The sequence below is a fragment of the Bidens hawaiensis genome, unplaced genomic scaffold (genome assembly GCF_021521415.1).
Source record: "Bidens hawaiensis isolate Kalapana, Puna unplaced genomic scaffold, B.hawaiensis_p1.1 tig00053158_1, whole genome shotgun sequence".
Taxonomy (NCBI): domain Eukaryota; kingdom Viridiplantae; phylum Streptophyta; class Magnoliopsida; order Asterales; family Asteraceae; genus Bidens; species Bidens hawaiensis.
In genome coordinates this window covers 57,767-119,735 of record NW_027499573.1, presented here as the reverse complement: position 1 = coordinate 119,735, position 61,969 = coordinate 57,767, and the positions used below count along the sequence as shown (strand labels likewise).

At 37.8% G+C, this 61,969-nt stretch overlaps 1 protein-coding gene and 2 pseudogenes across 3 annotated transcripts; 2 read left to right on the top strand and 1 right to left on the bottom strand.

Annotated features, from left to right (window-relative positions):
* The first annotated feature begins 1,403 nt into the window (after nucleotides 1-1,403).
* LOC143599975 (protein unc-13 homolog) lies at nucleotides 1,404-8,348 on the top strand (annotated as a pseudogene). Its single transcript, XR_013147392.1, has 4 exons — nucleotides 1,404-2,203; nucleotides 4,593-5,048; nucleotides 5,987-6,176; nucleotides 7,121-8,348. The product of XR_013147392.1 is annotated as a protein unc-13 homolog (transcript).
* Nucleotides 8,349-11,292: 2,944 nt separating this feature from the next.
* On the top strand, nucleotides 11,293-13,247 carry LOC143599974 (dolichyl-diphosphooligosaccharide--protein glycosyltransferase subunit STT3A-like; the record flags this gene model as incomplete). Its single annotated transcript, XM_077077791.1, has 8 exons — nucleotides 11,293-11,487; nucleotides 11,787-11,933; nucleotides 12,027-12,213; nucleotides 12,298-12,395; nucleotides 12,487-12,566; nucleotides 12,651-12,741; nucleotides 12,825-12,914; nucleotides 12,998-13,247. Coding segments are annotated over 8 exons (939 nt in total), but the record flags the coding sequence as incomplete, so codon positions are not given.
* Nucleotides 13,248-20,577: 7,330 nt separating this feature from the next.
* LOC143599976 (L-ascorbate peroxidase 1, cytosolic-like) lies at nucleotides 20,578-22,323 on the bottom strand (annotated as a pseudogene). The gene is made up of 9 exons (XR_013147393.1): nucleotides 22,245-22,323; nucleotides 22,048-22,174; nucleotides 21,691-21,923; nucleotides 21,533-21,581; nucleotides 21,366-21,451; nucleotides 21,203-21,285; nucleotides 21,037-21,139; nucleotides 20,901-20,959; nucleotides 20,578-20,813 (listed from the first exon to the last, which is right to left on the bottom strand). The product of XR_013147393.1 is annotated as an L-ascorbate peroxidase 1, cytosolic-like (transcript).
* Nucleotides 22,324-61,969: the final 39,646 nt, after the last annotated feature.

The window sequence follows — 61,969 nt, the reverse complement described above, 5'->3', positions numbered from 1 at the left end:
GTTTAACCTAAACCTTTTTAATTTAAAAAATGGGCATCAACACAGGCATTTTCCAGTTAACTATTTATATTTGTTTAAAGTTAAACAAACAAATATAAACATACAGTAATTGAATGGGTTTGGAATGGTGTTTAACATGTTTTATGGGTTTGAAACCAATTAATTGAATATAGTTGGAATCTAAAAGATGGAGGATTCAGTTTTCTCTCAAATTTTTGTTTAATTTAGTTTTGAAACCAAATATGGTATTTATTTTTGTTGCATATGATTGGTGTGCAAACATTTATGTTTCGGCTTTCATTTTGGTTGACTTAAAAACCAATACAATACAATAGAATAGAATTAGACCACCCGTACTGGGCGCGTTTTGAGTTGCTTTAACATGGAAAACGTGGGGTACACCGCCCTCCCAGCGTTATGTTGAAGCTTTTTTTTTGTGCGTTGTATACAAAACGCGGAGAATAACACACTAATCAAAAATGGACCGTTGCTTTTTGACCGTCAGAGAATAAAAAAAAAATTTATTTCCTACATATTAAAGGTGAAAGTACCATTTGGAGGTGTTGAAGGAGGTGAAGAAGAGTGATTGAGTGGCTGCTGCTCATTAAGTCTGGCGACCTTCTACCAATTCGATTTAGCTTTGCTGCTGCTCATGGCTGTGTATCTATGTATCTAACAAAGTGAGTGAGTGAGTGAGAGAAAAGGGTTTCTTTCTTTATTTTATGGATGGAAATATGAAATGCAGGAAGAAGAAATTAATAATAATAATAATAAACGAGCTATCCAAAGACGATCGAGAGTTCAATTTCTAAAAGCAATACAGCCCGAGAGTCTTATTATTATTATTGTATTTTTCTTTTTTTAATGTAGTTTTTTAATTTTATATTTAATTATTTAATGAATTATAAAAACAAAAAAAAATAGTGATTGGGCGTAACGTGACGCATAACGCATGGATGTGGAGAGTTATGACTACAGCCTGTTTTTGTACAAAACCATAATTGGGCGCCACGTGACGCATAACCCCTGATAGTGGAGCGGTAGGCCCGTGGTTGAAACCCACAACCAGACAGACGCGTGGACATCGAAATAGACGAATTAATCAAAAACAAAAAGAAAGGTAGGTTTGGTTTACTCTTTCCAACAGTCTTGTCATCATCTGAAACTGTAAAGCAATTCATTCAAGCTTTATTCATTCAACCCATACATCATCATATCATTCATTCTTCAAATTAAAGCAAGAATCATATTTCCAATTATTTTTTATTTTATTTTGTTATTCCCATTTATTTTGTTTATTTTGTTGCGGATTGCTGCGGGACAGGTCATATATTTTCAATTTTTATGACTAGGTTTTTCTGAATTTTTAAGCAAAATCATAATCTTTTCTTTTCAATTTACAGCTCGGCAGGCGAATTGAGTCGATTGTTTTACCGGTAGAGCTTCTACATCAATTGAAATCTTCTGATTTCCTGAGGCATGGCAGAAAAGAAACCTCGAGGCTGGTCTGTTACTCCACCCCAAACTACCCCTTGACCAGAAAGACCCGACGGCTCAACAACTGCGCCAGATCATCCGTGAACAACCCATTGAGACGGGAAGGCATAGTGAGACCGTTCAAACTTTAAGGAACATTACAATGCAGCTTGCTTGTCGCTCAACTGCCGATGGGGGGCCCCTGAATCTTCGGCTGTATCAAGTTCTTCTAGAAGCTCTCTTTGATGTTGAAGAGCCGACATCGATGATCGAAGAGGTTGATGAGGTGCTGGAGCTTGTAAAAAAGACTTGGGGCATTTTGGGAGTTGATAAGAAGTTGCATAATCTTTGTTTTTCGTGGGTTTTGTTTAACCATTATGTGTCAACGGGTCAAGTTGAGAATGATTTCCTTTTTGCTGCGGATAATTTACTGCAACAAGTCAAAAAGGATGCAAAGTCAACTTTGTATTCGGGGTATTCCAAAGTTTTGTGTTTAGCCATCAAGTCAATGTTAGAGTGGGCCGAAAGAGGGCTTTTGGCTTACCATGAGTCGTTTTACAGGGGTAGTATTGACTTAATGCAAAGCATTCTCTCTCTTGGTTTGTCTGCATCCATCATATTGGTTGAAGAAAATCCTCATCAGAATGGTAGAAAGAATAGCATTGATGTTGCGAATGCTAAAGTTGATATTTATATCAGGTCGTCAATGCGCAAGGCGTTTGGTCAGGCAAGTTCGTACTTTTCTATTAATTAGGTTTTTAACTTAGATAAACTATAATGTAAAATGTGGTTAACTTAACAAAGAGTATATTCATTAAGTTCTATTCATTTATGTCATTCTGGTTCGCATAACTTGTCAATGCTTGTGTTCCAAGATATACATATACATGCACACACACATAGGGTAGGGCTATGCTAAATAGGAAACTATACCTAAAAAGTAAGGGTGGCAAACTCAACCCAAATGGATTGATTTGGGTCAAGATGGATAAACTTTAAAAGTAAAATGGGTTAGGATGGATCATAAAAATTCTTCAAGTGGGTCAGGATGGGTTGGAAATATACAAGTGACTTTCATTTATAGGTTAAAATGGGGCAAAACAAAATATCCAAGTTATCCAAAATTTATCTAATTCAAAATACCCAAACTATCACGTGCGAAACAAAACTCATCCGAAACCCAAAATACGATCAAAACGAAACAAAAATCTCGAGCCGACTAAAACGAAACAAATAAACAAAAACAAAACTGAACCGAAATAGAAAAACGACCAAAACGAAACACAAAAAACCGGAATGAAACAGAAAAACTGACCAAACCGAAATGCAACCGAAAAGCTAACCAAAACTAAACAAAAACACCGAATCGGCTGAACCGAAACAAAACTGAATCGAAATAGAAAAATGAACAAAACGAAACAAATAAACCGATATGAAACCGAAAAGTTGACCAAAACGAAACAAAAAAAAGCGAAAATGAAAAGTTGACCAAAACAAAACAAAAACACCTAACCGACCAAAACGAAACAAAAAAAAACGAAACGGAACTGAACTGAAATAGAAAAACGACCAAAACGAAACAAAAAAATCGAAACGAAACTGAACCGAAATAGAAAAACGATCAAAACGAAACAAAAAAACCAAAACGAAACTGAACCGGAATAGAAAAATGACCAAAATGAAACAAAAAAAAAAGCGAAATGCAACTGAAAAGCTGACCAAAACAAAAACACTGAACCGACTAAAATGAAACAAAAAAACGAAACGAAACGAAACTGAACTGAAATAGAAAAACGACCGAAACGAAACTAAAATAAAAAACAACCGAAACGAAACAAAAAAACTGAATTGAAACTGAAAAACTGACCAAAAGAAAACATAAAAAAAACTAAATGCAATTTAGAAACCGGATCAAAACGAATCAAAAACACAGAGTCGACTAAAACGAAACAAAAAAACTGAATCGAAACGAAACCGAAATAGAAAAACGACCAAAACGATACAAAAAAACCGATATAACACCGAAAAACTGACCAAAACGAAACAAAGAAAAGCGAAATGCAATCAAAAAGCTTAGCAAAACGAAACAAAAAAACTGAAACGTAACCGACTAAAATAAAACAAAATGAATCGAAACGAAACGAAAAAAAAAACGAAACGAAACCGAAAAAACTGACTAAAACAAAACAACACTGAAAGCGAAAAAACTGAGAAATCGAAACCGAGCAAATACCGAAACCGACCGAAATGAAAAAAAAAACGAACCGAAAAAAACCCCGAAAAACTCGAACATGAATCGGTACAAAACGAGTTTTTTTTTATGAACGAGGATGACGGGGGGAAATTTTTAGTTATTTTACATTTTGCATTTTTTATTTATATTTTGAGTTATTATTTTTTTAATAGTTTTTTTGAATATTTTTTTAAGGGGTTTTTAAAACCCTTTGTATGTCAACCTTAACTTGGGTCAAGATGGGTTTGCTTTACCCATTTTGACCCATATCCATCCTAACCCTCTATTTTAAAAATCCATCCTGACCCATCACCCAAATCCAACCCAACCCACTCACATTGCCACCTCTACTAAAAATTGTAGGAAGCCACCGGGAGACGCCATGTGTCAAAGGAAATTATGTGAGCAAAAAAAGCACGCTGATGCGTCGTTAAAGAAACACGTGTTGATTCATTGCTGGACACACTGAATGTATTTTTATTATTAAATAATAATCTTAAATCTATGAATAAAATTGGGCAGGTTGATGACCCTGAATGAACGGAAATTAGACCTTAGAAGATGATGCAGTTTCGACTAGCAATCAAATGGCTCAAGCACACAATGATTTCATTCAAACGTTTCGAACCGAATGATTCGGTTAGCAAAGCTTAAAGCTTACAAAATCTCTATTAAAATCAATCAACTAACTAAACAAAAGACCTAACAACCCTATTTATAAATTATAATAATTATTTGGGCCGGGCCAATCTAATGGACCGGATGCTCTGCATCAGAAGACCTCAAACCATTTGACCCGCTCCCTTTTAGCTAGTATGATCTGTTTGAGATAGAACACCACCAACTCATGATTACATTATTTAATTCAATTTCTTTAATACAGGAAAGCGGGAAAATCCGCATAAACCGGAAGTCAGCAAAAAGTCAACTAAACCATCTTCCAGCACTATGTACTCTTGCACAAGATATTACTGACCTGGCATTTAATGAAAAGGAGTTTTACAGTCCAATACTACAAAGATGGCACCCCCTTGCAGTTGGTGTAGCGGTTGCAACTCTACATTCTTGCTTTGGACAAGAAGTTCAAAAATTTGTTTCAGGGATCAAAGAGTTGACTCGTGATGTTATACTAGTGTTGATAGCAGCTGATAAGTTGGAAAAAGATTTGGTACAAATGGCGGTTGAAGACTCAGTCAACAGTGATGATGGTGGAAAGTCAATAATTCAAGAGATGACTCCTTATGAAGCCGAAGCAGTTATAGTAGATTTGGTCAAATCTTGGATAAAAACCCGAGTTAATAGACTTGAAGAATGGGTTGATAGAAATTTGCAGCAAGAGGTATGCTTTTCACCCTTTGTTTTAGTATGTTGTGTGCCGTTTCTTTATTCAAAACAACTAGGATAGAGCCCGTGTGATACACGGGTGGTTAAAAAATAAAACAAAACGTTAAATCTGATAATATACATAATAACGTATTTTATGGATTCATAAGATATAAAAAATTTCAAGAATACATAGATTAGTAAGAATAATTTGCATTTGATTTTAAAAGAAATCAAAATGGAAGGTTGTGAATCTATACCAATTTAGAAAAATAGAAAGCTAACATCAATTCATCCTAGTTGAGTTGGTAAGTCCAAAACATTTTAAAAGCAAGGTAGTTGGTTCGATTCCCATCAACAACATATTTTTCATTTTATCATTCATGAAAGGAAAATTGTGAAAATGGAAACTTGGACACTTGGCCGCCTATGTGGAGGGTCTAATTGAATTACATTTGCTTTAATAGTATAGGTAGATGGTGGTATATGGGCTATTTTTTTAAGACTGTTTTTAAATAAATTTCAAAAGCTATATATTACATTTTTAGAACAAAAAAAGAAGTAACATTTCCGCTTTTGCAAAGAGATCTTTCAAAATTTTTAATTTGATCACCAATGCTGTTACAGGAGATTATTGTGGTCCACTAGTTTTCTGATTTTCATTTTACAAAGGCGTATTTCAAGTATTTAAACCATTTATCAAAGACTTCCATTCTGTAGATGGAGTGCTAGTTGTTTGAAGTTAAAAAATCCTATGCTGAAGTTAAATATAATACTTAACCAATAATAAGATATTAAAAGCATGTTTATATCTAGTAGCCTGACTTGTGTAACTGTATTTAAAAGATAGGTTGTTAACTCATTTAATTTGGGATCTCAAGTGTATATTGTTACTTATTAATGATCACTACACGAGTATTTTCTAGGCGTTTAATCACTTATCTGCAATTATAGGTGTGGAACCCGAAAGTAAATAGAGAACGGTTTGCTCCTTCGGCTGTGGAGGTTTTAAGAACTATTGATGAAACTTTGGAAGCGTTCTTTTTATTACCAATACCAATGCATCCCGATTTGCTTCCTGAGTTAATGAGCAGTCTAGATGCATGCCTTCGAGATTACATATTAAAGGCACAATCCGGTACTGGTAAGTGTAATATAGACTTGTTAATTATTAATAATCTAGAGGTTAAAAAACAGGTAGGCTGTGTAATTGGTTAAAATGGGCCGGGCTGACTCATAAGGCGCCTTTTTCTTTTGGAACATTTGGATTTTTGTTTATAATTAGTGTCAAATATGATGACAATAATAATTATTATTATAATTTTAATGTTATGAATATAATTATTTAGGAAGTTTTGTGAATAAAAATTACACAGGGCGACTTTCAACCCGTTTGACCCGGTTCTTTAATGCTTGATCTCTAATGGGTCAAATAGGTAAAATCAGAAGCTCTAGCTAAAAATGAACTGGGTCAAATGGGCTGTTTGTCAGCTTCTATAATAATAGTAATAAATGGTACTCCCTCCGTCCCTTTGAAAGTGTTTATATTTCCTTTTTAGTTTGTCCCATTACAAATGTCCACTTTCAAAATTTATTAACTAATTTCCAAGTTTACCCTTACACAAATCAATCATTCGAACTTTCTTAAATTTTGTCTTTATATATATATATATTAAGGGCATTATAGTCATTTGTTAATCAAAAAGTACAATCATTCAAACTTTCTTAAAATTTGTGTTTTTCAAACTATGACACTTGTAGAGGGACGGAGGGAGTACTTTGAATAAAATGCTTTAGGAGGTTTTGCGAATTAAAATTGCACCTAGGGCCGGCAATTTCAACCCGTTTGACTTGGTTCTCTATTTAGCTTAAGCTGCTGATTTGACCTATTAGAAATCAAGCATAACACGAATCAGCCCGTTTGTAAGTAAACATGTCAAATGGGCTATACTTGATCCGGGTAAAATCAAAAACCTTAGCTAAAAATGAAGCGCGTTAAACGGGTTGTTTGTCACCTCTAATAATTATGATAATCCATTTCTCTTTATTTTTTTGAAAACTGACTTACTATTTTCTTCTTAAATACAGGATCTCGAAGCTCTTTTCTTCCAATATTGCCGCCTTTGACCCGATGCAAAGGCGGGTCAAAGCTAAACGGTGTATTCAAGAAAAAAGACCGATCACAAACACTTCAAAGAAGAAAATCTCAACTAAACACTATTGATGACAACGACCCCTATGATATACCACAGTTATGTGTTCGGGTAAATACGTTTCATCACATCAGAAAAGATTTAGAATCATTAGAAAAACGAACAATTGCTCACTTAAAATGCATTGGGATTCGTGATGGCAGTATCGTAAGCTCCTCGAGAAAAAACTTTGAACTATCTTTAGCTTCTTGTGTAGAAGCAATTCAACAAGTATGTGAAGCAACCGCATATAAAATCATATTTGAAGAATTAAAGCATGTATTTTGGGACAATTTATACGTCAACGACACGTCATCATCAAGAATTGAGCCCTTTTTGCAAGAGCTGGAACAAAATCTTGAAGTTGTAGCAGAAACGGTTCAAGATAACACAGTTAGAACGCGTTTGATCACAAACATAATGAGAGCTTCATTTGAAGGGTTCTTGTTGGTTTTGCTTGCAGGAGGGCCATCTCGTAATTTCACTATCGATGACTCATCAATCATACAAGAAGATTTTAAGTTTCTGATGGATTTGTTTTGGTCAAATGGTGATGGGTTGCCGCGTGAATTGATAGGAAAACATGCAGTCATTGTAAAAGGTGTGCTACCACTTTTCTCAATTGACACTTGTAGCCTTATTGAGAAGTTTAAATCTTTAATGTTGACTGACGTTCAAAGTTCATCTAACAAGTCAAGGCTTCCTTTGCCTTCAACAACCGACCAGTGGGGCCCGAATGAACCAAACACGATCTTGAGAGTGTTGTGTCATCGTAACGATAAGGCAGCCACCACTTTTCTGAAGAAAAATTATGATCTTCCGAAAAAGCTTTGAGATTGATTATTGTGTTTATGGTTGTAACTGTAAGTGTGTACAGAATATGATCATCAGCAGATCCGAGCACAGCTTCGAGTGGTTCTTGAATTAATTTAAAATTTTTTGTGGTTTTTTTTTTCTTTTTCTCCGGAGTGGTATTATGAAGTGATATGGGATCATATCTATATGTGACTTTTTGCTAATATGTATAGAAATGAAAAGGGATATGGTGATTTTGCTTTTCTAAAGAAACATATGAAGTTATTTTATGATTGTTTGTTGTTATGCTTATTGTTTGTGTTAACATAACATATATGTAGAAATTTGGGCTGATGTGACATTGGATCACTGGCGCATCCGATCCAAGTGTTTGTTACGAACATGGTTGTAATAGTTGGAGGTTAGCTGATGAGATGTGGTCGTTAGGTTGGTACTTTTATTGAACTTCAACAAATCTTTACTTGATCCCCTTCTTATAGCAAAGACAATTTTGTGTGCCGACAATTGAACATGATATCAACAAGTAACAATTTTCCGTATATGTAAGGATACAAACCCGGGTATCTTAAAATACTCAAAACCCACGTGTATAACACATATCGACAGGTGACATGACAAATACCCGACATGTTTGGGATGAGCTTACTAATATTAGTATATAAACTAAACTTATTAATATTTATATTAAGTATAGCGGTTATTGTAATTATTGTATTTAGTCGGGTTAATATGTAATTATTTAGTCTATAAATAGAGATGATGTCAGACAATTTAACTTACGTATTTTCAATATAAACAATCGCATGCTCAGAATTAATATTCAAGAATTTTCTTTGTTCATCATTCAATCGTTGGTCTTGTTATATTCAATTGAATTGCCAATTGTGTGATTTGTTCGCTGATTACCAACAGTGGCATCATAGCCCAGATTTTTTTATCGATTTGTTCGCTATTTCCTAGTAAGGAGTTGAATGGACCATTGAAGAACAAGCTTGCTCGTAAGATCATTGTCACACCCCACTTTAGGGCCTAGGCGTGTGACCACAAGTTGGTATCTGTTTTGTAAATAAATCAGAGTTACGGGTTTTATTCCAGAGGAAGTCTTTATTAAAATCATATTGAAAACTTATTATTAAAAACTCGGGTTTAAATACCCGTTTGATATTTTAAATATGTTTCTTTATAAAACATAACTCTTTTATAATATTTTCAAATAAAATATCTGAGTCATCAGATAGCATCTAATGACTATAACTCCAATCTTCTATTCCTTCTTGCTTGTCTGTTCTAACCTTTCTTGTTTCCCTGTAACATGGGGGGAAAATACGTCAGCACAAAGCTGGTGAATAACGCTGACTCTAAAATCTCTTTTCAATATCTTTGTGAAACCAACAATAATACCTTTGTGACTACTCATTAGGCACCCAACTAAATTGGGATCAAATTACCCTAAGTACCATGTACAATTAATTATATACACAATATCATTTCTCTGAACAGTCCCGTAGACTTTCAGAGGCATGTTGATGATATTCATGGCCTCGGGGAAATGCCGAGTCACCATGTATGTTTGGATCCAGACACATGTATACTCTTAATCAGAGTGTCAATTTCTTATTATTGTACACAAAGTTTTAAGGATTCATAAATCCTATGCAAACATTCAGACTCATTATAAAAGGTTTGGGGCGTATTCACCTTTTCTGTTTATAATCAGTTTCTGTTACTGATTCCTGTTTTCTGTTTCCTTCTTCTTGTTTTGCTACCTCGGACCTATAGTACGAGAATAACATTTGTATAAATAACTAGATCAACAATCTAGCTTCAGACCTTTAGTCTGTTTCGTATAGCTTTAACCTTGATAAAAAACATTTGTTTATAAAATACTTGTACCTTTAGTCCCTTTCTTTATTTATCAATCATATGCTACGTTTCTTCTTCAAGAAGAAACGTCTAGATTGAGTTCCTTTTTCAAGAAGAAACATTAATCAAACTTTATTCTTTGAATATCATATTTCTTAATAATAAAGAAATACTATTTTAACTATAACCCTCACTTAAGATATGTTATATGATTCTTAATCGAAATCAAGGTTCGGCTATACCTCCGACTATGGTCTAAGCCATTTATAATAATAAAATAATAACTTAGGCCGAACCCCTTACCTCGAACGGGTAATCGGAGTTCAGATATTCCTAAGTTTATATGGGCAGCACTTCTACTCTATATGCACGTTTATCGAGGCGTTCTTGATCAACCCTTCTTGGCACGCAAATCGAGACAACGTTCGGGTGTTGCCGGGTCGTGCACGTACTTCGAGACGAAATGTCGGGTTTCTTGAGTGGCACGCACTTCGAGGAAACACCGGGTTTTGGCACGGATTACGAGGTTATTTGTCGGGTCGGTGGCACGCAAAACGATGTTCGGCACGCAAAATTATGTTATGCATTTCATGTTAGTACTAATGTTGCATTTTTGTGATACAAAATTATTCATGGATTTATTTATTTTTTGTTGATGTTGATTTCTAAGGCAGGGGATATGGTATTGGCTAATACTGTTGCTATGCAAGATAATGTGACGGAGACCAGGGGCGGACCCACATAGTTCCCATCGGGGTCCCGGGACACCAATGTTTTTTAAAATTTACTTAGAGACGATATATTAAATTTTATAAGGACCCCATAGAAATTAATACTTGGAACCCATACTATTAAGGCTGAACTAGTCTAGTGGAAAGTCCCTTGTTTTTTCTTTGAGAGGTTGCAGGTTCAAGCCTCACCATACCCAGTTTTTGTTGTTTTTTTAATATTCTAGTCAATATTAGTTATTTAGTTAGGGTATTTGTGTTTTTTCTTTAGTTTATCCCATATAACCATTATCACCATGCAACATATATAATGACAACATGAGTTTTACATATACTTAAATTATTTCTTGTGTATGTATATTATAATTAATCATTTATTTGTGTAAGAGTTAGTTTTTCATGTCTTGGTTATTCATGTAAGACCATATATATATAGCTTACGCTTATGTTTTTCGGGTATAAATAAAAATGAATTAAAAGTGTATGTTCTATCTAGTTTCTAATCTATATTCTTTCTACTTACTCGTTTCCGATGACACCATGTTTTCGTGTTTTATTATGTTCCTCCTCTCGACCCGACCCGACCCGACCCGAATAACGACCGACCCAAAAATTTTGTAAACCGGAAAAATTGGGACCCCATTGACAAAAAATTCTGGGTCCGCCATTGACGGAGACTGATAAAAAAGAAGACTTGTTGAAGGATCGGGTTTCCAAGAAAACCAAGAGGAAAGAAAAGGAGAATGTTGAAAAGCCAGTTAAGAAAATCGAGACGGAAAAGAGAGCGCTAATTTTACCTGTTGAAGCATCTGTGTTTGCTCTGTTCTTAGCTGTTTTGCTAGCTGCCTTCTATGTGGTAATATGCATATGAATACAAAAATATAAGTATCTAAAATCCTTCATCTTTATATCTGTGGCTTGGACTCCGCTTGGCTCATTTACAAACGAGCCTTTTCAAATGACCCTAATAGCTGCCTTTTCGAGTGAGACACGGACTTTCTGAATGACGCTAATAGCTGCCTTTTCGAGTGAACCACGGGCTTTCTGAATGACGCTAATAGCTGCCTATTCAAGAAATGAAACAGTTTAAATAATAAGGGCAAACGACCTATTCCAAGTTCCAAAACGTAAACTGAATCAGAAATGTTCTTGTAGGTCCATAGTGTTTGGGCTGCGGCAGAGGCATATTCAGCTCCTTCAATCGTTCTTACTTCTCATTGGCGTGATGGCAGCCTTCATGTTTTTGATGATTTCAGAGAGGCATATGCGTGGTTAAGCCATAACACTGATGTAGATGATAAAGTAAGTTATTGTGTGTAATACTAATATTATTCAAATAATATCTATGGTAAGGTGGGAGGATTTTAACCAACTTATTAATTAATATATCTTCAGGTTGCATCTTGGTGGGACTATGGTTACCAAACAACTGCAATGGCTAACCGCACAGTTATAGTTGACAATAACACATGGAACAACACACATATTGCTACTGTTGGTACTGCCATGTCATCACCCGAGAAAGCTGCTTGGGAAATTTTCAACTCCCTCGATGTAAAATATGTCCTTGTTGTTTTCGGAGGTTGGTTTTCTTTTTAACACATCTAAAACCATAAAAAAGAAATATAATAACAATAAGAAATATAATAATCTTTTCACATCTCAGGTGTTGTGGGCTACTCTAGTGATGACATAAATAAGTTCCTATGGATGGTTCGTATAGGAGGGGGCGTCTTTCCACACATCAAGGAGCCTGACTATCTCGTAAGTATACAGATAGATGGATATATAGATACTTTTTATATGCATCAGCTTTTGAAGTGCTGACTCTATGCATTCATGTCGTTATATACAGAGAGATGGTCAATATCGAATTGATTCTCAGGCTACTCCAACCATGCTAAACAGTCTCATGTACAAACTATCATATTTCAGGTAATACAGTTACCTAACTGAAGCTGGTTTTTGGAGCCTTATATTTGTTTCTTCTTTTTACCTGATCTCTGCTCTTCAATCCAGGTTTGTGGAGACTGATGGCGGTAAAGGGTACGATCGCGTAAGGGGGACTGAAATTGGGAGAAAACATTTTAAGCTAACTCATTTTGAAGAGGTGAGTTAGAACAAAACTGTAATTACTTTTTGTGTATATCGATGCTCAGAGTTCTGTATGTTTGTATCATTGTATGTATGTAGGTGTTCACGACTCACCATTGGATGGTTCGCATATATAAACTAAAAACTCAGAAGAACAGGATTCGGGGGAAGACAAAGAAATCTAAATCGGTATATATATAATAAACATGTTTTTTTTTGGTGTCGTTTGTGTTTTTTTGACTGATATTGATATAAAATATATTATTTTGCAGAAAACAAGCACAAAAACAAGAACAGTAGTGAAGAAGAATCCTTGGCATTAGAAGCCTATACTGGATGTAATGTGTATCCATCCTCATTGAAACGACTACAAGAAGCTAAGGGGTGTAAGCGAAAGCAACTAACAAGATTTTGTAAGATCTTTTTTTTTTTTTATCATATGCAACTATCAAACTTGAAAATGTGTTAGAAGAGAGATTGTAATATCTTGTGGCAATGATAGATTTAAAAGACAAGTGATTTCTATCCTTTTTAACACCGACATGAAAGCCAAAATGTATACAATATAGTTCAATAGCTATATGAAAGTCGGAAACTTCAACGTTCACTAGTAACTAGAGAATGAAAAATTTAAGAAACATGGTTGGTTACCGGGATATAGATGGTAAAATACAACTGTTGTTTAAGAAAAAAGAACCCTACTTACTATCGTTACATGTAACGGGTTTAGGACATTGTAACATCCCGAATTTTATATTAATAAATAAAAGAAGTCCATGATTTAAAAGCGAGTGTTGATATTTAATTAATATTAAATATAGAAAGAAGTATGGACTTGGGTAATTAATATAGATTAAGATGGTGGGATGAGCCTTAGGTCCGTGGGCTTTAAGGGTATAAATACCCCCTTAAGCCATCCTAAAACCCTAACTTATCATTCCATCTTTCCATAATCTCTACACACCCAAATCACACACATAAACACCATTATTACGGCCGTGAGAAGGAGGAGATCCGAGACCGATTCTAGCCTAAATCTTTGATATACAATCAAGATACAAGATCGTAGTTCATAACCAATCTAAACCGTGACCTAAAAACGGGTAAAGGTACGTTATTTATCGTTAAAGGTAATGTTTTTATAAACGTTTAGTCTTCAAACTTAGAACGAGATTAGATCGGGTATAAATGAAACGTAAAGTTGCGAACTTGATGCTAAAACGAACTTAATGGACCTGCAAACAGGTGCAGCTCGTTTAGAATGAACCCTAGGTCTAGTTTTGAAGGTTTTAGCTTAAAGGTCCAAACTTTATGTTTTTCCGGGCCGAGTTTTACCCGATATCGATCATAGGAAATGTTCATGGGGTTGGTAATATCATACCAAGGGATTTCATGTGAAAACGGAGGTGATTATCGGTGTGAAGTGCGAACAGTGGCCGCTGCTAGGCAACTTCGCCTGCGGCTAAATTCGCCTGCAGCCAAGTTCGCCAGCAACTTCGCCTGAGGTTAACTTCGCCTGAGGTTAACTTCGCCTGAGGTTAACTTCGCCTGAGGTTAACTTCGCCTGAGGTTAACTTCGTCTGAGGTTAACTTCGCCTGAGGTTAACTTCACCTGAGTTTAACTTCACCTGAGGTTAACTTCACCTAAGCTTAACTTCACCTGAGTTTAACTTAGCACTAAGTTGAAATAATTTTGATACGATAGGACGAGTATTGATACGTGTAACCTATATACAGCTAGCAGAGCACAGTTAAAGAGAGGACCACGATAAACGGAGAAAGGAACCGCATTCAGGTGAGTTTCTAGCCCCATTCCTTGTTATGTTTTCGGGGTTGTGTGCATACTCGATGTGTTGTTAATACACTCATCCTAAGTGATAAGTGTATGCCATATGTGATATATGTTATAGATATGACTGATTGCTTTTCGGTACGCGAACGATCTTCGGATACTGCGCGTACTGTCAGGTTATAAATAAAGGTATGAATATTATATATGGAAGATGTATAAACATTACAAATGAACACTTTTCGGGGCATGAACGATCTCCGGATATTGCACGTATCGACAAGGGGTATGACTGTTAAGTGAAAAATTATGTGAAGAACGCCTAGAGTGTACAATGTAATTATAGTATATGTGAAGTATGTGTGTACAGGTACAGAAATGGTATTTGAGTTCTACGTCCGACGTATTAAGTTAGGATGGCGAATCCCTCTAACCTCTGTTGGACCTAGACTTGGCAGGGGATGGCGTAGTTAAGGACTGCGGGCCTTATACGTGATGTGGATGATAGATGTAAACGTAGATAGGGACGGTGGGCCTTATACGTGTTATAGGAGATAGACGCCAACGTAAATAAGGACTGCGGACCTTATACGTAATGTAGATAGGTGTCAGCACAGGAAAGGACTGTGGACCTTATACGTGCTATATTTGTGTTGTGGTAGCATAGGGGAAGACTGCAGACTTCGTACGTGCTATGGTTATAGGTGATAGACGCCAACGTAGATAAGGACTGTGGACCTTATACGTATTATAGATAGGCGTCAGCACGGGAAAAGACTGTGGACCTTATACGTGCTATACTTGTGTTCTGGTAGCATAGGGGAAGACTGCGTACTTCGCACGTGCTATGGGTTAGGATGCAACATAGGGAAGGACTGAGGACCTTGTACGTGTTGTCAATATAGGATGGTACAGGGAAGGACTGCGGACCTTGCACGTACCATAACTGGTGAACATAGGTAAGGACTGCGGACCTTTTACGTGTTCACGATCTTGAGTACAGGTATAGACGGCGGACTATGAACGTACTCTCGGTAGACTGAGGTTAGTGATTGTAGATATGTATGTATGTATGGTAGTAGGGTAACGGATTAAGTATGGATATGTATCTTCGGATATGTATGTATGTGTATGTATTGTATGGCGTCCGATTAACTAGAACTCACTCAGCGTAGCTGACTTTTAGTATGCACGCAGGTGAGTAGAATGAGACAGCTAGCTTGAGCGGGCACATGGTGGGCGAATAGGAGACTGGCATCTGAAGACTCAAGATGTTTTAATGTTAAATGACGTTTATTTTGAAAGACAAGAATGTTTAATTAAGGCAAGTTTTGGATTGCTGAAATGTTTTATGAAAGTTTTTATATTCCGCGAAAGTTTTAATTAACTCTGATTTTTAAGAACTGTGTTTATGAGTAAATCCGACGCTAAAGTAGGACTACCGGGTTCGGGGCCTTACAGACATACCTATTTCTATTAAGTGAATGTGTTGGTTTTTTATATCAAACATGCATAACTCATTTATCTAAATGTCTCAAACAAACCTATTTTATTGAGCACATTGTCAAATTATGTTTAGTTAAATGTGTTCATTGGTCCCACACAAACACAATGTGTTTAATTAAACAGGCCAACCTTGTTTAATTAGATAATACAATTCTTTTAGTTAAACATAGCAACATGAATCCGGCTCATTTATTCTTATATGTGGATTCGAAACTTCATTATTCTAGGAGTTAATTACAATTTGCCTCTCTTGTGGTTTGTGGCGGGACTATATTGCGGCCATCGAAAGGAAAATGAATTGGTTGAATCTTTGTGATTTTATGACGGGACCCAATGCGTCTCTCTGGTCAAAAAATGTTATTAACAATACTAATTTGAGGGGCAACACAGTCTTTTCACCCATATATCAAACATCGATGTCGGTTTGCATCCATCACTCACCACTCACTTTAGCATCCTCAACTTCTCCCTCGCCGCTGATCGTCATCCCCTCCCATAACCAACGCCTACCCACCCTTGTCGCCTTCCACTAGCGCCCTCACACTCATCATTGTGTCTCACCTGTCCCACTCTAGTCGCCTCCCACCAGCGCTGTCACACTCCACCCTTTCGTCGACGACGCCGCCTCCTATCAATCCCGATCTCTTCAACCATGAAATGTCGTTCACCGTCACCACTACCGTCTAGATGGAGTCTTCAACCATGAAATGCCGTTCACCGTCACCACTACCGTATAGATGGACTGATCGGCCCGACTTGGTTGTTGCTAAGTTGTAGGTCTAAGAGTTCGAGACTTGTAATAAGCGTTTTATCTTTTTACATAATTGTCATGAAGGGACGCAAGATCTCGTTTTGATTTAGGCCTAGATAAATCGTTGAGCCGAGCATGTTATTGGCAAAATCGATAATAAAAAAGCATATAAACGAGACTTGTGTGTTTCGGGGATGATGCATTTATATAAGAATTAAGATATAATAAAATGAATTAATAGATTGGAAATTGGATTATAACTACAATTAATTATGGACGGCCCAGTGCACTAGTTTACAGCCCAGCCCAACTAGTATAAAGGGTTTGGCATATACTCTACTCTTTTTGTCCTGAAGCAATATTTATAATTAGGCATAGAACATGAACATCAAAATGTTGTCAGCCATTAATCCTCCTCAAATAACCTTTTAAAAGAAAATGAACAAAACTAAAACCAACCTTCCTTCCGGGATGGAAGGGAACAAGAGGACCTCCGGAAACTTCAACAGCAACGACACCAGCCAACTGATAGAGATCAGCGTATGATATTATGGGAACGAGTTAGGATATGAAAAAAACTTACTAAACGAAAAACATCAAAGCTATATATGCAATTACATGAGCTAAAAAAGGTAAACGAAAGTAATTATAGTAATAAATCAAAAAACAAATATACAAAAACAAACCCACGTTCAAAGGAAAAGAAAAGAAAATTAGAATAAAAATTATAATAAAAACTAAAATGAAAATTATAAAGTTTAATTCAATTGTCTAAACCTATCATTAGATTTTTATGCACACATATTCTAATAGAAGCATAAAAGCCTTCTTTTTTCATTTTATATTATTATTTCTCTCTCTCTCTCTTAAACTCTTATCCTTCTTCCTTAATGTCGTAAACCTGCAACTTCGGCACAATATTCCGGCAACACTCGCCTCACCAACTCTGAATCTCAGTCACAAAATCTTCTAGTGTGGTTTTTTCAAAGATCTAAGAAGGTCGTGTCAAGGATCGATCGGGATCTTAAAGCATATATTGTACTAATTATTTTTTGTTGCACAGGCCGGCCCCTATCCACTACACTTAGGTCCGCCCCTGCTAGCACACTTTTCACAAGAAAACCTTAGTAACGTGTGAGTGTTCTAAATAGGACGACATAGACCCATAGTTTTATAGCAGGCGTATAACATTTTATGTAAGTATTTTTTGTTGAACGTTTTATGCAACAAAATGGCATCTATATAGATAGTCACCTTTAATAAAATCTTTTTAAGATTAATGCAATTGTCTTTTAATATCTTAGGTATTAATATATTCATATTTTCTATCTAATGTATAGGGAGTCTGCTTAAAAATTTCAAATCGTCCGGCATGCATCCACCCCTCGAGTATATGATTCAACAAGAATCACGCAAGGATGGATTATAAACCTCTAGTAAAATGACCGCCCGTAACCCAATTGTCTGTTTTAGGGATTGACGACTTACCCACTCAGTGACTTTAGCACTAGGCGTTCCCCATACAGGTATTGTCGGGTCGAGTGAATTCAATAATAGACGCATTTTGGCATTCCAGCCTCCCTTCGCCTTTCATGGCCACATATCTTTCCGGCTAAGGAATGAGAACAGAACCTATATTATTAGCATCTCATATTACACTACGTCCTAAATGAGATTTCCTTAACCACATTGAATCATTGATGGTATGAGCTTGAGTGAAAAAACGAAGGAAGTACCAGTAGAAAGAAGAAGTCATTGTTGCCCAACCAATCAGATCAGTCACCGGGAAAAAACATGGCAAGTCGTGATCTAAAGATATCACTGAGGCAGGTTTCTTACGCATGCATCAAGTAAGAAGCAAGAATTAGTCATTAATAAAGATACTCGTGGCTAAAATCACTACCCAAACTTAGAAAATATTTTTAATTATTATAATAAAATTTAAATTACTTTATTTGCCTCGTAGTCAAAGCATGGCTATAGCACAGGGCCGGCCCATGGTTTAGTGAAATCAAACAAGAACTTTAGGCTCACACTTAATTAATGTCTCAAGAAAAAACATTATATATAGATATTTATTATATTGGGTAAAGTAAACTCAAAATTATGTATTTGTCTATAAGACACCTGATCGGCCCGACTTGGTTGTTGCTAAGTTGTAGGTCTAAGAGTTCGAGACTTGTAATAAGCGTTTTATCTTTTTTCACAATTGTCATGAAGGGATGCAAGATCTCGTTTTGATTTAGGCCTAGATAAATCGTTGAGCCGAGCATGTTATTGGCAAAATCGATAATAAAAAAGCATATAAACGAGACTTGGGGATGATGCATTTATATAAGAATTAAGATATAATAAAATGAATTAATAGATTGGAAATTGGATTATAACTACAATTAATTATGGACGGCCCAGTGCACTAGTTTACAGCCCAGCCCAACTAGTATAAAGGGTTTGGCATATACTCTACTCTTGTTAGTTGTTACTACTGCGACGGCAATCGATAATCAAGATAACCATGAACCGTAATCTTGACGAGCATGAACTGTCCTACGGTATCATTCACCGAAACTCACGAAGATTGATCTTAGTGAATGCTAATAATGATATCGTGGATGTGATAATCGACAGGTTCAGGGCCAGGACCCGAAGAAGCCGTAAGGATCTGTAACTACGGGGAAATCAGGATGAATTTTGCAATTGCAGGGCAGATATGTTCACTTACAATTTTTAATTAGTTGTTTGTTAATTGAGCTCGCTAATTTAGTAGATTCAAGTGAATGCTAGGTTAGTATGATATTATTAATTATTAAATGAATGCGTTAACTACTTGTTATTTTCTTATTTGATCTCAAACATTTGATTTTAATTATTGTGAAATTTGCACTTTTGTTGGGGGAATTGAAGGAATTAGTTATTTATTAAATGAATGTCAATGCCAAAAAGTTTGCTCAAACATGTGTCTCACTCAGGCTTTGAATATTAATATTACTATTACTATTATTATTATGCAAGTGGAAGGAATGAATAATAACATATCAACTTCTCTTGGGCCCAATTGATTTGAGAGACCAACCCAAATAACAAACTCTTTTTTATATAGAAGAAAAGACTTTTGCTAGTAATAAGTAATAACACCTTTTGACTTTCCAGTATTGACTTTTTAATAAAATCCAGCTGAGAGCCTACCATTCACACTAACAATTCTTTTCACTTTCCAATGTAATATTTAACCTGACATGACTTTACTTGACCAGCCATTATCCATTTCAATTTCTGAACCTGTGCTGACTCTTTGATCATTCCATATGCCATTGACCAAAATCCATTATAAAGCCTTTGAATTTTGACACTGAGAAGTTGACTTTGACCTTTCTACAGCTGCAATACAATCTTTTGCTAATAATCTAAGTGGTACCATCATCAGGTTAAAATAGCCAATAAACAGGAAATTCACCATCATTCTTGGGTTAAGAAATTTCTTTCTGCGAGCACGCACACAAAAAACCTTTCTCCTCTACCCAAATCTCAACCACAGGCCTAAATAATAGATAGAAAATATCAACCAACACCTGAAACACCCAACCCAATTGCCAATGAGTAAAAAGGTTTGACTCAATCGCAAAATTGACCTTTCTACAGCTGCAAATGAGAACTAAGGCCCATAATGTCATGCTTACATAAGGGCATGTGTAATAGCGTAACGCCCCTCGCCACATCAGATCGATAGCACCACAAACAGTGCCCCCTCTAGGCGTTTTTCGAAGCAGATACAGACCATGCGGGTGGGCAAAATCTTTCCATCATACTTTGTGGCAAATAGCAAGTATGGTTCAAAAATAAAGGCAGATACAATACAATATAATCACAAGTGACGGAGCAAAACTATATTAGCAAAAGCTGACAATTAACTGCAACCACTTGCTACACAATGTTGTTTTATGTAATTTTATTCTCAAGTCAAGAAAACGAAAATATTAACATATTTCAACACAAAAGATCCAGTAGCAGCTCCCCTCCCTATAATCCTTATGCATCTGCAAATCTGGTAACCATATAAACGCAATTCCTCAACACAAACACCATTATATATTTTTGTAATTAAAAGTAATAATAAAGTTAGAATGTTCACCCCAATTCAGAGAGTTTCATATGGGAAACTGCATAGTCAGCAAAAAAAGCATACTCATCCTGATTCAGAACAACACGAACAATTGAGTATGCATGTGAGTATATTAATTGTATACATAAAATGCAATTGTACTCACAGCAGCATATCTATCAACCAGGGGTTGGAACACAGGGTCATCAAGAAGAGCTTTGTAGGTAGGTGGTGGCAGGTGACCCGCTTTCTCACCAGCAAGAAGGACTCTGTTTACAACTACAATTTAAGAATTGCAACAAAGTAATTGCATGAATAAAACTAAAACTGACATGAAGTAGCTGTTGTCAAAGACAATATCCTTGGGAATCCATTCTCCACCAACTCCAAATTTCCGCTCTTTGTCAACAGATCCCTATAAATTTCTTTCCACATTAGAAATTTCGCTCAAACCACTTGAAATAGAAATAAGGAGAATGTAGTGTCGACACAAACCAGAGTATAGCCACCAGAAAGTGTGACAATGTCAACGTCATCAAGACCCATGGTGTTGACAAATACTTCCCTCAAATGGTTGCCTCCTGAAATACATCATAATAACTTAGGAACAAAGTAACTAATCTAATAATAGCCAGGCAGCATCTACAAATTCACTAACTAACCCTTAGCTTTATTAGGAAGATGGCCTTCAACTGGGGGCTCCTTTTTGTCCTGAAGCAATATTTAGAATTAGGCATAGAACATGAACATCAAAATGTTGTCAGCCATTAATCCTCCTCAAATAACCTTTTAAAAGAAAATGAACAAAACTAAAACCAACCTTCCTTCCGGGATGGAAGGGAACAAGAGGACCTCCGGAAACTTCAACAGCAACGACACCAGCCAACTGATGGAGATCAGCGTATGATATTATGGGAAACAGTTTCTTAACAGGCTCCAGTAGGTCAACAGAGATTTCAAGGACAGCGTTGGCTTAGCTCAGCCTCAAACCTCATGGTGCCAAAAGGACCTCCGGTTTTGGTATGCACATCATAAGTAGCAGCAGAGTGCCATCTGGAACAAAAAAAGGATTCAAAATGTTTATAGTATTAAAAGGTGCTTGTGTATAATTAGGGCTTCCACTAACATGAGTAAAAAAAACCCTAAGTAAGTAAGTAAGTAGGTGTTTGTTAATTACGCCAGATGCAGCATCAAAGGAGCACATCTTCTGCCAGAAATTAATGCTCTGAGCATCATCCGGACTCTATCAACAGCCTTGTCGTATTCCTTGCTAACAAATGGATAGCATTTCTTCTTCGTCATGCCTCAACAACCAAACACCCCCTTAATTAATTAATTATTAATAATACATAATACATAATATACGATACTAACCTCCTTTACAATCGGATGGATGGCCAACTGATACGATAGAAGAAGAGTGTTTCCACCAAATCAAGTACATCGTTTCATTCCTGGTAACCCCCCCCCCCCCCTGCCTTTGTAAACTGGAACAAAAATTATATAACGGTGGTGTTCGAATTCCTTATAACTTCTTTAAAAAAAAGAAAAAAAAAACTATAATTTGCCTTCCTTTGTCATATACAATTAACCGTGACCCCCTGTTGAAGCAGGTCAACTCCGGAGGAGGTTGAGGCTCGTAGTTAGTTTACATTATTGTTATGTATTATACCGACAAAATTTATAATCGGGGTGTTTTGTTGAATGTTATATTACAATGCGATACTCGTTTTTGTCAGTTTACTAATCCTCTCGTGATTTATTATATTGTCTTTTTGTTTGTTTTATTATTCGTATAAGATGTTACAATGCGATACTCATTTTTGTTTGTTGAAAACAAGCCATCTAAAAAGGGCATGTTGGCTATTTGGAGTCAAAACTAAAATATTTTGATCACAAAGTTTAGAGGGGTTACAACTTTAGCTGCTGTTTATCACAAAGTGAGTAGATCAAATTTTTTATGATCAATGATTTCAAACTAATCATCAAGGGCATTTCAGACAATTTCAAAATTATCAGCCAACATGCTTTGACTGCAGCCTTTTGACTTATAAAGTCAAAAGGCATGGACACACCTAGGCATGTTCAAAATAGTTTGGGACTAGGAACCGGAACCGGTTCCTAACCGGTTCCTATATTCAAAACCCTCAATTAAACCGGTTCCAGGCTCGAACCGGTTAGGGAACCGAACCGGTTCTCCCACCCTCGGACCCCTAACCTATCTAACCGGTTCTTACCGGTTCCTAACCCGGTTCCTGTACCGTAACCGGTTCCAACCGGTTACAGTGTAATTTTTTTTTTTTCGTTTTTCGTTTGCGATTTGGATTCTAAACTACGATTCGTATTTGTATAACATGAAAAATAAAAAAAACAATTAACATAAAAATAAACAATTAACTGATGAAGAAAAGACAACTACTGAAGATGTTTGCCACTGGAGACAACTACTGAAGGTTGCCACTGAAGACAACTACTGAAGGTTGCCACTAATGACAACTACTGAAGGTTGCCACTGATGAGGAATACTCATCAGTGGGAACATTCATCAGTTGCAGAGTTTGTTGTCACTGATGCAAAATATGAATCAGTGACACATCAGTTGCAGAGTTTCATCAGTTGGAACATCATCAGTTAAATATGTAACCATTGTACAATGTAAACTTGTTCATTGGATTTGCAATACAAGTGCATTTAGTTTTTTTTTTTCGTTTTTCGTTTGCGATTTGGATTCTAAACTACGATTCGTATTTGTATAGCATGAAAAATAAACAAAACAATTAACATAAAATTCATTTTATTTACTTTAAGAAGTTCAAAAAAAAAGGTTACATGTTTTAAAATCTTCAAAAACAAACTAACAAAACATTAAACTTATAAATATAAAGTTGTGACATATTATTTCTAAAAAAGCCTTCTTGTTCGTCGTAATTATTGAGCGGCGACTTCTTCCTCGGAATTACTTGTAGAAATGCCTTCTTGTTCGTCGTGCACTCGAACATCAAGTGGTGTTTCATCTTCGAGAGTGGTTACGTGTTGAATACGATCGATTGAGTCCAAGTGATCCTTTAAGCAAATGCACATCTCCACCGACTCCGAATTTAGTCTTGTTCTTCTCACCGATATTACCTTGCCACTAAGAGAAAAAGCGGATTCCGAAGCTACCGTAGAAGCTTGGACGGTTAGTAAATCACGGGCCATGGTGGCAAGAATCGGAAACTCGGTTTCCTTTACCTTCCGCAACGTTCAGGTTTTACCGACCGGATAAACGTCATTTTAAATATGTTGGTGTAATATATGCCAAACGACTTTTATGAGTGTTTACTAATTTACTTTTTTTTGTTTAGTGCCAATACCATAACAAATTCAGCTGACACATCGTGTAGTTTTTGTTTTGTTTTTTTTTAATTGTCTATTTTCGTTGCGTATTTGTTTTTTTATTTCTTCATTTTAAATATGTTAATTTGTTTAGGCGTTGGTGAATTTTAGTTCTGGTGCCGTGATGAACGTAACCGGTACCGTTCAATTCGTGACGATTCGCCGCTACAACGTCCGGGTTTTATTGACCAGATAAACATCATTTTAAATATGTTGTTGTAATATAAACTATACGACTTTTCTGAATGTTTACTATCTTTTTTTTGTTTAGTGTCAATGTCATAACAAAGTCAACTGATACCAACCCAGTTTGTCTCACTTTGATCATAAATTGTATGTGTACCAATATTATTTCGGACGTTTACGGATTTATTTTTTTGATTCAGTGTTGTTTCCATTTCAAAGTCAATGTGATCAACCGAATTCACAACGAGTTTTGGGGTTGGTTAATCTATCAAATATTGATTAAGTGTGGAGAAGATAGGTTGACAAAATTCGCAGAGTTGCGTCGTCGTCGCAACGCGGCAGAGTTACATCTTGTTATGGTTAAACTTTATTAGATCGTGTACTAAACCGTGAGTACTCTCTAGGTGTGAGCAACTTAACCAACATAACCATTAATCAAACCATAACCATCATAACCAAACCGATTTTAACCGATAACCAACATAACCAAAGGGTCGGTTTAATGAATTGTTGAAAGCCGCCAAATACGGGTCGGTTTTGGTTAAAGATAATTCCAAATCCGCCATAAACGAACCGAACCATTTATTTAACCAACAATATGTTTGGGATTAACTTTCACCAAGCATCTCGGATTATACATTTTTATGTCTTTGGTTCAACATTAGTAATCGATATAACTTGAATTTAATTCATGGATTATATAAAGTCGTTTTCTTTGAATATTTGGTATTAATAATACCGAATATATATTTTGTTGGATTATGTCATGTAGTGTTTTTGAATATTTGGTACCAAACTTTTAGGCTCAATTACATTGTCTTTGTTATGGTTAACCGACATAACCGACTCACTATAACCACCAAAATCGATTAACCGAAACCGCCATAACGGATCGGTTATGGTTACCCATTAGCCGACATATCGGTTATGGTTATGGGTTTGACCCAAAACCACTCCAAACCGACCCATGCACGCCCTTAGTACTCTCTGTTATCCAACCCTTGAACAAGCAAGCATCAATGGCGATTTGGTGCTATGAAGTCCTATCAATTTTTCCAGGACGCCAACAATGCCCTTATATACATATAGTAATAATAATGATATATAGTTAACATAGCTAAGTTTTGGAAATCGTATAAGACAAATTGCCGATTAAATTATTTGAAAACTTAGTAAGCATTCACAATATTAGTTTTTAAAGGTGTGTTTTTAAGAGAGAGGGAGTGATGTGGATGAAAGAGGGTGTGACATGAAGGAGAGACGGTGCGAATTAGTTCAAATAAACACCTAAAAACTACTTTGTAAGACTATTTTCAGTGGACCCTTAGGAGATAAATATTTGAAGGCTATAGGCTTCTTCATACAAAGCCAACCGGGAACCCTTAGCATTGAAGGGTATTGTCTTTAGGAGAATTGCCCCTACACAAGGGCATGTGCTTTTATGAAAATATGAACCGAAAGTGAAAAAAATAAGTTTTATATAAATATTGTGTGTAATGGATATGCATTGAAGTGAAAAGTTAATAGGGTAAGAATATTTATAGAGTTGGAGATGAAATTGAGGTTTTTAAAAGAGAATAGAGGTGAGATAATTTGTGTTTTTAAAATGCAATGACTAAAGCATGAGAGAAAAATATAATTATTGGTTGGACATGTGTCAACTTAACACACAAAAATGCAATGTAAAAATGGCCTTGTTATGGACCCGGTCCATTTCTTACGGTACCAAAGCAAAAGTTGTATTAAACTGCCGAATTAACACATATAAAGTGATAAATATGAAACCCATGTTACATACGCATTTTTATTTATTAAAGCGTTGGTACATCATACACTCCGATCTTACTGAAAAAACTTAAAAACGTCATTTATTTAATTTAAATATAAAACTTGATATGACGATGACGCATGCATAGTGGCCTTAAGCTCAATCAAGTTATGATAGGTGTATCAACCACCACTCCCTTGGCGTCCACAAACACCCATACACGGTCGCAACGGTAGTCCATGGTGGTAGGACTTCCATCCCGTAACACCTTAGCATGAACCCATGGATTCTCTTCTTCAATTATAGCGGCTGCTATTTTGCCACTTACTCCAACAACTCTTTCCTGTATTAGTCATACAAACAAGTATATTATATATATATATATATCAAGAAAGCTTGTTCAAATCATATGAAATAAATTATTAATAAAATTAGAAGAGAGCCCCTGGATTAGATTACCTCTACATTCACTTGACATTCTTAATTGTGGATTGAAGAACGTATATGGGTATATATAGAGTATGGGTTGTACATATATTGCGTAAGGCATTTTACTTTCAAGTTTAACCTCTCCCACATAGGGTGGTAAAAAGGTAAATTTCTTGATTGCTGAGGTCAAAACTTTTTAATTAAATTTTCACTTTTCTAATAACCAATTCAGTATGGTTCTTCATTTTCCACGTTATTGCTAAAATAACTGTACGCGCGTGCGTTTCATAATCACGTCTTATAACTTATAGAAGCCCACAAAATGAAAGCATTAAACAGTGGGTAATCGCTAGGCCGTGGTTATCTAATATACTTAAAAAACCTAAAACAATATTAAAAAAAATTGATCGACGAAATTCGATCAATTTTACTGTTAAAGTACAACTCACCAAATTTAATGGGATTGTTTTTTCAGATTGCATTCGTGAACATAATATTAACATTTTAATCAGGTGTTGTATCCAATGTTAAAAGAAATTAAATGACATTATTATATTGAGTTATATGCATCTAATTATAAGGAATTAAAGGTCAAACGATAATGCAATATACGTAATCATGTTGATACAAAATTCACATGCATTTTTCCTTACCTTAATAAAAAATTCAAACGACCAAAAAGTGAAAAATGAATAAACATTTGAGCAGTCAGCATGCTACGTGTACGATATCTCATGCATGCGAGATTAGTTGTCAATATATGCACGTGTGCGAGATTAGTTGTCATCTTCCACGTATACATTTGCTTTTAACTTTTAAGTCACCACTATCACGTAATATTCTAAAAGAAAATATAAATTTTATTAGTTTACATAAAAATTACATTTTGGCAAAACTTTTAATTAAGATTTTTATGTAGTACGTAATTTTTACTTTCTGATTATAGATCCCTGACAATATAATTGATTAATTCCTAGCTTGTTTATTTACACCCGAAAACATTTTGGATCAGTCCATAGTTCCAAAAACAAGTTAATTATAATAATAAGCTAGTGATAGATATAAAACTCATATGCTACAAATGCATATTATTTATTAAAGCATTCATACATCATGCACTTCTATAGTAGCTTGACAAAGCGAAAGCAGCACCAGTTCATAAAAAATATATAACACGTACACGCCATTTATTTATATATAAAACTTGATACGACGATCACCACGCTTATTGACATTAACCTAAGTCATGCAATATAAGGTGTGTAAGTCACTACTCCTTTTAGAGTTCACAATCACCCTCACACGGTCGCACCGGAAGTCAAAGGTGCCAGCACTTCCCTCTGGTAACACAACAGCCTTGACCCGTGGGTTCTCTTCCTCGATTATAGCCGCGGCCATTTCTCCGGTTGCCCCTACAAGCTCCGGCCATGCATTCTTACCTGTGTTAATAACATGGGTACGTAGTTTAAAAAGCTAGTTTGTTCAAATCATATGAAATAAGTTAATAAATTAGAAGGATGATTAGCTTTACAATGTGTTGACATTCTTAATGTGCGCGCATTGAGGAACATAGAATATATGGGTATAAATAGAGTATAGGTTGTACACTTGCACATTACGTACGTAAGGGATTTTACTTTCAAGTTTGGTTTATTCGAAACATCATTTAACGTATCTAAGTGTTGATTAAACTAAACTAGTTTTAACTCAAACTAATTTAATTAGGGTTTAAAACCAATTTGTGCACCTCTAGTCACGCGCATGAAAACACGTTAAGCGTGTCAGGATAAGAAAATATGCAATATCTAAAATTGTAATTTAATTGTTTGTTAGATCTTGAAATGTAAAGTAATTATACATATATAAATATACGTGTATATATATATATATACACACTAGTCTGTATACCCGTGTAAAAAATATATTTATAACATATTAATAAATATAATATATGAAAATTTAATAATGAAACAAAATATGCAACCCAAAATATTAATGCATGTATTAAACAAAGTATCTTTTGTATGCTTTAGCGGGTCAGACTTAGGGGTGTTTGGGATTGTTTATTTTCACCAACTTATAACATATAAACTTTTTAAAAAGTAATAAGGTGTTTGGGATTGCTTATATTGTGAGAGAAAAAGTTCTATAAGTTATACTTTTGTAACTTATTAACTTAATGAAAAATTATAAGGAGGTAAAATAAGGAATCCCAAACACACCCTTAATCATCTTGCTTTTGTTTTCCATCAAAAGCTTGATACACTTGAATGGGTGTGCGTTGCGAGGCACGGGCGTGTTTATGTATTTACATATAGCCGATATAAAAGAAGACAAATGACAAAAGATACATACTCTATAACTAATGTTGAAGTGAAATAATAAAGCACTGAACATAGAACAAAAATTGATATTTGATGCTTTTATTTATTCTCTGTTTGGAAAGAACATTGTCTCATCATTCCCATAGGTCATAGCTTTCTTTAACATTCTCCTTCACACCAAAACTATATTGTTGCACCAAGCTTTATTTAAACATATCAAACACAAAAAACAAAACAGTATTAGAATAAAAAATAAATCTTCTTATATTGACCCGGCTTTCATAGTCGCCAGGGCTAGTCTCTTTTGACACCCAAATTGACCCATATCTCAATTACTCATGAACTCAAATATCAAACCAAAAAAGTTAAAACTCTCAATTCCAACAAATTAACCCAAATTAGGTTTCAAAAACTTCATAATCAAACATGCCCTACAATGTTAACAAGTTTAAAATATATACTTAATTGGCTAACCGAGTATATTGGTTGTTGTATTTGTTTAAAACTACGGGTTTTAATGAAAACATAACAACTACAATCAACTAAAAATTTACAACACAAAGTAATATAATAGCTTTTTGCCCGTGTATTATATATGGATTTCTTTTTTTTTAAAAAAAAAAAAAAACTTACAATGATTAAGCAACTATTATATAGAAAGAATCATAAACATATTACAAAATACGATTTTATTTAGCTACATTAACTCCACTTCAAAAGGGACGCAATTCTTCGAATGTACAAAAGTTTGAACTTTACTTCATCAAGATTGAAGAGGTATGTACCCGCCTCAACACCGAGCGAGGCGGGTCAACCCACAAGATATGGACAAGAGGCTTGAAATCAAGACATTATGAAGGCACAAAGCCAAAACCTACGCGCATGGCGCATATCACATATGCTCATGCATCGCATGCTCAGGCATCATATGCTCACGCATCACATATGCTCACGCATATCACATATGCGCGTGGCGCATCCGCGCGTGGCGCATATCACATGCTCGTGCATATCACATCTGTGCATGAAACATCTGCGCGTGAGAATAAAGAGAAGACCTCGCGCATCCTCAGGATAGGCGCGTATCACACATGCACATGATCAACCTCGTCCTTATCCAAATCAGGATTAGGGCAACCTTGATGGTGCACGTCAGACAACCTTCCAGAAGGTATCTTTTTAAGGAATAAGAATATGCTGATGTTGACAGCTGCCAATGAAAGGTGGACAACTCAGCAAAACCCATGTGCTACCACGTGATTATAACCAATGAAAAAGCACCAGGTGTCCCAAAGGACACGTGGCGCAAAGCAATTGGAGGAGGCCAACAAGGCCCTAATTAGGTCTGAGCCCAATCATGGGAAACCCTAGCACTATAAATATCACATCAACTCCACAAGGAGAAGGGATCCAGACACATCCAATTACAGAGTATTCAGCTATTAAGCAATACACTCCAAATTCCTTACTCTCATATTATTATCTTCTCCTACAAACACTTATTCTCACACCGGAGGGTTACCCCAAAGAGGACCCCTCTGTCCCTTTCTGAGGGGTAAGTTTACGGTGCTGTTCATTTTGTAGGTGGAAGATCCATCAGATCCCAGAGAACCATCGGTGAAATAGCATAATCACACCCGAGGAAAGTAGATCGTCTACCAGTGAGTCGATCCACGTTTCTTCATTGGCGCCATCCACAGTTACAACGGCAACAAGATCTCATCAGATCTCTAAAAAAAAAAACAAATTTTCACCATGGTTTCTGGCGTTCGTAACGTTGATCAAGTTCTGGAGGATATTGAACGTGAGGATGTTAATGAGGGACAGCAGTTTCTGAGGGTGCCGCGTGATTCTACGCGCGCCACCAGTAACCGTCCCTTCATCACAACTCCTCATGGCCAGACTGAAACTCCTCCAGACGATCTCACGTTACAAAATCTTGCCGGCGCGAAACAAAAAGGACCAATGGGTCCAGAAGATGAAACTAGTGACCCCAAAGAATGGCTCATAAACGAGCAACGACGTCTAATGGACAAGTACAATGAGATGGTCAAACACAAAAAGTCAGCCGACTTAACACAACGGCTAGCGTTTGACAAGCAAAACGTTCATGGAACAAAAAGGGCACGCGCGCCGGAAGATGATCATTCCGTTCACACTGCACACACTGAGTTTAGTGATGAAGAAGTGCACAGCATGAGGAAGACGCGAGATACTCATGCAGGAGGCTCACAGCTCCACGCACACGTGAACATGGCGCCTGGAGCCAGAGCCGATCTGGATCTGCACGCGCCATACAGCCCACCAGTAAGAGGGCAAGTGGACGTAACCACACCATACAGGCCAGCCATCTTGGTGAAACATTCAAAGTTCACTGAGCGCATCGCGAAGGCCCCCATTCAGCACAAAACCAAGATGCCAAGTGGTTTGGGCAAATATGACGGCACAACAGATCCAGACGATTTCTTACAAGGGTTTTACAACACAGGAAACCTAGAAAGCTGGACGATGCCAACAGGGTGTCACATGTTTGCTCGCTGCCTCACGGGCGCGGCGCGTGTCTGGTTCGAGAGCTTGCCGACTGGGCAAATCGATGGGTTCGAGGAGCTATTGGAAAAGTTCCAAGCCCACTTCGTACAGCAGCGCAGACACACGCGCGACCCTGATGACATCATGCACTGCGTGCGCAAGAATGATGAAACAATTGAAGACTACATAACTCGTTTCAATCAGGAGTCTTTGGCAATCGGAGGTATCACTGAGCAACTCTTGCGCGTGGCCTTTATTCAAGGCGCGCGCAGTGATCAACTCCGCCGAGCTCTCGTAAGCAGAGATGGCATGCCAACCACTTGGGCCAAACTAATGGAAGCATCGCGAGTCTTCGCGAGAAATGAAAAACAAATTGCCCAAGATAGGGCAAGAGAAAGAGCGCATCAAGCTGAGTCACCGCGCAGCAACGAAAAAAGGGGCAAACAGAACTCTGTATGGTCCAGGTTGCAACCAACCAGTTTTTCTTCCGCAGAAAAGCAGGCGCAACCAAGCTCACCCCAGCCCCAAAAAGACGTTCGTAATCGCGGGGAGGGTGACAAGAGGGAAGGCGGCAGAGATCCTAACAGACCTCTGCCAAGAATATGGACTCCCCTCACTAAAACGCCTTCACAGGTGTTAAGCACTGAGAATGTCCAATTCAAAAGCCCCAAGCCACTACACTACAAGGGACCATCAGACAGTGGCAAGTACTGTGAGTTTCACAAGTCCACAGGGCACAACACTGATGCATGCCACCATTTGAAGGATGCAATTGAAAAAGATGTGAAATCAGGCAAGCTGGCTCACCTGGTAAAAAACTCAAGACCAGAAAATGAACAATCAGGAGCCTCAGCCAGCAAAAAGTACAAAAGAATCTGTGTAGCCGAGGGAGGAAGGCAAGGGCAAATATCAAGAAAGAGAAGCGCGCAAATCCAAGGAGATTGGCGCGAGCAACAAGTCATCTTCCCAAGAATCAGGGGAGGCCCTTCCATCAGCAGTCCTCTTGTCATCACTACACACATTGCTCATTATGAAGTGTCAAAAGTCCTGGTGGACACTGGCAGCGAATCAGACATCATGTATGAGCAATGTTTCAGGAAACTGGATCCGGCAGACCAAGCAAGGCTTGAGATTGTGAATGCACCGATCTCTGGTGTTTCAAATGAAATCATTCATCCCCTAGGTCAAATACAATTTGAACTAACCATGGGGGATGAGAAACACAAGCGAGCCGAAGTTGTCAACTTCTTGGTCTTGCCCACCACTTCATGCCACAATATGATCTTGGGTAGGGAAACGATTGCCCAATTCAACGCCATACCATCGCCAGCGCACGGCGCATTGGGGTTCCCAACACCAACAGGTGTAACTTTTGTATACCGAGATCATTTGTGTGCAGTGACAAGTACTCCGCGGGAAGGGAGAATGAAACTTCCAATGGCAGACAACGCGCCAGAGGAATGGATTCTAAACCCAAAATTCCCGGAGCAGACAATCACAATTGGCGCTACGATATCAGACGACACAAGGTTGAGAATGAAAAGACTGCTCACAGCATATATGTCGGTCTTCGCGTGGCAACACTCTGATATGACTGGAGTTCCGCTAGACCTGGCGCAACATTCTCTCAACACGTTCAAGTCTGTAGAGCCAATTGCTCAAAAGAAGAGAGTCATGGGGGATGAGAAGGCGAGGGCCATGAATGAGCAGGTTGAGGATCTATTGCGCGCAAACATCATCCGCCCGATACGATACCAGACATGGGTAGCCAATCCTGTGATGGTAAAGAAAAGTAACGGGTCATGGAGGATGTGCATTGACTTCAAGGACCTCAACAAAGCGTGCCCAAAAGATTGTTACCCCCTCCCAAACATCGACGCAAAGGTGGACTCCGTGGCGCCATTCAAGCTCAAATGTTTCCTGGATGCCTACAAGGGCTATCACCAGATTCAAATGGCACCACAAGACGAGGACAAGACCGCCTTCAGAACCGACAAGGGTGTTTTTTGTTACACAAAAATGCCCTTTGGTTTGAAGAATGCGGGAGCCACCTACCAAAGACTTATGGATGCTGTTTTCAGCGAGCAGATTGGAAGAAACCTAGAAGTCTATGTGGATGATTTGGTGATCAAAAGCAGGGAGGAAAAACAAATGCTCAAAGACATCGAAGAAACCCTTGGGCGCCTAAAGGAAGTTAACATGAAGCTCAATCCGAGCAAATGCACTTTCGGCGTACAAGAGGGAAAATTTCTAGGTGTAATGGTCACCAAGGATGGTTTCAAGGTGAACCCTGAGAAGGTGGAGGCCATCCTTGACATGCCCTCGCCATCCACCATGAAAGAAGTCCAGAAGCTGAATGGTAGATTGGTTTCAATCAACAGGTTCCTAGCGAACCATGCAAGCAAATCTACCCCATTTGTCAACACATTGAGGAATTGCTTAAAGAAAAGCCAATTCAAATGGACTCCTGAGGCCGAGCAAGCTTTCAGTGAGATAAAAGAGTGTTTAATAAATCTGCCCGCGCTCACAGCTCCACTGCCTGGTGAAATCTTGACATTGTACCTATCGGCAGGAGAGCGCGCCATCGGCGCAGTATTGTTGGTGGATCGCAAGGGAATTCAAACGCCAATATACTATGTGAGTCGGGTGCTGACAGATCCTGAGACGCGCTACTCCATCATGGAAAAGTTAGTTTTGTCACTAACACACGCGTCGCGCAAGCTTCATAGATATTTCAATGGTCATCCCATTGAAGTTCTGACTGGTTACAACATCCAGCAAGTCTTGCGGCGTCTCGCGCTCTCAGGAAGGCTGACAAAGTGGGCGCTGGAATTAGGTGAGCACACGATCGCCTATAAGCCCCGTCCAGCAATAAAGGGACGAGTCTTGGCTGATTTCATTGCAGAAGTCCCCGAAGGAAAAATTGAAGAAGCTCAGCGCGAGGTAGACCCTCCGCGAGCCAATGATGAAGAAAATGTGTGGAGATTATTCACCGACGGAGCTTCAAACAACGAAGGATCCGGCGCAGGCCTCAAGCTGGTGGATCCAGAGAATCATGAATATACTTACGCCATCAGGTTGGACTTCAAGAGCACCAACAATGAAGCTGAGTATGAAGCCTTGCTGGCTGGCCTGCGCATCGCGCAGAAATTCGGAGTTAAAAAGCTAGAGGCACATGTTGATTCATACTTGGTAGCAGCATAGGTCAATGGCCTTTATGATGCCAAGGAGAACACCATGCCTCTGTATCTAGAGCAGGCGAAAAAGCTCATCGAGCAATTTGACTGCTTCAGAATCATTCATATCCCGCGCAGCGAAAACAAGTCTGCTGACGCGCTGAGCAAGATGGCATCAACCAGCTTCGATCACTTTGGCAAAGATGTCAGGGTGGAAGTATTGAGCAACCCGTCGGTGGGAGCGAAGTCTGTCCTTGTAACTCATACAACCCCTTCATCATGGATAACTCCAGTAATGGAATTCTTGAAGGAGGGAAAAGTACCAGACGATCGCGCACAGGCGAGGAAGATAAGACACAAGTCGCAGAACTATGAACTGCTTGATGGTACATTATATCGACGCTCTTATCTGGGACCGCTCATGAAATGCCTAGACGCTGAGGAAGCAAGCTATGTGATCAGAGAGATACACGAGGGAATCTGTGGAATACATGCTGGCCCGCGCATGGTGGTTACCAAGGCAATGAGCGCAGGTTACTATTGGCCAGGCATGTACTTGGACGCTTTAAAAGAGATCCAAAAATGCAAAGCATGTCAGAGCTATGCGCCAAACACCATGCGGCCAAAGAACAACTTGATTCCGGTGACCTCCGCATGGCCTTTCCACAAATGGGCAATCGATATTGTGGGTCCCCTACCGCAAGCGCAAGGGCGAGTAAAATTTTTGGTAGTGGCAGTAGACTATTTTACAAAATGGGTTGAAGCCAAGCCACTAGCAAAAATCACAGCCGAAGCGATGAAACAGTTTATCTGGAGCCACATCATATGCCGTTTTGGCTTGCCCATGGAAATTGTGAGCGATAATGGCAAACAATTCACTGACAGAAAGATATCCAACTGGCTTAAGGAATTGCGCATCAACCAAATCTTCACTTCGGTATACCACCCTCAGGGGAATGGCCAAGTGGAGCGCGCGAATCAAAGCTTGTTAAATGGGCTGAAGAAAAGGTTGGAGGGAGAATCCCATTCTTGGGTCGAAGAGCTACCTAATGTCCTGTGGGCACACAGGACATTAAGCAAAACCAGCAATGGCGAATCCCCGTTCAGCCTAACCTATGGAACGGAGGCTATGATTCCAGCAGAAATTGGATGCCCATCCCATAGAGTGCTCATGATGAGCAAGATTGATAACGAGCGCGAAAGAAGGTTGGATCTCAACTTACTTGAAGGGCGCAGAGAGGCGGCTATCATCAGTGAAGCCAAATACAAGAAAAAACTGGAAAAACATTACAACCAGCGTGTGAAAGAATGCCACTTCAAGAAAAATGATTTTGTCCTTCGAAACAATGAAGCTAGCCGCGCGATACCCCCGGGAAAAATGTCTCCCAATTGGGAGGGACCTTATCAAGTATCGGAAGAATTGGGAAAAGGCGCATACGCTTTAAAAGATTTGAATGGAAAGAAGATCACGCGTGCATGGAACGCGGCACAGCTTAGAAAATGTTTCATGTAAAAAATATCAAGTTTGTAATCAAGGCTTTTTAAGCCATTATGAATAATGATACGCGCTATCTTCTCTCAATGTGAATTCTATTACCTTTTGCATACATGTTTCACACTTCCCTTTATTAATTTTGAGCAATATGACAACATTGTATTGACATCAAAACGAAATAAAAACGAAGTAAAACATACATGCGCGAGCTTCAAGCTCAAACGCGTTAACGAGTCTTAACTCTAAAACGTCAGGGCCTTAGCCCAATAATGTGAGCCTTAGCTCAAATCACTCACAACATCCATCCTACATACTGCGCAGCCTGACCATAAAAATACCTAAACACAACTAAGGCAAAACAAATGCCAAAACATAGTTGTTAAGGTCTCAGGTCGAGGTCGCGCATGAAATTGTAATGGATATCTGAGTAACACATATTGATACGTAAAGGCTAAAAAACTCATAATTCCATGCGCGATAACGTCGCGCAAAAGAGGAATAATGAAAACGCCAAGGCACGTGTCAACATAATCAAGATATGGCAAAATCACTTACAATATGACAAGGATTAAGTATAATAATTTCCTTACAACCTTGTTCTTATTTCAACGTGCAAGCATATCTTATATTCAACAAGCAAACATGCAATATAAAGAGATGAATGGGGAATGCGCAAGATGCGAAGAAGGGAAAAACAAAATTTCATTCCAAAGCATTGAAATTTACAAGTTTACAAGATGATGAGATACAAACTACAAATAAAAATAAAAAACATGAAGGGCTTCTCAAGTCTTCACGTCGACGTCAGCCTCTTCATAGTCCTCATCACCGCCCTCAGCATCTGGCGCAGCCCGCTCCTCGTCATCTCCAAACTGACCATAGTCAAGTTCTTCGTCCTGAATGGATTCTTCTATTACAATAGTGTCAGGAGCGGATCCTTTGGCCACGCCAGAGCCGCTAGCAGGGGCAGCATGCCCCGCGCCATCATCGCCGCCACCAGCCCCCTCGCACTCGTCAAGTAATTTCTTTAGCGCGCCGAGATCGGGCTGGTCAGCAAGCGTGGATATCTGCAAATCATAAGGAAAAATATGAGTACAAAAAGACTTGGAAAATAAGTCAAGGTTATCTCATTAAGGTTAAAATATCTGCGCAAGGATGGGAATGGGAGTATTCAAATATTTCTCCCCCATCGCGGCCATGTCCGCGCAGGCAACGTCACTCTGATAAGGGTACTCGGATGGGTTCTTCTTCAGCATGCCATATTCATAGCCATCCGTAAACCCTTCAGCTCGACCCACCAAGCGCGCGGCAGCGTTGCAATCCATCACAAGGGCCTGAAACTCGTCTGAGTATTTCATCGCGTAAGCGCAACGAGTCACACCCTGTGAGATTAGCCAGTGGCGATCCTGCGCGAGGGAAGCAACAGACATCTAGAGGGCAGGAATCTGAGAGTTTAACAACTCAACAGTTTCCTTAGTCTGTTTCAGCTCCTCTTTGTCGGACGCTGATGCCGCCAAGGCTTCTTCCTTTTCCGCCCGCGCAAGCTCGAGTGCTTCCTGGCTAGACGCTGCCGTCGCCAAGGCTTCATCTTTTTCGGCCTGCGCGGCCGCCAGCTCCCTCTTCAGGCGCGCAACCTCACTCTCCAGCGATGATTTGTCGGTTATAGACTGGACAAGAGCTTGGTCACGCGCCTCCGCGTCCAGCTCCAAGTCGCGCACTCTACGCGCGTACTTGGCCGCGTCCGCCTCGGCTGCCTGAAGCTTCTCCCGCGCAGCCTGGAGCTCATGCCCGCGCTTCACAAAGGCGGTGTTGGCACTTGCCCTGTTCTCACTGAGCTCTGCTTGGAGCTTCTCAGCTCTCTCTCGAGCATCAGAAAGATGCCAAGCAGATACTTTAGCCTCTTGCTTGGCTTCCGCAAGAGCATCACGTACCTTTACGTAATCATAGCGAAGCTCTTGGGAGGCAGCAAAGAAAGCCGACCCAGCAAACAGATGATCTTTAAGCAAGTCATCGCGAGCGCGGGCCTCCTGAAACCTCCTTTCAGCTGGAGGCACGGAATGAGCCCAGAAGTCCTCACACACACCTATGGACTGAAATGAGCTGTCCTCAGTAATGTTCCATCTCGGGCGGTAGATGTGATCGGCTTCCTGCAAACACAAAGTAATGATCTAAGTCATCAAAACACTAATATGAAAGTCCGCGCAGCGGAGCAAAAACGAACTTATACCTGCGGGGACGAAGCAGAAAAGTCAGCGGCAGGCCCACGAGAAGACGGCGCCGCGAAACCTCGTGGCGCTGCAGGGCTGCCGCGGCCGCTGTCGGAGCCTTCAGCTTGAACCTCCTCATCCTCCTCAGAAACAGGCCTTTTCTCCTGCGACCTAGAATCAAAATCAGTCTCGCGAGGAGGGCTGTGCGCAGGAGGAGGTGAGGGAGGTCGCGACGCCGCCAGATCGGCGCGTAAAACGGCCTCCTGCTCCTTAGTAATCCCGATGAGGGGAGATTCATCGCCTGCAGGAGCAGGAGCAGAGCCAACGGCGCTGGCTCCGGCGCCAGGAGTGCCGCCAGCAGCTTGTACGCCAGCTACGACTCCTATGAAAAAATCAACAAAAAGAAATGGTTCATGACTTGATCTAAAAGAAAAAAGTCAGAAAATAAAAGCATAATACGTACCTTGGCGCAACTCCGTTCGCGAGGCAAACATCGCCATGAAGTCCATTCTACCCTTTTTCAAGGGTAAAACAGGGGACTTCGAAGCGACCTCCGGCGCAGCCTCGGCATCTTGTTGCGCTGGACGTTGATCCACCAAGGTCGCCGGGTCTACAAACATTTGAGTGAGCAAAGATTCATTAGTAATTCTATCAGAATCGCGCTCATAGAACCATAAAAGATAAGCAAAGGATAAGCAAAGTATACCTGTCGAAGGCGCAACGCCGCTTCCCCTTTCCGCCGCGCGAAGGGAGGAGGTAGTAGCACCATACCTCGTGTGGACAGGAGGTCTGCCCACTTTTTGAGGCAGGGAAGATAAGGAAAACTTGGGGGGAAATTCCTGGGTTTTCTCAAATCCCCTCGCCTGTGTAGGAGGATCCTGAGCAACAGGGGCAACATCTTTCTTCTGTTTCTTACTGGCCCCTGCGCCAGTTTTCCCCTTAGCTTTACGCTTTAGTTGGGGCGCCTCCTCCTCCTCCTCCTCTTCCGCAAGCTCCAGCTCGTAGTTTTCAAGCGCGTCTACAATACGTGCAAAAGAAGTGTTAGCCAAATTTGGTATTATAAAGGCAAATGCATAAGTACAAAGGCTTACCAGGCGCATCGCTGTCAAAGAGAAATCCCAGATCAACAGGGATGAACATGTCATCGAAGCGATCGGGGAAGCCAACCTCCCCAGCGCCCAGCGCGACGGAGCCACCCTCCATATGCTCATCATAGGCGGCGTGGACATACTCCTTGACGACTGCACAAAACAAGTTAAATGATATCAGCAAAACGAATTATATTCGCGCAGAAGTAAGGCAATGAGATTAACTTACACAAGCCGTCAACTTGGATAACGGGCTCAGTCGCGCTGTCGGCCCACCTCCTGCTCATACCAACCCCCACTAGCGCCTCCTCGCAAATTTTCTTGGCGGGGGATGGTTCGGCAGTCAACTTTTTCACCCAGGCGCCAGTGGGGTTCTTGAAGACATCCACATCCGCAGGCGCAGAAGAGATCTCGCGCATGGTCATGCGGATGGGGATCACGCCAGCCCTGATATAGAAAAATCTCTCGGACCAGTCATGAAGGCTTTTGAATGAAACAGTGCAGCACTTGACCTTCTGACTGCGAGGAATAAATGAGAACCAAGAATCTTGGATCTTGGGCTTGTAAAAAAACTGAAAGCGCCGAGGGGTGGGCTCCTCGCGGTGAGATTTGCACATGAACTCAAAATGAGTCATGCGCACAAGTCCAAACAGATGGACTTGGGATATATGAATCCCATAAAACCTAAGCACCGCACCCACAAACCTTGTAATCGGGAGACGAAGGTTGCAGTGGGTGAAAAAATGACAGTAAAGGGATATATAGCCGGCAGGCGGGTCCGCCGCCGTTTGCCCGGCCCCAGGCAACATGCAGCCAAACTCAGGGAGAAAACCCTGAGAGGCGATAAGGCTGTCAAAATCGGACTGCCTAAGTTTGTAGGGGATCTCATCCCACTTCTTCACGGCCTTGGTCCTCCCTACCTCCTCCGATGAGGCCTCAGCAGCCCTCTTCCCCTTGCCGGTCTTCTTCAAGGTAGACATCACTAACGATTTCACACGGCAATGGATGGGGGAGATTGTGTTGTCTGAGCTATCAGACATACAACTGTGACAACGAATAAAGGATGCTTCTGAAGAACAGATATCTGGAAGCAGAACAAAGGTAATCGGAATACAACCTCAACACCGAGCGAGGCGGGTCAACCCACAAGATATGGACAAGAGGCTTGAAATCAAGACATTATGAAGGCACAAAGCCAAAACCTACGCGCATGGCGCATATCACATATGCTCATGCATCGCATGCTCAGGCATCATATGCTCAGGCACCACATATGCTCACGCATCACATATGCTCACGCATCACATATGCTCACGCATATCACATATGCGCGTGGCGCATCCGCGCGTGGCGCATCCGCGCGTGGCGCATATCACATGCTCGTGCATATCACATCTGCGCATGAAACATCTGCGCGTGAGAATAAAGAGAAGACCCCGCGCATCCTCAGGATAGGCGCGTATCACACATGCACATAATCAACCTCGTCCTTATCCAAATCAGGATTAGGGCAACCTTGATGGTGCACGTCAGACAACCTTCCAGAAGGTATCTTTTTAAGGAATAAGAATATGCTGATGTTGACAGCTGCCAATGAAAGGTGGACAACTCAGCAAAACCCATATGCTACCACGTGATTATAATCAATGAAAAAGCACCAGGTGTCCCAAAGGACACGTGGCGCAAAGCAATTGGAGGAGGCCAACAAGGCCCTAATTAGGTCTGAGCCCAATCATGGGAAACCCTAGCACTATAAATATCACATCAACTCCACAAGGAGAAGGGATCCAGACACATCCAATTACAGAGTATTCAGCTATTAAGCAATACACTCCAAATTCCTTACTCTCATATTATTATCTTCTCCTACAAACACTTATTCTCACACCGGAGGGTTACCCCAAAGAGGACCCCTCTGTCCCTTTTTGAGGGGTAAGTTTACGGTGCTGTTCATTTTGTAGGTGGAAGATCCATCAGATCCCAGAGAACCATCGGTGAAATAGCATAATCACACCCGAGGAAAGTAGATCGTCTACCAGTGAGTCGATCCACGTTTCTTCAAAGATGTTTCCATCCTTGGCTAAAAATGCAGTTGTAACCAAGTTTCCCTACAAAGGAAGGATTCAAGTAAGTAGAATAAACTCAAAAAATCACAATAGTTCCTTTTGTCTTCACAAAACAAACCATATTCATGAATGTTGACCTCTAACAGTCAAACTAACGCATCCTTTGCATTCGAATAGACCAAATTGGGCCAGACTTTAGAAATAAAAAATGACCAAAATAAGCCAGTCTTTTAATATATTTGCATATTCAAATTAATAATAGACATAAAAAAGACCTATATACCCTTGCGTACGAATGCTAAAAGGCCTAGGTTCCATCGCCAAATGGCCGCAAAAAAGTTCAGTTACTATGACTATATTTATGTTTCAATTTTCAATTGCAAAATGCATATGGGTCAAAAAGCATATTAGTGCTCTATCCATAATTCCATGTAAGTCATAATAACTCTTTAAAACATCAGTTGTTAATGGGTCGAATCATATTGAACGACAAATCATCTACCTTTGAAATACATAAATGTATTAAGATAAAAAATATGAAGTAATAAAAAATCAACGGTGATGTACCTTTCCGGTGGCCCTCTTTTGTCTAAGCATAATAGAACTCATAATCCAATAGCTTCTGATTGTTTGCCCCCACATCAATGGTTTTCCATCATCACCCGTTCTCTTGTCCTGAAAAGCAAACCAATTGGGAATTTGTACACATACTGGCATATTGCTACATCAATAAGAACTAATTGATAAACTCACGTTTATATATTGATAGTCCATAAAGTCATATACTCACATAAAACTAACAAATATTCATACATTTGTAAGCATACCGGCTACACCTAAAAGAATAATATTGTACATAATTTTAATCAAAAATGTTGGTCGTTAAGTAGCCAAACGGAAGGGAAGCAAAATGTTGAAATTAAGAACCTAGATTAGTATGCTTTCATTTTATTTCAAGACATAAAGTTGTGACCCAATGTTTTTCAAGGGATTAGCTTATGCAAACTATACCAAATACAAGCATCCCAATTAGTCCCAAAAAAAACATGATTGCAAAAAAAAAACTCAAAGCGAACAACTAATAATCTTTTATAACTTCCATAAAAGAAATGGCATTATTGAATTGTTTGTTTGTCCCCCATAGCTGCTTGTGAAATATAGTTCAAGCACCCGTATAAAGGAGAGGCAATTAAAAAGAACATTAGTTTATAGTCAAATAATATTAGTTAAAAATTTTCTAATAAATTATTCCGGTTAAAACAAATTGACCAAATCAACCTGCGTGCGGTTAACCAAGAACCGATAACTGAATTATCGAAAACTGGCCGGTTAATACAAACCCATGCTTGCAAGATGTTTTTTCCACTAAAAACCGAATTATCAAAAACTTTTTTCATTCCAACTTTGTATTTTGCAAGATGTTCATCCCTTTATTGCAACCAAAAAAGAAATCTACTTCAAAGATATTCATAACCAATTCAGTAATTTGGGGAAAACATGACCTAAAATAATATCTTCTTTCAGCCTATCAATCAAAATTTGTGCCAATTAAGGACAAAGTTTCAACCATAATTCCACAAATCATACCTTTTTTAACTTTCTCCGACGATTTCCACACCGAATCGCCCTTCATACTTCTTCACCTCAGCAACTGCTCGGATTACCAAACGAACGACAATGAAAAACAAACGATTGAGTTAGGGTTTGCTGAGATTGAGTGTAATGTTAGTGTTGAAGCAGAGATTAGAGAATCGTGGACTGGAGTGTTCAAAATTTTTCAAGAGAGAGAGAAGTATAGATTTGTGTTTTGAATTTTGAAATTGCAAAAACATATGCAGCAGCAGGCTTTCAATTTCAATTTCAATTTTGGAGTTTACGGAAGAAAGAGTGTTTGTAAGGATGAAGCTTCCATAGGAAGGAAGCTACGAAAGGGGGAGAACGTGGATAACCTAAGTGACGAACACGGTAGTAAAGTTAATATTCTGCTGACACGTGTGGTTCTTCTTTTATTATATATATATAAAATATAATTTTATGCTCCTATTGGGCCACGTGGTGGCACCAAAGTGGTCTAATATTTTGTTTTTATGTTTTTTTTTCAAATTTAATAATTAAACGGTTAATCGTCTTAACTTACCGATGAAACGCTTGGGATGGATAACTTTAGGTTTTTACCGACGCCCATGTTTTACTGGCATTTTTGTTTAATCTTGATACCGTAACGAACGTAATCGAAATTGACCGAATTCCCGTCGACTCACAGTCGCAACGCCCGAGGACACTTAGGTTTTACCAACGCCTGAGTTTTACCGACTCATTGTTGCAGCGCCCGATACCGACAACACTTGGGTTTTACTGACCAAACAAATGTCGTTTTTTATATTTTAATGTTTTATATGTTTATCAACTGAACCCACAGTAATGCACAACTACAACGTGACATAAACATATTCGACCTGTCTGGCCCGTTATCTGACTGGTTGCGCCGGTTAAAAAAACTAGTTTGTTTATAATTAGATTTGAATATAACCTAATAAAATGTAACATAATTTGTTTGTAACAGCTACGTATGAAGAATTAATAGAATAAGTTGTGTAGTTATCAAGACTCAACATGCTACGTGTAGTGAGATTACTTGTCGACATGTACGCTACGTTTGGGAGATTAGCTGTCATGTGTCCACGTATACATTTGATTTTGGATAGGACTGTTCACGAGCCGAGCCGAGCGAAGGCTTGCTCGTTGCTTGACTCGTTTACAACCGAACCGTACCAAACGAAAGGCTAAAATTCGAACCGAGCCAAAAACGAAACAAGTAAAAATCAAACCGAGCATTTTTCGATCGAACATCGAGCGATTTCGAGCATTTTTTATTTCTTTTCACTTTAAAATTTTGAATAAGAAACAAGTTTTGAAGGCTATAAATAATATATATTGTAAACAAATTAGTAGTTTTTAGACAAACGTATAATAGGTTGTAATTTTTTAGAAGAAAGAAGTTTGAATTGAGATATAATGAACATATAAACAAACTTTTAGTATTCTGAAAACTTGAATCAAACTAATAAAACTATAAAATTGGCGAAGTAGGAAAAATTTAAAAGAGTTTAAAAAGTTGTATACTTATATTTTATGGGTATTGTTTATATATTTATATATTTGTTCATATAATTATATATAAAATAAATTAAAAATATTCGAGCCGAACCAAACCTAGCAGACCTTTGCTCATTGCTTGGCTCATTTACAAACTGAACCGAGCAGAGCGGCTCATTTACAATTGAGCGAAAAAATGAGCGAGCACAGGCGAATAGAGGCCCATAAGAATTTCACAAATTCCACAAGGCCCGGTTTCAAATTAAGTTTGAAAAAACCTTCTTTTTTTCTCATTTTTGTTGATTTGTAAGACTATTACTAGCTAGATTAACAATATATGCGTGTCAAAAATTTATATTTATTTAAATTAGTGTTTTTTTATTTCTTATTTCTTTAGTTTTATTATATATTCATTTAACAAAATTCAAATAGTTAGTTAATAAGATTATTTGTTATTATTTCTCTAGTAGGAATTATGTGATCACAAATTTGCACCTACTAGTCTGTACCTCAGTCATATACAGATAGTCCTTCCAAACACATTTCATTAGAACCCACCCACATGCACACGACCACACCAAAGGTCTCTACTCTCTAGTGGTGGGAGTTTCATCCAATAACATGAAACCATCCTCCCAGTTAATATGAGGTATAAATAGAGCGTATACGGTTGGCGTATTGGTAAGCAGTAATACTATTATGATCCAGTGAGTTTTTCGGTGACGGTTACCATAAAAAACTGTGAATCAGTTGAACATTAACAGAATGTACTTTTGATGTAACTTTTTTCAAATGTTCCAATTTTGGTTGGCAAAAGTAGAAACCTCTTTGTTGAGTTTCTACATTTAGAAGTTAGAAATAAGCCAAATTGACCTACATTTGGTGGCTTTTTAAATTAGGACATGCCCTGATGCCCATGATCATTCTATGATTGAAATTATCTTTTAATCATATGTTTATAACTATATATGTACAACTAGGCATGTTCAAAACGGTTTGGACTAGGAACCGGAACCGGTTCCTATATTCAAAACCCTCAATTAAACCGGTTCCAGGCTCGAACCGGTTAGGGAACCGAACCTGTTCTCCCACCCTCGGACCCCTAACCTATCTAACCGGTTCTTACCGGTTCCTAACCCGGTTCCTGTACCGTAACCGGTTCCAACCGGTTACAGTGTAAATTTTTTTTTTTTTCGTTTTTTGTTTGCGATTTGGATTCTAAACTACGATTCGTCGATTCGTATTTGTATAACATGAAAAAAAAAACAATTAACATAAAAATAAACAATTAACTGATGAAGAAAAGACAACTACTGAAGATGTTTGCCACTGAAGACAACTACTGAAGGTTGCCACTGAAGACAACTACTAAAGGTTGCCACTGATGAGGAATACTCATCAGTGGGAACATTCATCAGTTGCAGAGTTTGTTGTCACTGATGCAAAATATGAATCAGTGACACATCAGTTGCAGAGTTTCATCAGTTGGAACATCATCAGTTAAATATGTAACCATTGTACAATGTAAACTTGTTCATTGGATTTGCAATACAAGTGCATTTAGTTTTTTTTTTCGTTTTTCGTTTGCGATTTGGATTCTAAACTACGATTCGTATTTGTATAGCATGAAAAATAAACAAAACAATTAACATAAAATTCATTTTATTTACTTTAAGAAGTTCAAAAAAAAGGTTACATGTTTTAAAATCTTCAAAAACAAACTAACAAAACATTAAACTTATAAATATAAAGTTGTGACATATTATTTCTAGAAAAGCCTTCTTGTTCGTCGTAATTATTGAGCGGCGACTTCTTCTTCGGAATTACTTGTAGAAATGTCTTCTTGTTCGTCGTGCACTCGAACATCAAGTGGTGTTTCATCTTCGAGAGTGGTTACGTGTTGAATACGATCGATTGAGTCCAAGTAATCCTTTAAGCAAATGCACATCTCCACCGACTCCGAATTTAGTCTTGTTCTTCTCACCGATATTACCCTGCCACTAAGAGAAAAGCGGATTCCGAAGCTACCGTAGAAGCTTGGACGGTTAGTAAATCACGGGCCATGGTGGCAAGAATCGGAAACTCGGTTTCCTTTACCTTCCACCAAGCCAAAACATCAAAAGTGTCATATTCCTCTTCGGATAAACCGGTAGAGTAATCATTTGCACTATACCTTCCTAGTTCGCTTGAAGGGGTGTTACCCCTTTACTTTTTAGCCGTTACGTTGCGAACGGTGTTCATAAGGCTAATCATGGGATCTCGTACTCTAGTAGCACTTGAACTTGATGAAGACCCCCCCCCCCCCGGCATAGGCATGTGTATGTTTGACCCATATTTATTTAAATAAAAGTCATACATAAATTTAAAATTCAAGTTAAAATCATTTTTTGCCTCTGTTGAAAAGTTTGGGTCAACTTCATGCATATCTAAGGCTGAAAAAATTTCGTCTATCACACATTCAACCCCCGTAACATTTAACATTGGGTTTAAAGCGGCGGCGCAAGTAAAAACCGGTGGCAATTCAAGAAAGTATTTTTTTAATTTAAACTTCATTGGTAATATGATGTTTAAAAACATTGGACTTTTATTTTCAAATTCTTTAAGATTGTTAACGATTAAAAATAACTCCGAAAGAACCAAGGGACTTGTCGGATAATACGTTCCCGATAGTTTCGTAGTTGATGTTTTAAAAACTTCAAGAAAAGTTGATAAGTCATTGATAATTTCCCATTTCTCATTTGAAAAGGGGATTGCCAAATCATTCTCGGCAAGACTAGAATGAAATATTTGTAAAGTTTCTCTTTGTTTCAAAGCACTTTGAAACATTATGCAAGTGGAATTCCATCGATGAGGTACATCCCAATTAGCTCCCAAAGCTTTTCTTCCCGTATCTTTACAAAATTTTCTATATTCCATTTGTCTTTTTTTTACTTTTCTTAAAAACTTCATGCATCATTAGTCTAAAATCGTTTATAACCGATGTAACCTCATCCGAAGCAAGTCCGTCTTGCACGATTAAATTAATGATATGTGCAACACACCTTGAGTGAAAAAATACACCATTGCAAATCGGCGTATATTTTAATTTTAATTTATCAACCGCCGATGTATTATTCGACGCGTTATCAAATGCCATTGAAAATATTTTATTTTCTAGTTTATAAGTTTTTATAACATAATCTAAAATTTCAAACAAATTATCTCCCGTATGTGGATACTCATAGAGTTCGAAAGCAATGGTGCGTTTCATCATTTCCCACGATGACGGGTCTACCCAATGAGCGGTGACATAAAGATAAGATTCGGGTAGACCATGTGGAGCCGACCAAACATCACTAGTTAAGTTTATTCCCGTATTTATATTTTCAAAATATGCAATTAGTACCTCTTTGGCCTTCTTCCACAATTTTAAACAATAACGTTTAAGAGTATGACGACTTACGTGAGTGTATTGTGGTTGAAGCGTATCTCGAATCATGGCGGTTAAGCGAGGGTTGTCGAAGTGGCTAAACGGCAAAGCTTCTTGAATCACAAACTTCGCCATACGATCTTGAACTCGATCAATTTGGTATGTAAATATTCCGCCTTCACTATCCATTTGCGTTTGTTGCGAATCGACGTTCTTTTTCAACGCCTCGCAATACGGTTTTTCGATGTGTTTCTTCAAATTTGAATTCGAAAGTGGGTTTAAATAAATCCCACAAAACTTGCACCGAGCCTTCAATGAATGGTCACTCAATTCAACCAAATCCCAATTGCACCAAATCTCTTGATTACGATTATGAGGTACAATACGAACGAAACTTGATTCGGCGTTGGAACCTTGACCAACCGATGATTGTGAGGTAGCCATAACAAGAAATATGAATATAGAAGAAGAGAAAACAAGAGATTAGAGAACTCAAAACGTTGTAATAGCGTTTTTTTGTATTTTTTTTGCGTTCGGGTTTGCGTTTTGAGTGTTGTGATGAACCCATGACACCAAATACCTATTTATACTAGTAGTGGGGTGCTTGGGGGAGCCAAAAAACGGCTATTTTTGACCCCAACGGTCAAAAAACGGGCAAAAAAAACGATTTCTAACGGCTATATTCGATCCAACGGCTAGAACCGGTTAGGAACCGGTTCCGGATGGTTCGGTTCCAGAACCGGTTCCGGTTCGGTTCCGGTTCCTACCCGCCCCCACTCAGAAATGCAAGAACCGGTCACGGATCATCGGGTTGAATCAAATAGGGTCCGGTTCCTGCAAAAAACGGGTAGGAACCGGTTCGGGTCCACCGGTTCGGTTCCAGGAACCGGTTTCGTTGAACATCTCTAGACACACCAATAGATATGAATACACTCAATTGGTATACACACAGACGCTCGCGTGCCACATACATATAATGCATATATATGCTTAGTTTGACCAGCATATTGGTATACACACTCATTGTGTTTGTGTTCACCATAAAGTATTCTATCTATAGGTGGTAACATAAAATATATGCATATATATCTTAACATAAAATACTACTTTATCTGACACTTATTGCAGTTTTGCCCAGCACAAAAGTATTCTAGAAATAAGCCTCATTGCGTTCACCATGTGTGTTCAATGTTCTTGAACCTTGAGTTTAACTGCATAAAAAACTAATAATATTTATATGTTTTAAAAGAAAAGATTGTCAAAAATCAATATATATAACCATAAATTAGAAAAACCTTTGGCCTGAATACACACAGAATTGAGTGCAAGCTCATCAAATTCAGTATTGTTTTCCCCTTTACAGCCCAAGATCGAATATTTCACCGCAGAAAAAATCTATAAGAACGTGTCGTAGTTCAAGTTTTAGCATCGGTTTTATGTTTATTGGCACGGTTTCAAGCTTTTTGAACAGGGATGTAAACAAGCCAAACCAAAATAGAGCTCAACTCGTTTAGCTTATAAGAGCCTTTGCTCAGCGTGTTTCTAAAGCTCAAGCTCAACTCATTAGGTAGTTTTTCAAGCTAGAGCTCGGTCTCGCTTGACTAACGAGAGCTCGAGCTCTAGTTCTAAAGCTCGAGCTTAGCTCGTTGTATATTTTCAAGCTTGAATTTGGCTCGTCTCACGCACTATTTCAAAACCAAACCAAAACAAATAATTTGGTTTTTGCTAAAGTACAAAACAAAACCGCCAGTTTGGTTTTTTCTGTTTTTTTTTCGTTCAGTTTTCTCAGCTTCGCGCACATCCCTAATATTAATACTTTATATTTAAACTAAAGTACTTTAAAATTTAAAATATCATCAAAACTTATGGTCCAGTGCAGTTTTACATGACCGGCCATAATGGGTTTTGTCAATTCAGAAAGCTTACAAAAACAACCCGTTTGCGTTTTAATTTCACGTAAAATAATTTTAAAATATTCTGGATTTTCCCTTTTGAAAATACCAGCACTTAACTCAAAACCAACCTTTTAAAATATTCCGGAATTACCCTTTTGATCCAACATTGACTCGAACGAAAGTTCAATATTGACCCAAAACTCGTATTTATCCTTAAAAAACGTACTTGTTCAATATTTTTAACTCTCAAAGGGTCAATCTATAAAACTTAATTAAATATTAAAATTGTTACTTTATTGATCTTAAATTGTGTGCACAGGCAAGACAAACATACCTGTTATAAAGGTTAGATCTTCTCGTACGGAGATGGCTCGATTAAATTAACGGGTTCCTAAGAATTTGGCAAAAATAAAAGCAAGAAAATATTCATAAATTAATAATAATAATAATAATAATAATAATAATAAAGTGTATACCATCAGGAAGCTCTGTATCTAAAAACCCGCTCGTTTCAACAGTCCAACACCCCTTTGGTACATCCCCCACCTCTAGTTACATGTACAAAAAAAACCTTGGATATTAGTTTCTAATTGACACAATTGATAATACAAACAAAAGTAATCCAAAAATTATAATAAAGACCTACCATGAGGGGCGGGGCTAGGGGTGTTTACACTTTGTAAGCAAATTAAAAATACTTTTATTATGAAACCTCAGCATGCAGAACGCTACAGTAGCTGCTGCACAACCACTAAATGGCCTCTCGGACCACCAGCCTTGAGCCGGTCTGGGCAGTTCCAAAGAGCAATTCAGGTGGCAAATTGAATGAAACATAAATGAACTGAGTATCAAGCTTGATAAGTAGACCCCGGGATCATTTATGAACAAAGCTTATTTTTAGGCTCGATCTGACAATTACAAGCTGACCCGCGCCAGAATAGGCCCGGTGACAATTTTCAACGCAAGACCATGCTTAACCGACCTTTCCAATCACATTTTACAAGCGTTCGGAGCCATATGACTACCAATCTCCCTTTCACATTTGTCTGTTAACATAAATAAATATTTTTTATTCTAAAATCTCATATAATTCAGTAAGCCTCATTAAACACTATTACAAAAGTGATCAAAGGTGAGTAAATATAATCTACCTTAACGTATAAACCCCTTTGATTTCATAATGACAATTTGGTCAGATTTGACTAAAAAGTCAACCATCTTAAAAAATTTCCAAGCCGAACCGATTTGGCCAAAGTTGATCAAACTGATTCAATTTATAACATGAATCGGTTTGGACGTATAAAGATTTTTAAAACGTCATATTTTAGCTTTTGATTTTGCCATTATGCTTTAACTGCCTGTTTTACTTCAAAAGTTTAAAAATTGAACATTTTTTATATATGATCGATGGCTATTTTTTTTATTTGACTACTGACAAGAATTACATAATGCTACAATTAAATATTATGCAAAACATGGAATTTAAAAAAGAGATTTATTAACCTCTCACCATTAACACGCAACAACACAAACCACATATGTACCTGAAGGTGCAGTTTCATCCTCATCATTTTGGACCTAAACAACAATATCATTAGAAAAGCATGTACTTTATTTACAAATACTTGACAGCAACAAAAAGTTTAAATATTTATAAAAAAATTGTTAACTACTTAAATGACATTTGTAGAAATCATATAAGTTTCAAAGTCTAAAGGCTCACATGATCTAAGGATTTTACATACAAGACAAAACATATTCACTTTTAAAAAACAAACAGTACATATAGGCTTGTACACAAACACAAACATGTTTGTGTTCCTTCGTTTGTATAACTTTAACCGAACAAACGATAGAAAATGAGAAATTAAACGAACATGATTTTTTGTAATTAGGGTTTGGTCAATATACAAAAGTTGTTACCGTTTATGAGAAGGGTATAATGGTAAAATCTCTGGTCCTTGTTTTAATTACGGACCGAAGCTTCTTAAACCATTTTAACAAACCTCAATTTAGTTCGAGTAACAACTAACAATGGGCCATTTAATAAAAAGGTCGATTTTGTAACGTGTCAAAACGTGTTCGGTCAAGACGGCTTCAGATCAAAACGGGCAACTTTTAAAATAGGTCAATGTGTTTACGGGTCAGAATGTGTTCGGTTAAGACTGTTTCATGTCAAAACGGGCCACTTTTCAATAAAGGTCAATTTAGTTCAGGTCAAAACAGAATTGGGTCAGACCGGGCCATTTTTAACAAAAGGTCATGTGGTTCGTGTCAGACAGTACCATTTTTTTAAAAAAAATGGTCGATTTGTTTGGGAAAGAACAGGTTTGGACCAAAATAAGTACTAATCGAAACGGGCCGAATAAAATACATTATTAATGAAACTTCCATGAATTGGATCCTGATTTGTGTTTGCGAACAACTAATCTTAATTAATAATAAGTTAAATGAATCTGAATCTTTACCTGTCACAGAGGGCTATCTTGGGGAAGAAAGCTACCGATAGTTTTCCCATATACTTCACAAGTGGAAAAGTGAATGAGCCGCTTGTTATTCTCCGAACAATATTTGACCTGACAGACGAAGATGACACTAACGATCCATAAAACGTCATAGAATACTTCATATAATCAAACATAAAAAACAGTATAATAGTTTATAATACATAAAAACGTCAAATTAAAGCTATAAAAACGTAAATCGTACCACAGGGAGCGCAGCGATGAAATTGCTGTAAATTGTGTCAAGAGGACGAGTATTGTAATCCGCCGGTATGCAGATCGCAGCTAGATTAACAGTCTAAACATAAACAGACAAAATAAATCAAATACTATACTAATAGTGAACAATCTTAGACATGAACAGAAAACAAAATAAATCAAATGCTAGATTAACACAGTCTAAACACGAACAAAAAACAAAATAAATAAAATGCTACAATAATAGTTAAAACTCTAAACATAAACAGAAATTAAAATAATTAAAAGCTAGATTAACAATCTAAACACTAACAGTTAACTAAACAAATCAGATGCTAGATTAACAGTCTAAACACTTGTCAGAAAACAAAATAAATCAAATGCTAGATTAACAGTCTAAACATGAACAAAAAACACAATAAACCAAATGCTGGATTAACAGTCGAAACACAAATTTTTACTTTTAAGTCAAACAGACCGATTATCTGTTTAAACACTAATTAATACAAATTGGCAGAAGCTTTCATAAAAGAACACCTAATATGAAAGTCAAGCTTGTTTTTCAAAACAGATAAAAGAACACCAAAATTGACATAGTTTAAAGACTTTCAAAAAATGTTAATACCTGTAATACAACTATAAATTGAAACAGACATGAACAAAGAGTGGTGTCACTTTTGGCACATATCGTTCTTTAATGCAATTTTGAAAAGTCAAATGTTCACCTGAAGTCAAATTGTAATGCTTGTAATAGAACATTGGTGAAAAACTGAGCTTTTCATGGTGAGAAATAATGTGATTCTTTAGCTTGTATTCATGATCAAATCTAGGATAGTGATAGATATGATAATTTTCTTGAGAATGAGTTTTCATGTGTGACCGTAAATTGAAATCCAATGAGAATGCCTGCATTATTATTGTCATACAGGAATCATAGATTATAAGATTAGTTAATTTTAAGCATTTTTGCATTCCTAATTAATATTAGATATAGTAATATAAACTTAAAGATACAGTAATATAGCATGCTGCTAGAGAGTATGGAGTGAAAGTTATGAGTTATCACCTTACCACAACCTTCAAAATCTCTCGCGCCCGTATGAATAAGAAAATGCCTCGAGCTATCCAGAAATTTCTACAAGATAAGCAAATGAATTTTGATGGTATCAATTATCTATAATCTAATAACAATACAATACAATACAATTTAAATGTTTTCACTTTATTAGATAAAAGTGTTACCTTTCCACAATTCTCAGCATATTGTCGTCTATCTCCATGAATGTGAGCGCCCCAGCATCAATAAATGTTTTTCCACATCCTTCGTAGCTACAAAGGAAAAGAACTTCAGTTGTTGTAAAAGACGAAAACATTAATCTTAAACACCTAAATTTCAACAGACATGACATGTAGTCGTCTTTGTTTAGCAGAGCCACTGCCGATTAACACCTATATCCACCGCTACAATTGAACACCTGAGCCGCCGCTACCGTAGAGTTAGGGTTTAGAGAGAAGATGGATCGGAGTGCTGGGTGGATGAGCAGTTTGATGTGAGAGAGGGGCAATTAGGGTTTGAATTTCCATCTGAATTTCCTTAGACCTCTTCCAAGTCCCGCTCATTTCTCAGTTTTAAGTGGTTTAAAGCTTTGATCATGCAAATATTAGAATTCAAATATCTATTTATTTAATTCAATATCACCATTATTCGTTACAAAAAGAAATCCAAACATCAACTAATTCAAATGAAAATCCATAGTCTCAAAATAAACTCTTCTAGCATATGTCCTTAAAACATTTCTTCTAAGTCCACACTTCACATCAAACGGTGACCTACATATGCGTTGAAAATAATATTGTTTGTCAACACGAGGTTGAGTGAGCAACACACCAGTTCAGTTATACATACAATATATAATAAAATACGTAGCTGCAACGAGTCATATGAGATTAACAAATCAACCAATGAGCAAATAAAATGAGATGTCGAAAAGCACAAGGCTAAATCAACTAGCGTATGATCATACTATTTTCTGAGATTATGCTGGACATCTCCGAATGCGGTTCACATTGAGCACATAAACATGTAACAAGTATGGCATGAGATTAGTTAACACATAAGACAACGGTTACAGTTTTGTGTATAGATAAAGTGTGAAAATATACTAAGTTACGCATATGTCCCCCAAAACGTGATAAAACGAGTAAAATGTTGGGGAATGTGATACTCACCTCAAATATGAACGAGGATGACTAAGATGATGAGAATGAGGAAAGAGGATCACGCGCGAACGTTAACGCTTAAGAGAGTAAAGGATGTGATTAAAATAAGGATCTTAATTACGACACCAGTTAAAAGATAACCAATATTATATTTATAAGGATTTGTTATTAACTATTATTTTTTATTTAAGAAAACATAATAAAATATTATTTTTAGTTTTATAAATAAAATTACTTGATATATATATATACATATATATTTATTAAAACGTTAGTTTTTAAGTATCTTTATATACACATTTATATAAACGAAAACGAATATTAAAAGGTCGGTTCTTAGTAAAATAACCTTGTTTAATCATTTTTATTATTAGTATAATGAGTTTTTTTGATTAAAATGAATAAAAGAAGCATTTTCCAAAAATATGGGGTGAGGGAGGGTCGAACCCGCGACCTCCACCCTCAAACTCAAAAGAGCTACCAACATGCCAACCATGTCGACGTGCATCTTAACCCAGATTCATAACTTAATAAACACAAACTGATTATCCATAATTGATTATATAAACCCTAAACATGATTTGATTAAATTTGTTACAATGAATCAAAACGAGGTTAGGGGTTTTGATCCTTATGAAATCGCGATCCTAACCATATATTTAATTACCTTGTACAAAGCTTAGAGAGGGAAGAACGGGACTGAACAGAGCCGGCCAGAAAAACGTGATGAACGTGTATTAACAAGTGAAATTAATCCAATTATATATGGGGTTAATGTCGGCAATCAAACAAGGAATGATTGTATGAAATTAATTGGATTAATAACAAGGTTATCGTGTTCATCCGTGATTTAGGGTTTTCGGTTAGGTTAAAGAAGGAAAAACGAATCAATTGGTGTTATTAACTTAATCAAATCGTCGGTGAGCCGCGTTTCACATAAATAAACGATTTCCAAATTCAAACTTTGATTATAAACGGACGATGGACAACTAATCAGTTGATTGATTGGTTTCGGGTATACCAAAAACATGAATACGGGTTGGGTATAATAATGGATATCCATTTTATAATATGGATCATGACAATATTTACAGATAGAGCCTTAAAGTTTGGAGATGGACACATAACGGTTAGAACTTTATATTTTTGTGTTAAAAACGTCAAAATTAAATAAGTGTTGCGATAAATAAATAATATAGTAATTGTAACTCGATAAGTGCGGGATTTTATTAATTATAGTGCCCGGACCCGTAAATGGGTCGGGTAACGGTTACAAAATAAAAGTGAAAAACCCGAAATGTTACAGTATCCCCTACTTTTGGGAATTTCGTCCCGAAATTAGAGAATCCGCAACAACGAAAAGATGAGGATACTTGAGTTTCATCTGGTCCTCACGCTCCCACGTAAACTTGGCGCCTTGCTTAGAATTCCAACGAACTTTAACCAAAGGAATGCGGCTTCGGTTAGTAACTTTATCCATATGATCCATAATCTCAACGGGTTGTTCAACGAAATGCATAGTCTCATCGATACTAACTTCATCGAGCGGGATGTGGAGATTACCCTCGGCAAGACACTTCTTAAGGTTAGAAACATTAAACACCGGGTGAATATTAAAGAGTTCAACAGGAAGTTTGAGGCGATACGCAACAGGACCAACGAAACGAGGAGCTAGTTTTCCCTTATTTCCAAAACGAACAACTCCCTTACAAGGGGAAGCTTTGAGTAAAACAAAATCACCAACACTAAACTCTAGGGGTTTACGTCTCTTATCAGCAAAACTCTTCTGACGACTACGAGCAGCAAGGAGATTTTGACGAATTTGAGCAATATGATCATTCGTTTCTTGGACTAGTTCAGGACCAATGATTTGAGATTCACCAACTTCGTTCCAACAGATCGGAGATCGACATTTACGACCATAGAGCGCTTGAAAAGGTGTCATATTAATACTAGAGTGAAAGCAATTATTATAAGAGAACTCAATAAGCGGTAGATGAATATCCCAATTTCCTCCAAAATCAAGGACACAAGAACGGAGTATATCCTCTAAAGTTTGGATTGTTCGCTCGGATTAACCGTCAGATTGCGGGTGATAAGCGGTACAAAGATCCAATCGAGTACCCAAAGAGGATCGAAGCGACTTCCAAAAACGAGAAATAAAATGACCATCAGGATCAGATAAAATGGATAACGGAGTTCCATGATGACAAACAATTTTCTCAACGTAAATACGCGCCAATTGCTCAACAGAATAAGTCTCTTTGATGGGAATGAAATGAGCAGACTTGGTCAAACGATCAACGATTGCCCAAATACTATCATGTTGTTTGCGGGTAGAAGGAAGCTTAGTGATAAAATCCATAGCAATACCTTCTATTTCCACTCGGTGACGGGAGGTTGCTCGAGTAAACCAAAAGGTCGATGATGCTCAGCTTTCACTTTGGAACAAGTGAGGCATTTAGAAACATACAAAGCGATATCTTTCTTCATACCAGGCCACCAATAGACATAACGAAGGTCGGCGTACATCTTATCCGCACCGGGATGTATGGAATATCGTGACTTGTGAGTTTCGTCCATAATAAATGTGCGAAGATCATCACGATCGGGGATCCATAAGTGGTTCAGAAAGTAAAGCAAACCATTGGGTTTAGTTTCAAGTTGGGTTTCAGCACCACAGGACATCTCGTCATACATATTGCCTTCGGTGACGAATTCGTGTTGAGCATCGAGAATACGCTTTTCGAGATCATTTTGAACAAGAACACAAGTAAGAAGTATCGATTTGAATGGCTTCTTATGACTGAGAGCGTCGGCCACGACATTCACCTTTCCAGGATGATAGCGAATTTCGCATTCGCAGTCGCTAAGCAACTCGGCCCATCGACGTTGTCTCATATTGAGTTCTTTTTGGTCAAAAAAGTGTTGGAGACTCTTGTGATCGGTGAACACCACACACTTCGTACCATAGAGATAATGTCTCCAAGTTTTCAAGACAAATACGACAGCACCAAGTTCTATGCGTCGAATAATTTTTCGAGTGAACCTTGAGTTGTTTCGAAGCGTAAGCGATAACCTTGCCTCGTTGCATGAGAGCGCAACTGTCACACCCCGAAAATCTTAAATTAAACAGTGGAAGACTTTGACCAAGTCTTTCGGGTGGTGACAGACGCCGTCTCAGCCAATCACAATTAACAATAGATTTCAAACAAAAGTTGAACTTTATTTGACCATCAGAGTTATTAAACGTGTCATATTACACGATTTTTTATTCGAATTACAAGTTCAACTTAAAGTCAACATTTTCATTCAAACACACGTTATTATTTTCCCGCGTTCTTCGCGAAGCTTCCATACTTCATTTAATTACCTGAAAAGCATATTAAAATATCGATCAACACAATGTGTTGGTGAGTTTCCCTTTATATAAAAAATAGTCCATATATATATGAGTCGAAAAGACAATCCATTTAACAATCAAATCTGATATCAATTCGTGTGTAATCGTCACTACACCCCGAATTATATCCAAATATCCAGTGTATAATGGTCTACCGCCATTATATCACCAACCGTGTGTAATGATCAACCGTCATTACATCACAAAACAATAGGCATTTCATTTCTTAAACAAATTGAGCTGTTGTAGACGAGCAAAGAATACAACATTGCGTATGACATCTCAGTTGATAACTCGAAACATACCATACTCAAAATATACCCACTTTTAACCCAACGCGAATGGAAGTGGGGGGCGTCACCCCGATAGATCTACCCATACTTCGGTGCCCTTACTAATTCGGTTAACAGTTATTTAGCCAACTAGACTCATCCCGCATTATACACCAATTTGTAAAATAAAATGCCTTTATAAAACATCAACGAAATCAATATGTAATAAAGAATATGCTTTTCCCCAAAACACAATTAAATATCGATTTGAAAACATTTCCAGTTAAATATCGAGGGGGTTCGATAGAGAAACTCACTGTGTTGTAGCCTTTCCGAAAATCCCATGTCCTATATTAGAACACGTTTTGTTAATAAAAACTTAATTTTAGTTTTTATACAAAACTCCTTTTTATTTTATAAGTCTTATTCTAGTATTCACATAATCACATAAACACATAAACACATAAGCGAGTACACATAGTTCGGTTTTCCGTTTAGCTATTAATTAATTAAATTAATTAATAAACAAATAAAATATAAGAAAATAACTTAAGATTCAGTTGCTGGAATTTTTCAAGAAATATTAATCTTTTATTTTTCACAAAACTTGACGGCTTCGTCGGTTTTATGCTTAAAATGCGTTAATTCGGTTTTCGTTTAAAATGTAACTTATAAATTATGAAAAATACTTGTTACATAAATATTAGTATTAGTCAAGTTTTACAAGTTAACTTGTGAAAATTTATTATTTTCATTTTTGTTAATATTTTCTTAAAATAGCAACTTTTTAACGTTTTCGTGTCGGTTTGCACGACACGAACCGTTTAGGACTAAGTTTTATCATCTTGTCATTTTCTCATGTATTAACTTATGTTATAAAAGGGTATATCACACTTTAGGGGATGTTCTAAAACAGTCCCTAATAGTTGTGTCGGTTTTGCTTAAAAAACCGATTTTTCGACCGTTTAAGTTACCGACGAGTCAAATAAATTACACAAGTCTATACTAATCATCATATGAACTAAACACACATGTAATAACATATAATTTACCATAAATAGCAGTTTTGACTATATATGTTCATAAGATACTTTAATCGAGTTTTTCGGTTCCTAGTTCGTATTTTAGATTACCTTAACAATGTTACTAGTTAAGCTTGTTATTTTTTTTATATGAACAAATCATATTAATATCTAAATTTCCAGGTTCAAATCATCATATCATATATGTATAAGTTCAAGTAGTTACTTAATAAATCAAAATATGAATTTTCTAAGTGTTTAACTAACAAAGTTTCTTTTTATAGTAACTTTTAATTTTTGATAATTCTATCTAATTCAATCTTTCCACTTTGATTAAGTACAATTCTAAGTTTAATTCATTCAACTTGTTTTATAGAGTTCCATGCATCCTAAGTGTTCTATCCAGTTTTGATCTTTTAAATAACTAAGCAACAAAGTTTCCTATTTTGGTAAGTTGTTTGCTAATTCAATTATTGTGTTAGCTAATCAATTCTTTAATCATGCATCCTATCTTAGTTTCAAGTTGCCATTAATCACATATTGATCACATTCATCATAAGTATCCACATCAAGATCCAAATTTCAACTTTTCTTAAATTAAAGTTTCCTAATTTAGTAACTTTACCAATCTTTGGTTAATTTTCAAGTTTCAACTATTATTCTAACATATTTACTATCCTATTTTAATCTAGATTATTCCATATCACTTCTTGATTCAACAATCCATCCAAATTCCATTCTTACTGTTGGTGCATAATGTCAGTAGTTCATTGTCTAGTGTCTGTAATCGAGTCTGTAATGTTAATTATGTTTTATATATGTCTTAAGCGAAGTTGTTAACAAGTTCGCTTAGGCGAACTTGTTAGTCAAGCGAAGTTATGGACAACTTCGCCTGAACATGCCAGGCGAAGTTGTCGTGTATAAATAGTCCTAGGTTACGGCTGTTTGGGGGAATCAGTTGTTCGTGTTAGTTTGTTCGAGTTGTTACGAGAGCTGTAACGTGTGTCTGTAATAGTGATATCGTATCACGTGTTTGAGTTATTATATAACGTGTGTTCGTTTCGTGTGTTCGTGTGATTCGTGTTCTATACTCGTAACGATCTAAGCAGGGATTCCGCACCTGAGTAGATCGAGATATCTCGTGCGATCCATCCAGGGAACCTACAATTGGTATCAGAGCCTTAGGCTCTTATGCTATGGTTCGAGATCTGCGTTTTGGTGTTTCTGGCACGTTTCTGTGCGTTTCTGGCCGAACAGCGCCGCAGGTAAAGTTATTGTTCATCAGGCGAAGTTGCCGTCACTGTTCGTAGGGTTTCAGCGAAGATATAAGGTCTGGCGAAGTTATGGACAGGCGAAGTTATAGCCAGGCGAAGTTATGAACAGGCGAAGTTGACTTTAGGCGAAGTTGACTTCTCGGCGAAGTTAAAAAAAAAAAAAAAAAGAGTATTTTGGTGTTTTCGTCTGTATGGCCCGGTGTACACGATTATTGTGAGACCGAAGATGTTGTTCCGTCAACGAGTGAAACTTGTTATCTCTGGGTCTTACGTGTGAACAAATACGTGTCAACTCTGGATATGGAGTTGAGTTTGTGAATGGGATATTGATTGAAACTGGATATTGACACATATTTGGGTGTTTGTGGGCAATGAAATTGTTGTTGTTCGAGGTTGACCAACTGAAGAAAGTCAAATTGAACCGAAGGTTTTCGTCATTACTGGATTGCGGTCAGAGCATATTATTTATGTTATTTTCAAGGCGTTCGAGAATTGGATCCTGAAACGTGATGTTCATTTATTAGAGTGAAAATTCTGGAACAAGTTGGATTTAATCGGGAATTAAAGTGTTTATGTTCTTGATCGTTATCCCTGGTGATTGAAGATGCTTCAGATTAATTAATGGTCATGTGTTAGATTCTGTCAAGGTGGTTTTGTGATGAAATTGATCACTTGATGTTGAGTAGTTGAAGATTAAACCTTATCGTATGCCGACGAGTTGGTGAAGTTGTGGAGGACGCCCAACTTCACGTGTTGGTGAAGTCAGATGGACTCACGTGATTGGTAGAGATGATCTATTGGCACGAGGATGCATGCATTTCAAAGACCTCAATCATTATAGTCGGAGAAGCTTACACTGAAGGGGAGATCTGATATGGAAGACACTGGGTGATTGGTAGATTTGTGAAGCTACAGGACAGTTTCAGACACGGCTGGTTGATGAGCAAACAGAAGATCATCAGTTAAGAGGGAGTCTGTTGGTGCATGTTTTGTAACAGATGATCTTTTGTGTTTGTTAGAATTGAGAGCAACGGTCAAAGGAAAGACTGTTGGTGCATTTTGTGACCGTCGCTATGCAATTCAGACCAGCGGAGACGCCATAGGTGAAGTTAGAACAACTTCGCCAACGGCGAAGTTAGGACAACTTCACCTTAGGCGAAGTT